The 72,089-nt window shown below is 38.8% G+C and overlaps 2 non-coding genes across 2 annotated transcripts; one reads left to right on the plus strand and one right to left on the minus strand.

The window, feature by feature from the left end:
- Positions 1–16,563: 16,563 nt before the first annotated feature.
- Positions 16,564–16,667, minus strand: LOC148573897 (small nucleolar RNA R71). The gene has a single exon (XR_015905986.1). It is a non-coding gene; the product is annotated as a small nucleolar RNA R71 (small nucleolar RNA).
- Positions 16,668–26,655: 9,988 nt separating this feature from the next.
- LOC148573898 (small nucleolar RNA R71) lies at positions 26,656–26,763 on the plus strand. Its single transcript, XR_015905681.1, has one exon. It is a non-coding gene; the product is annotated as a small nucleolar RNA R71 (small nucleolar RNA).
- Positions 26,764–72,089: the final 45,326 nt, after the last annotated feature.

The raw sequence follows: 72,089 nt of genomic DNA on the forward strand, positions 1-72,089 counted from the left end.
ACACTTGGCTCACATTCCTTCTTAGAACATTGATGCCTAGCACCTCTTTGGGCTACTAAATGCCTTGTAGTTAGGTTGCTCTTGATAGTGGACTTTCAGCTGATGATCCCGGGTTAGTTAACCCAAGTCATCAAGTGTTGATGCACTCCAAAGAGCTTAATAATCCAAGCAGATCCTAATACAAAGACACCACATGCATATATTCTAAGGTTCAAGCTATTGGTGTCCAGCTTTATTTCTTTTTGTTTTTCTTTTGTTCTGCCACTTCTTGGCTATTTCTTTTTCTCCCCTTTTTTCTTTCTTTTTGTTTTTCTTTCTAACCAAGGATTTTTATTCGATTGAGATTCATAGACAGTAGCTACTTTCTACTTAAGAGGAGACATCCTAGTGTTCTTATTCATTAAAGGTGAGCTATTATACAATCACACACATACCACCACTTACTTTTATTGTACTTCTATCTAACAGAGAACTATCTCACTTCACATTCAAACATTTCTTTTATTGAATTGAAAATACAGGGGACAAAGCATGCTTTTTGTTAAGTGAAAGTGAACACACAAGCACACACTTAAGCTAGCATACTTATTTCAATTAGAACACTCAAGATGCAAAATGACTGAACTAATAGTTACTGTTGCAATGGTAACACTCAAACTTCCAAATTAAAACAGTTCAATGCTGATAGAATTAAGTGACAATACAACCTCTTGGTGGCTTCTTCTTCTTACTCTCGGCTGATGGTATGTAACCCTTCCAAGAGAGTGATTGAATTCCTATAAAGTTCATGGAAGTTGCTTGTTTCTCAAGCCCTTAGGTAACTTGTTAGTGTGCAGGATTTTCTTGTAGGCTTTTGAACTTACTTTGGTGTGTGAACACCAAACTTAGTTCCTTGCCACCTTTCTCATGCATCAAAATAACTATATGTGAAATCCTCCTATCTTTGTTAAAGACAATAAAAACTAAAAAAACTAAAAAGGAAACAATTGGTTAATTAGTTTATCTGATTACTTGGAGCTAGCAGCCATGTATGTAGAAGGTGAGAATGTGCTTTTAAATGAGAATTTGGTGGAACACCAAACTTAGAATCTTTCATTCTCTCTTAATTTATTTTGGTGTGCAACACCAAACTTAGCTCCTTGCAATATAGATAAGTCTAATTAACCCTTTTATTGAAATAGCTATGAAAAGTGAACTACCTCAGGTTGGGTTGCCTCCCAACAAGCGCTCTTTTAATGTCATTAGCTTGACATCTTGTTCTTTGATCATGGAGGTTGAAAATCATAGTGCCTCAGCTTTTCTCCTCTTACTGTGAACTTTCTTCCAGTCTCCTCTTTGATGATCTCTAGGTGTTCAAGTGAAAGGATCTGGTTCACAGTATAGTATTCAGATGATTGTGGGGACACCTTCATTGGTTGGGTGTTTAACACTACTTTATCCCCTGGCGAAAAGCCTTCAGTAGGGATCTTCTTGTTTCTCCACCCTCTTGGCCTCTTCTTCTTTTCTTTCTCAAAAAATACTCCCCGCCTTGGTGGTTCTTTATCTGGAGTGTTGAGGTTCTCATCTGGGGGTTTTGGATCTATTCCCTCCTTGATTTCTTTAGTCTGTTGCACCATCTCTACTTCATTCAAGCATGGATTTAGAAGTCTTGGAGTTAACTCATTGAATGCCTCCTTCAAGCTTTGATCCCTGGCTTTATCCTCCATACAATCTTCTTCTTGAGTGGGCTCATGCAGAGTTTTAAAAACATGGAATGCTAGGTGCTCATCATGCACTCTCAGCAACAATTCCCCTTTTTCAACATCTATCAATGCTCTGCCCGTAGCCAGGAAAGGCCTCCCCAGAATGATGGGGGTGTTAGGGTCCTCCTCCATATCCAGGATGACAAAATCAGCTGGGAGAAGGAATTTCCTCACTTTTACCAGTACATTCTCTACAACTCCAACTGCTTGTTGGATGGATTTGTCAGCCATTTGAAGGAGTATTCGTGTGGATTTCAGCTCACAAATTCGAAGTTTCCTCATTAGAGACAAAGGCATCAAGTTTATGCTTGCACCAAGGTCACAGAATGACTTTTCAATTGTTATGTCTCCTATGGTGCAAGGTATATAAAAACTCCCAGGATCATCTTTCTTCTCTGGTAACTCTCTTTGGAGAATAGCACTACATTCCATTGTCATCTCAACAATTTGTCCTTCTTTTAGGGACTTTTTCTTTGTCAGCACTTCCTTCATAAATTTAGCATACATTGGCATCTGTTCAAGTGCTTATAAGAAAGGAATATTGATGCTGAGGGTCTTGAATATGTCCAGGAACTTTGAGTATTGCTTATCCTCATTCTCTTTTTTGAACCTCTGAGGGTATGGAAGTTTGGGGATATGTGGCTTCACCCTTTCCTTCTTCTCTTGTAGTTGTGTTTCAAGGATGTCTTTATCTCTTTTTGAACTTTTTGCATTCTTGATTTTCTGATCCTCTTCACTTCTCTCTTCTATCTCTTCTTGTGGAACTTCTCTGTTGTGTTCTTCCTGATTGATGGCTTTCTTCTCACTTTCCACTATGATTGCTTTGCACTCCTCCCACTTTGTAGCTTTTCCTTTGTCCTTAGGATTGGAGATTGTATCACTTGGGAGAACATTGGTTGGCCGTTCAGCTTGTTTGGCCAATTGTCCCACTTGTCGTTCAAGGCTCTTCATGGTAGCTTCATTTCTCTCTTGCACTTTGACCAAGCTTTGAGTGGACTGAGCAATTGCTTGTATGGCTGCCTCAAGACTTGAAATCCTACTTTCATGATGGTCTATTGGTGGTATGATGGGGGTGGAACGTGGTTGCTGGAAGTTATTTGTAGGGTTGTTTTGTGGATGGAATGTGGATGTGGAAGGTGGTTGTTGGTTGTTTTGGTTAGTGACTGAATTATTGGGTTGATAATAGCTGGAATTTGGGTGGTCATTTTGGGGTTTTCTATATGGATTGTGGGTTATGTTTTGCTGGTTGTTGTTCTGGTTGTTTCTTGAGTTGTTTTGGTTTGAATTCCTTTGCCATGGTTGTTGGTTTTTGTGTGGTTATCTCCCCATCTGAGATTTGGATGGTTCTTCCAGGATGAATTGTAGGTGTCACCATAAACCTCATTTTGGCCTGAGCCTTGGTTGTGCACATATTGAGGTTGTTCCTGCTGCTGATTTTCTTGGTTTTCTTCATTTTGTCCCCATGTGGTTGATGGTTGGCTTGTATTCACTGCTGCAACTTGTAAACTATCAATCTTTTTAGCCATCTGCTCAAATTGTTCTTGAATCTGCTGCTGCATTATCTTGTTTTGAGCTAGGAGGGTGTCAACCCCTTCCATTTCTAACACTCCTTTCCTTAGTGATGGTTGGTGTTGTCTCTGATGGCCAAAGAAATATTGGTTGTTAGCCACCATGTCAATGAGGTTCTGAGCTTCTTCAGCTGTCTTCATGAGTTGCATTGAGCCTCCTGCTGAATAGTCAAGTGCCTCTTGAGCCTTTAGAGTGAGTCCTTCATAGAAGTTCTATAGCTTGTCCCACTCAGTGAACATTTCTGGTGGACATTTCCTCAGCAGAGCCTTGTATCTCTCCCATGCTTCATACAGATTTTCAGCATCCAATTGTGTGAATGTTTGCACCTCAATTTTCAGCCTGATGACTCTTTGGGGTGGATAGAATTTGGCTAGAAATTTAGTCACCAAATCATCCCAGCTAGTGATGCTTCCTTGAGGAAAAGTTTCAAGCCATTGTGCTGCCTTGTCCCTTAATGAGAACGGGAACAGCAGAAGCTTGTACGTCTCAGGATTCACGCCATTGGTCTTCACTGTGTTACATATCCTCAGGAAGGTGGATAGGTGCTGGTTTGGATCTTCCAAAGGGCCTCCTCCATAGGAACAGTTGTTCTGTACCAAGGTGATGAGTTGGGGCTTCAATTCAAAGTTATTTGCATCGACATTTGGGGTAAGGATGCTACTCCCACAATGCCTTGGATTAGCAAATGTATATGAAGCCAAGACTCTCCTCTGGGGTTGACCATTGTTGTTGGCCATTCTCACTGGTGGATTTGTTGGATTTGTTGAGTGCTCCTCCAATTCATGATATTCTTCATCTAATTCTTCCTCTCCAGCAACATTTTTTTCTCTTGCTTCTCTTCTTAGCCTTCGGAGGATTCTTTCGTCAGTTTCATGAAAGGTAGGGATCTCCCTTCTTGTATCTGACATACAAGCAAAACACAAGAATCACACAATACCAGAAAAGCAATAACACTTCAATCCATGGCTGAAGTGAAATATTAGTTAGCTTAGGCAAAAATTCAAACAGTTAGCGTGTTAGTCAAAAGTTAAAGAAACAGAAAAGAAAAAGTGCTTGATCTAGATCACCACCTCACTTAATCATTGTCAATCTAATCAATCCCCGGCAACGGCGCCAAAAACTTGATGAGTATTTTGGTGGAAAAATGAATTTCTCCCAAAACACACAAATCTAACCGGCAAGTGTACCGGGTCACATCAAGTAATAAAAACTCACGGGAGTGAGGTCGATCCCACAGGGATTGAAGGATTGAGCAATTTTAGCTTAGTGGTTAATTTAGTCAAGCGAATCAAGATTTGGTTGAGTGTTTTGTGATTTGCAGAAATTAAATTGCATGGAATTAAAGAGAACAGGAAATAAATTGTTGAATCTTAAAGAACAAGAAATTAAATGGAAGAAACTTAGAATGCAAGAAATGTAAATTACGGAATTTTAAAGTGCAAGAAATGTAAATGACTTGAATTGTAAAAGGGGATTGGGACTTGGATTTGCAAAAATTAAACAAGGAAAAGTAAATGTGCATCAAGCAGAGAAGTAGAAGAGGGTTTGGGTTAAATCGGATCTTGAAGCAGAAAAGTAAATGAACATGAAAACAGTAAACAGAGAATTAGAAATTGAAAGTTCAGATCTCAGGACCCAGAGACTAGAAAACCGAGTCTAGATCTCAATGCCTTCCTAGATCCAACAAGAACAATTGCAAGGGAATTGTAAATTGCAAGGAAAGTAGATGAAGAGCAATTAACAGAAATTAAATTCAATCAAGCAGTAAATAAAGCAAAGAGATCCAAGGATGAGATTGAAACAGAATTTCTTCAATTCTCCAACCCAAGATCCAAGACAATTGTAATTGAAATTGAAAGCAATAAAACTAAGAGGAAGAGAAGTGAATTCTCCTTCCCCAAGACTAAGAAATTAAAGATCACTCAATATCCAAAGCTCTCCAAAAACTATTATGAAAATTCAAAGGGAAAGCTCCCCGAAGAACTTGAATTCTATCCTATTTATACACTTTCTTCAAATGATCTTCAAGCCTTGAGTTGGGCCTTTGCTCTTGGTGGAATTGGGTTGAAAGAGGCCTTGGTTGATTGCTCTTGGAGTTTGGAGAAGAACCAAAGTGAACCAAATGAACCGGGTTGGAGTTTTGCAAAAGTTGGAGTAAAAGTTTGAGCAAAAGTTAGGGGCTAACTTTTGCTCCAACTTTTCATATCAGCCACCATAACTTGCTGCTATCCACGTTGGGACAAAAGTTAGGGGTCTAACTTTTGCTCCAACGTTGGCCTCCTAATGTGTACTTATGGCGCCAACGTTAGCCCAAAAGTTAGAGGCTAACATTGGCGCAAACTTTTGCTCCTCCCCTTGTATTTTTCATGTGCCAACGTTAGCCCAAAAGTTAGGGGCTAACGTTGGCACAAACTTTTGGTGGCCAGGGAGGTTTTTCTTATGCCAACGTTAGCCACCAAGTTAGGGGCTAACGTTGGCGCAAGCTTTTGGTGCCCAGGGGTGATTTTCATGTGCCAACGTTAGCCCAAAAGTTAGGGGCTAACGTTGGCGCAAACTTTTGGTGCCCAGGGAGTGATTTTCAAGTTCCAACGTTAGCCCAAAAGTTAGGGGCTAACGTTGGGGCTAACTTTTCACCCAAAAGTTTGTGCAAAAGTTTGAGGCTAACTTTTGGTCCAGCTTTTTGCTTCCTGGTTCATTTTCACTTATTCCATTGTCCTCTGTTTACTCCTAGCCATTCCTTCTTGCTTCAACCTTTCTCCAAGCTTTCTTCACCTATCATTAATCAACCAAACACATCAAAGCTATGCTTAAAATCATGAGATATTCATTTTATCATAATATGTGACAATTATAGCATAAAACCTCATGAAATAGCATGAATTCATACATCGTTGATTAAATCAAAGGAAACATGAAAATCTACCCAATTGGCTTGCTTTTGACTCAAGAAAGTGCATAATTCAATTGAAAACAAAAGAAAAAGGCTAGTGAAACTAGGCTCAGATGACTTGTCATCAATTATCCCTCATAGCAGGAACTTTCTGGCTTTGGGCTAAAGTCCTCCATTCCTCACTGCTACTGATGAGACAGCCACACCATCTGCCGGCCCCTCTTCTTCCACAGCTGCCCCAGCTACCCCAGCCACCACCACTGCACCTCCACCTGCCCCAGAGCCTATTTATCACCTAGTGCACCGCCTGTTTCGACGGCACGACCAGATGGAGCGTCGCAACAAGCGACGCTATGAGCACCTGAAGCTGATGATCCGATCTGGCGGTGACATTCCCTCAGAGCCTGACATACCATCTGAGGAGGAGGCGGATGATCACGAGGCAGCGACCCATCCACAGAGCGAGGCTGCGCCGGCAGGCACAGAGCAGGCTGCATCACATCAGGAGGCTCCGCCTCAGATTCAGGCTGTAGACCCCGAGATCCCTATCCAGTCAGCACCTCCTCTGCAGCAGGCAGATCCTCAGACCGCCACCACAGAGACTCCAGCTACCCACCCTTCCAGTGATGACACCCCTTCACACCCTGCTTGAGTGAGCATCAGGGACGATGCTTCATTTTATGTGTGGGGAGGTCGCCATCTCTGGCGTATTCTTTTGGTGAACCACTACAGACTCCTTCATTTTATTTTGCTATTTTTCTGTATTTTTCTCTTTATTTTTATTTTTATTTTCCCAATACTTATACATTGCTATTTTTATGTATTTATACTCTATTTCCTGTATTTCGCACTTTAGTTCATATTTTAGCCATTTAGTTTAGTTGCAATTCTAACTTACTAGTTATAGAAATTGTGGATTAATTAGTATAGTTTACCCTTTTTAGCATAAGATAGCTTAGTTTATATTGAAAATATAAAAAGGAAGTAAACTAGGAACTTGAACATAATAGAAACAATCCACACACCTTGTGTATATAGCATTACATGTTAGTTAGTTAACAATATTTCATCAAGGAGGAACACTAGAACTTTAAAGCCACCTTAAGTTTTACATTGAGAATAATGAGAACTTTTAATTTTACTTGCATGACATACATAACTGATATATGATTTTTGAGTTAGAGAACACACAGCCTGTGAGTTTTGAGTTTAATTGTATGGTTACATTCAAACCATAAAATTTTATTCCTGTGTGTTCCACCCTTCTTATTTATTCTGGTGTTCTTTATTTTGTTTTAATCTATATGTCCGATTATAGAATAGAAATACATACCAAGAGAGTGATTGAGGCCATTGTTTAATTTTAGCTCACTTATCCCAAATTAGCCTACCTTTTACATCACCCTTGTTAACCCCCTTGAGCCTTTAAATCCCCTATTATTCTATAAGCCACAATACTAGCCTTAAGCAGAAAAACAAAATAAAAATCCCAAGTTCAATCCTAGTTAGCTTAAGATAGAAAGTGTGTAATTGTTTAAGTATGGGAAACCTTTTGGGAACATGGATGATAAAAACAAAAGGTAGAAAAGTTGAAAAGAATAAAATTATTCAAATAAAAATTTTTGGGAAGCATGCTCATGTAAAATCAAATAATTGAATTATCATGTGCAACAAAAAAAATGTTATTTTTCAATATTTGAATAAAGGGGATACAAAAGAATTTTCCAATTGCAAAATAAATGCACATGGGACAAAAGTTAGAGTATGAGCATGTAACATCAAAAGTGGGAAAAAGTGGGAAAATAGGTAAAGAAGTTTTGCTTTACAAAGTATGTATGTTAGGTGAGATCTTAAACTAATCAAGGATTCACTTAATTAGCTCACTTAGCCTTATACATATACCTTTACCTTTACCTTGGCCCCATTACAACCTTAATTAAAGACCTCATGACTTTTGTATGCCTATATTCTATAATTGTTGATTGGTTAGATGAAGAACAAAGTTATAGAAAGGAAGGATAAAAAGAAGAATAGAGTGATTAACCCAATAAACACTGAGTGACTAGAGAGTAAACACAAAATCCAGTGAGGGTTCAATAGCTCATTATCATATATCTCTGCTTAAATTATAAATTGTCTTGCAAGTTTATAAAATGTTTTTCTCCCATCTCAATTGTAAAGGCACTTTGTCACTATCTAAGGCTTGGTTATATATATGATTCCTTGAGAATGTGAATTAATTCAACTACATGTAAGCTTTATATACAAGTGAATAAAAATTTAGAATTGCATGATTCATTTAGGTAGTTTCATTTAGATTAGATTGCATTGCATGACATTCCACCACTTTAACCTTAACTTACTTATTATCTTGGATTTAGCATGAGGACATGCTATTGTTTAAGTGTGGGGAAGTTGATAAACTCATATTTTATGATATATTTTGTGCTTAATCTGAGTGATTTATTCAATCCTTCACCCACTTATTCATATTAATTGCATGGTTTTACATTTCCTTCCTTATTATGTGATGTATGTGAAAAACATGTTTCCTATGCCTAAAAATAATTATTTTGATTACCCTTTATTTCCATTCGATGTCGTGATTAGTGTGTTGAGTAGTTTCAGATCTTCTAAGGCAGGAATGACTTAAAGGATGGAAAGCAAACATACAAAAATGGAAGGAAAGCACCAAACGGAGTTTTTGAAGAAATTGGCATCCAGGCGATCGCATGGGTGACGCGGCCGCATGCTAGCGCGAAACAACAATGACGCGACCGCGTGACTGACGCGATCGCGCGCCACAAGCAGAACGCACATGATGCGGCCGCATGACTGACGCGACCGCGTGACAAGAAAAAACTCCCAATGACACGACCGCGTGACCCACACGGACGCGTGACAGAGGCCACGCACCAGAAATTGTAGAAAACGCTCATAGCAAATTCTGAAGCCCTTTTTGGCCCAAATCTAAGTCCAGAAGGCATAGACCAGAGGTTATGAAGTGGGGGAATGCATCCATTCAGAGCAGAGTCTCCAGTTAGTTAGTTTTCCATGATTTAGATTTAGTTTGGAGAGAGATTCTCTCCTCTCTCTTTAGGATTAGGATTTAGATTTAGGATTTTATTTGCTTTCCGGATTATCTCTTTATCAGGTTCAATATTCCTTTTTATTATTTTCTCAATTTAATTATGAATTCTTCCATGTTACAGATTTCTCTTTGAATTAATGTTATTTGAGGTATTTCAGTTTAATATTGCTTTCTTTTATTTATGTTACTTTTATCCCCAATCTGAAGACATTTTTATTCCAGTAGATTTACTTTCCCCTTCTGGTCTTGGTTAAGAAATCAGTAACTCAGGAGTTATCAAACTCAAACATGATTGATAATCGTTATCTTTGCTAATTGAATTGAACTTCAATAATCCCAATCTTTCCTTAGGGATTAACTAGGATTTCAGGATCTAACTAATTAGTCACTTGACCTTCCCTTGCTCTAGCAAATGTTAACTAAGTGGAATTAAGATTCAATTTTCATCATCATTGTTAAGGGTAACTAGGATAGGACTTCTAATTTCTCATACCTTGCCAAAAGTGTGTTTTACAGTTATTTATTTACTTTACAGTCTTTTATTTATTTTAATTGAAATTCAAATTACTTGCTCCCTACCTTCAAAACACCAATTTACAATCTTCATAACCAATAATAAGAACATACTTTTTTGCAATTCCTTGAGAAGATGACCCGAGGTTTAAATACTTCGGTTATCAATTTATTTAGGGGTTTGTTACTTGTGACAACCAAAATATTTGTACGAAGGGATTTCTATTGGTTTAGAGACTATATCTACAACGCGAATGTTTTTATAAAATTCTTTACTGGCAAAAATCCTAACGTCAATGCTTATGATCTTGATCAACCCACCGTGGAGGAGGTGAATTACAAGGGAGAACCTTATGGAAACACCTACAATCCTTTATGGAGGAATCATCCTAACCTTTCATGGAAGGATCAACAGAAGCCTCAGCAAGGCTTCAACAACAATCAAGATGGAAGAAACCAGAATAGGTTCAACAACAGACCACCATTCTCATCTTCTCAAGGGAATATGGAAACCTCTAATTTTGTGCTATGATTGAAAACATGCTTCTTTGACCCTAAATTTGCTAATCATAATCCTCTCTTATTACCATTCAATGCCTTGATATGTGTGTTAAGTGATTTCAGGGTTTATAGGGCAGGAATGGCTTAGAGGATGGAAAGGAAGCATGCAAAAGTGGAAAGAATACAAGAAATTGAAGGAATTGCTAAGTTGTCAAGCCTGACCTCTTCATACTAAATCGATCATAACTTGAGCTACAGAGGTCCAAATGAGGCAGTTTCAGTTGCGTTGGAAAGCTAACATATGGGGCTTCAAAATGATATACAATCTGCCATAGTTTCCATGAAGTTAAGCGAGGCACACACGTGCATCACGCGTATGCGTGACCTTGCAAAAGTTCAGCGATGCGTACGCGTGACAAAGCCACGTGCTGGACGTATCAGAAGTCGCTAGGGGCGATTTTTGGGCTATTTTTGGAACATTTTGAAGCCCGAAAAACACAGATTAGAGGCTGCAGAGTGGGAGAATCATTCACTCATTCAATCATACAACTTTCATTCACATAATTTTAGGTTTTAGATGTAGTTTTCTAGAGAGAGAGAGAGGCTCTCCCCTCTCTCTAGGTTTTAGGATTCTTTTTAGTTCTTCTCAATTTCAAATTTCTTAGTTTAATTTAATTTCTCTTCTACTTTTAAATGTTATAGCTTTCTAGTTTATTTATTTTCCTTATTGATTACTTTATGTTGCCAATTTAGTTTATGAATTCGTCATGTTAGATTTGATTTTTTATTTAATGCAGATTGAGGTATTTCATATTTATGGTTGATTTCTTCAATTTATGTTATTGATGCTTTCAATTGGTTGTTTGGATTTTATTATCTCTTCTTGCTTCTCTATGTTTTTATGTTATGCCTTTCAAGTGTTTGATAAAATACTTGGTTGGATTTTAGTTTAGATTTCTCTCCTCTTGGCTTTGGTTGAGTAATTGGAGACTCTTGAGTTATCAAACTCCTTTGTTGATTGATAATTAGAAGTTGCTAGTTGATTTGGATCCCTCTAAAGCTAGTCTTTCCTTAGGAGTTAACTAGAACTTGAGAAATCAAATATTCATCCACTTGACTTTCCTTTATAGTTAGAGGTTAACTAAGTGGGAGCAATGGACAATTGATGTCACAATTGATAAGGATAGCTAGGATAGGACTTCTAATTCTCATACCTTGCCAAGAGCTTTCTTAGCTATTAGTTTACTTTCTTGTCATTTACTTTCCTTGTTCCTTATTTCAAAAACCCAAAAAGACACAATCTCATAACCAATTATAAGTAACACACCTCCCTGCAATTCCTTGAGAGACGACCCGAGGTTTAAATACTTCAGTTTAATTTTATTGGGTTTATTTTAGTGACAGCCAAATTTTTGTATGAAAGGATAATTATTGGTTTAGAAACTATACTTCCAACGGGAACTTATTGTGAATTCTTTACTAGCAAAGATCTGTTCATCAGTCACTCTGGTTTCTAGCCTCTCTAAGACCACTCATAGTTTCATTAATGAAACAAGGTCTTCCATTAGAAAGTTGGTGGTGCAAGTTGGTCAACTAAGCAAGAGGTTCCCTGAGACTCCTCTTGACACTCTTCCAAGTAACACTGAAGTTAACCCAAGAGAAGAGTGCAAGGCCATCACCTCTGAGGCTGAGGCCGAACCTGGAGAGAATGTGGTGGCACTGAAAGCCAGTGAAGGACATATCACTGGGCATTCAATGCCCAATCTGGTAATAAGCCTGGCGCTGAACGCCAGTGAGGAACCACTCACTAGGCGTTCAACGCCCATCCCGGCAGCAGAGCGGGCGTTGAACGCTAGCCAGGGAACACTGGCTAGGCGTTCAATGCCCAAACAGGCAGGCATTCTGGCGCTGAATGCCAGTGATGAACCCCTCATTGGGCATTCAACACCCACACAGTCAGGGAAGCTGGCGTTGAACACCAGCAAGGATACCCCTGCTGGGTGTTCAACGCCCAAAAGGATAGATGAACCGGCGTTTAATGCCAGTAAGGGTACACAGCAAGGGCGTTCAACGCCCAAAGAGCTAATAGAGCTGGCGTTGAATGCCAGTAAAAGCACACCTTCTGGGTGCTCAATTCCCACTCAAGAAACCCCTATCCCAGAACCAAAGGAAGCCAAGGCTCACATAAAGACCATAGAGGTTCCTTTGCATGCACTTCTGCAGTGCATGAGTTCTGATGAATACTCATCCTCTGATGAGGATGAAGACACTAGGGAAGAGCAAGTTGCTCGGTACCAAAGAGCTCTCATGAAGCTTAATGCCAAGCTCTTTGGTACAAAGCCTTTGGAGGAAGATCCTCCATTGCTTTCGGATGAGCGGATAATTTATACGCTTTTTGGCATTGTTTTTAGTGTCTTTTTAGTGTGTTTTAGTTAGTTTTTATTATGTTTTTATTAGTTTTTAAATAAAAATCACATTTCTGGACTTTACTATGAGTTTGTGTGTTTTTCTATGATTTCAGGTATTTTCTGGCTGAAATTGAGGGACCTGAGCAAAAATCTGATTTAGAGGCTGAAAAAAAGGACTGCAGATGCTGTTGGATTTTGACCTCCCTGCACTCAAAGTAGATTTTCTGGAGCTACAGAAGCTCAATTGGCACGCTCTTAATTGAGTTGGAAAGTAGATATCCTGGGCTTTCTAGCAATATATAATAGTCCATACTTTGCCCAAGATTTGATGGCCCTAACCGGCGTTCCAAGTCAGCATAGAAATTCTGGTGTCAAAACGCCAGAACTGGCATAAAAGCTGGAGTTAAACGCCCAAACTGGCACAAAACCTGGTGTTTAACTCCAAGAAAAGTCTCTACATGTGAAAGCTTTAATGCTCAGCTCAAGCACATACCATGTGGGCCCGGAAGAAGATTTCTGCATTAATTACTTATTTCTGTAACCCTAGGCTACCAGTTCTCTATAAATAGGACCTTTTGCTATTGTATTTTGAATCCATCTTTGATTTGTCTTATGCTATATTAGACCTTTATGGGGGCTGGCCATTCGGCCATGCCTGAACCTTTTGTTCTTATGTATTCTCAACGGTTGAGTTTCTACACATCATAGATTAAGGTATGGAGCTCTGCTGTTCTTTATGAATTAATGCAAAGTACTAATGTTTTTCTATTCAATTCACGCCTAATTCTTCTCTAAGATATTCATTCGTTCTTCAACTTGATGAATGTGATGATCCGTGACACTCATCATCGTTCTCACCTATGAACATGTGCCTGACAACCACCTCTGTTCTACTAGCAACGGCCTGAATGCGTATCTCTTGGGTGTCTAATCTAAGATTTGAACCTTCGTGGTATAGGCTAGAATTATTGACGGTCATTCTTGAGATCCGGAAAGTCTAAACCTTGTCTGTGGTATTCCAAGTAGGATTTGGGAAGGGATGACTGTGACGAGCTTCAAACTCGCGATTGTTGGGCGTGTGACAGACGCAAAAGGATCAATGGATCCTATTCCAACATGATCGAGAACCGACAGATGATTAGCCATGCGGTGACAGCGCATTTGTAACATTTTCACTGAGAGGACGGGAAGTAGCCATTGACAACGGTGATGCCCAACATAAAGCTTGCCATGGAAAGGAGTATGAATGGTTGGAAGAAGGCAATAGGAAAGCAGAGGTTCAGAAGGAACAAAGCATCTTCAAACGCTTATCTGAAATTCCTACCAATGAATTACATAAGTATCTCTATCTTTATTCTATTTTATATTTTATTATCAATTCTCCATAACCATTTGAATCTGCCTGACTGAGATTTACAAGATGACCATAGCTTGCTTCAAGCCGACAATCTCCGTGGGATCGACCCTTACTCATGTAAGGTATTACTTGGACGACCCAGTGCACTTGCTGGTTAGTTGTGCAGAATTGTGACAAAGTGTGATTCACGTTTGAGAGCTCCAAGTGTTTGGCGCCATTGTTGATGATCACAATTTCGTGCACCAAGTTTTTGGCGCCGTTGCCGGGGATTGTTCGAGTTTGGAAAACTGACGGTTCATCTTGTTGCTTAGATTAGGTAATTTTATTTTATGTTTAAGCTTTTTGCTTCTTATTTTTGAAAAAATTTTCAAAAATACAAAAAAAAATTTTTCTATTATGTTCTTCAGAGTTTTTAAGAATGAATCTAGAGTTTCATGATGATTTGTTGAAGTCTGGCTGGCTGTGAAGCCATGTCTAGTCTTTTGGACCGAGGTTTCAACTTATCATCACAAGAGCTTGATGATTTCTATCAATCTTGCTGTTGAAAGTAATGATCTACTAAAGCTTGGCTGGCCATTGGCCATGTCTAGTGTTTTGGACCGAAGCTTTCACTGTAAGCTTGGCTGGCTAGTAAGCCATGTCTAATTCCTGGACCGGAGTTTTAGACTAACATTGCAATGATTCCTGGAATTCGTATTAAAAATTTAAATCCCTTTATTTTCTTCTCCACTCAATTTTCGAAAAATCACAAAAAATTTTATAAAATCATAAAAATAAAAAATATTTTATGTTTCTTGTTTGAGTCTGGTGCTAATTGCATGTCTATTATTCTTCTTGCATTTTTTCGAATATATGTATTATGTTCTTCATTAATCTTCAAACTGTTCTTGATGATTTCATTGCTCTGATCTTTAATTTCTCTTATTTTGTGTCTTTTGTTGTTTCTTACATGCATTTTCAAATTGTTGTAGTCTTTAGTATACAAACTTCTAAGTTTGGTGTCTTGCATGCATTGTTTATTTGATCTCAGTTGCATTCCTTTTATTATTATTGTTTCTCATCATTAAAAATTCAAAAAAATTTTAAAATTGTGTCTTTTCAAGTTAATAACACAAAGAATTGAAGATTCAGAACATTCAGTAGAGGAATTACACAGAAAAAGCCGGGCGTTCAAAACGCCCAGTGAAGAAGAAAAACTGGCGTTTAAACGCCAGCCAGGGTACCTGCATGGGCGTTAAACACCCAAAAAGGTAGCATTTTGGGCGTTAAACGTCAGAATGGATGCCATTCTGGGCGTTTAACGCCAGAAGGACACTAGAGGGAAGATTTTTTTTTAATTCAAATCTTTTTCAAATCATATCTTTTCAAAATCAATTTCTTTCTATTTTTTTAATTATTATTATTTTTGAAAATTCTTGTTACAATTAGTTATTACTTGCCTATTAAGAAAGGATCAAAAGTATTAATTCTGGAATCATATCTTTTAATTTCTTGTTGGTCAAGTAATCAACTTTAATTTTAAAAAACTTTCTTCTTTTAAATTTGATTCTCAATCATATCTTCTCAATCATATCTTTTCAATCACATCTTTTTCAAAATTAAGTTTCAATCATATCTTTTTTATTTCTAATTTCAAAATCTTTTTCAAAAATCACTTAATTTCTTTCCCAATCTTAGTTTTCAAAAATCAAATACCAAATTTTCAAAATTTCTTTTAATTATTTCAAAATCTTTTACTTTAATTTCGAAAATTCTTCCCCTCTTGTCACACCTTTCTATTTAAGGACCAACACTCCTCCTCAATATGCAATTCGAACTCTATCTCCCTTGATAAGTTTGAATTCTCTCTTTTCTACCTCCTCCTTCTATTCTTCTTTTCCTCTGACACCTCAAGAAATCTCTATACTGTAACATAGAGGATTTCATATTTTCTTCTTCTCTCTTTTCATATGAGCAGGAGTAAGGACAAAGGCATTCTTGTTGAAGCTAATCCTGAACCTGAAAGGACCTTGAAGAGAAAACTAAGAGAAGCTAAAGTACAACTCTCTATAGAGGACCTAACAGAACTTTTCAAACAAGAAGAAGCCATGGCAGCCGAAAACAACAACAATGCCAACAATGAAAGGAAGGTGCTTGGTGACTTTACTGCACCTACTCCTGACTTCTATAGGAGAAGCATCTCAATCCCTGCCATTGGAGCAAACAACTTTGAGCTTAAGCCTCAATTAGTTTCTCTGATGCAACAGAATTGCAAGTTTTATGGACTTCCATTAGAAGATCCTCATCAGTTCTTAGCTGAATTCTTGTAAATCTGTGACGCTGTCAAGACCAATAGGGTTGATCCCGAGGTCTACAAGCTTATGCTTTTTCCCTTTGCTGTAAGAGACAGAGCTAGAACATGGTTGGATTCACAACCTAAAGAAAGCCTGAACTCTTGGGAGAAGCTAGTCAATGCCTTCTTGGCAAAGTTCTTTCCACCTCAAAAATTGAGCAAGCTTAGAGTGGAAGTCTAAACCTTCAGACAGAAGGAAGGTGAATCCCTCTATGAAGCCTGGGAAAGATACAAGCAATTGATCAGAAGGTGTCATTCTGACATACTTTCAGAATGGAGCATCATAGGTATTTTCTATGATGGTCTATCTGAACTGTCCAAGATGTCATTAGATAACTCTACTGGAGGATCTCTTCATCTGAAGAAGACGCCTGCAGAAGCTCAGGAACTCATTGAAATGGTTGCAAATAACCAATTCATGTACACTTCTGAAAGGAATCCTGTGAATAATGGGACAAATCAGAAGAAAGGAGTTCTTGAGATTGATACTCTGAATGCCATATTGGCTCAGAACAAAATATTGACTCAACAAGTCAATATGATTTCTCAAAGTTTGTATGGAATGCAAGCAGCAACAGGTAGTACCAAAGAAGCTTCATCTGAAGAAGAAGCTTATGATCCTGAGAACCCAGCAATCGAAGAGGTGAATTACATGGGAGAACCCTATAGAAACACCTATAATCCTTCATGGAGAAATCATCCAAACCTCTCATGGAAGGATCAATAGAGGCCTCAACAAGGCTTCAACAACAATATTGGTGGAAGAAATAGGTTTAGCAATAGCAAGCCTTTTCCATCATCTTCTCAGCAACAGACAGAGAATTCTAAGAGCCATTCTGACTTAGCAACCATAGTCTCTGATCTAATTAAAACCACTCAAAGTTTCATAACTGAAACAAGGTCCTCCATTAGAAATTTGGAGGCATAAGTGGGTCAGCTGAGTAAGAAAGTTACTGAACTCCCTCCTAGTACTCTTCCAAGCAATACAGAAGAGAATCCAAAAGGAGAGTACAAGGCTATCACCATAACCCACACGGCCGAACCAGGAGAGGAGGAAGAGGCAGTGATCTCCACTGAGGAGGACCTCAATGGACGTCCACTAGCCTTCATGGAGTTTCCTAATGAGAAACCATGGGAATCTGAGGCTCACATTGAGACCATAGAGATTCTATTGAATCTACTTCTACCATTCATGAGCTCTGATGAGTATTCTTTCTCTGAAGAGGATGAAGATGTTACTGAAGAACAAGTTGCTAAGTACCTTGGAGCAATCATGAAGCTAAATGCCAAGCTATTTGGTAATAATACTTGGGAGGATAAACCCCCATTGCTCATCAAAGAACTGGATGACTTGGCTAGGCAAAGATTACCTCTGAAGAGACAAGATCCTGGAAAGTTCTCAATACCTTGTACCTTAGGCACCATGATCTTTAAAAAGGCTCTGTGTGACCTAGGGTCAAGCATAAACCTCATGCCTCTCTCTGTAATGGAGAAACTAGGAATTTTTTAGGTTCAAGATGCAAGAATCTCATTAGAGATGGCAGACAATTCAAGGAAACAAGCTTATGGACTTGTAGAGGATGTCTTGGTAAAGGTTGAAGACCATTACATCCCTGCTGATTTCATAATCCTAGAGACTGGGAAGTGTATGGATGAATCCATCATCCTTGGCAGACCCTTCCTAGCCACAGCAAAAGCTGTGATTGATGTTGACAGAGGAGAATTGGTCCTTCAAGTGAATGAGGACTCCCTTGTGTTTAAAGCTCAAGGATCTCCCTCTGTAATCATGGAGAAGAAGCATGAAAAGCTTCAATCAATGCAGAGTCAAACAGAGCCCCCACATTCAAACTTTAAGTTTGGTGTTTGGAGGCCATGCTCTGAGTATCTCTGAGGCTCAACAAGAGCCCACTGTCAAGCTATTGACATTAAAGAAGCGCTTGTAGGGAGGCAATCCAATTTTTACTTATCTATGTTAAATTTCTATTTTCTATTGTTATTTTATGTTTTCTGTAGGTTGATGATCATGTGAAGTCACAAAAACAACTGAAAAAGTAAAAACAGAATGAAAAATAGTATTAAAAATAGAACACCCTGGAGAAGAAACTTACTGGCGTTTAAATGCCAGTAAGGGTAGCAGAATGGGCGTTAAACGCCCAGTCTGGCACCATTCTGGGCGTTTAATGCCAGAAAGAGGCACAGAGCTGGCGTTTAACGCCAGAAAAGGGTAAGAAGCTGGCGTTAAACGCCAGAAATGGGCAGCAACCTGGCGTTTAACGCTAGGATTGGCAGAGAAGGGCGTTTTGTACGCCGCTTGGTGCAGTGATGAAAAATCCTTGACACCTCAGGATCTGTAGACCCCACAGGATCCCCCCCAACCTCAACTCACTCTCTCTCTTCTTCATACCTTTTCATAATACCTCTTCCCCAAATACCCTTCACCAATCAACTCAATACCTCTTCCCCAAAAACCCCTCACTTATCAAATCCTACCTTCTTCTCCATAAACCCTTCACCAATCTACATCCATCCATCATAAAACCCTACCTACCTCACCTTTCAAATTTAAACCAATTTCCCTCCCAAAACCACCCTATATGGATAAACCCTACCCTCTCTCCACCCCTATATAAACCCATCTTCACTCCTTCATTTTCATACAACATAAACACTACTTCTCCCCCTTGTCTGAAACACCAACCCACCTCCATCTCCTCCATTTCTTCTTCTTCTACTCTCTTCTTTCTTCTTTTGCTCGAGGACGAGCAACTCTTCTAAGTTTGGTATGGTAAAAGCATTGCTTTTTGTTTTTCCATAACCATTTATGGCACCAAAGGCTGGAGAAACCTCTAGAAAGAGGAAAGGAAAGGCAAAAGCTTCCACCTCCGAGTCATGAGAGATGGGGAGATTCATCTCAAAGGTGCATCAAAACCACTTCTATGATGTTATGGCCAAGAAGAAGGTGATCCTCGAGGTCCCTTTCAAACTCAAAAAGGGTGAATATCCGGAGATCTGACATGAGATTCGAAGAAGAGGTTGGGAAGTTCTCACCAACCCCATTCAACAAGTCAGAATCTTAATGGTTCAAAAGTTCTATGCCAATGCATGGATCACCAAGAACCATGATCAAAGTGTGAACCCGGACCCTAAGAATTGGCTTACAATGGTCCGAGGGAAATACTTAGATTTCAGTCCGGAAAATGTAAGGTTGGCATTCAACTTGCCCATGATGCAAGGAGATGCACACCCCTACACTAGAAGGGTCAACTTTGATCAAAGGTTAGACCAAGTCCTCATAAACATTTGTGAAGAGGGTGTTCAATGGAAGAGAGATTCCAGAGGGAAGCCAGTTCAACTAAGAAGGCATGACCTCAAGCCCGTGGCTAGGGGGATGGTTGGAGTTCATCCAACACTCAATCATTCCCACTAGCAACCGGTCTGAAGTTACTATAGACCTAACTATCATGATTCATAGCATCATGAATAGAGAGGAAGTAGAAGTTCATGAGGTTATATCCCAAGAACTCTACAAGGTGGCGGATAAGTCCTCTACTTTGGCAAGGTTAGCCTTCTGGTGCACGAAATTGTGATGTCCAGGCTCGAACAATCCCTGGTAATGGCTCCAAAGCTTGGTGCTTTGATCTTAATTCATAATTGTCACAACTTCGATACAACTAACCAGCAAGTGCATTGGGTCGTCCAAGTAATACCTTACGTGAGTAAGGGTCGAATCCCACGGAGATTGTTGGTATGAAGCAAGCTATGGTCACCTTGTAAATCTCAGTCAGGCGGATATAAAATAATCATGGAGTTTTTGAATAATAAATAATAGAATGGGGATAGGGATACTTATGTAAATCATTGGTAGGAATTTCAGATAAGCGAATGGAGATGCTTTTCGTTCCTCTGAACCTCTGCTTTCCTGCTATCTTCATCCAATCGGTCTCACTCCTTTCCATGGCTGGCTTTATGTGATACATCACCACTGTCAACGGCTACTTTCGGTCATCTCTCAGGAAAATGATCCAATGCGCTGTCACGGCACGGCTAATCGTCTGGAGGCATCACCCTTGCCAATGGCTTCATCTTATCCTCTCAGTGAATAATATGCTCACGCACCCTGTCCCGGCACGGCTATTCATCTGTCGGTTCTCGATCATGCTGGAATAGGATTTACTATCCTTTTCCGTCTGTCACTAACGCCCTGCAATCGCGAGTTAGGAGCTCGTCACAGTCATCCAATCATTGAATCCTACTCGGAATACCACAGACAAGGTTTAGACCTTCCGGATTCTCTTGAATGCCGCCATCATTCTAGCTTACGCCACGAAGATTCGGGTTAGGAGATCTAAGAGATACTCATTCTAGCTTATTTCATGTAGAACAGAAGTGTTTGTCAGGCACGCGTTCATAAGGGAGAAGGATGATGAGCGTCACACATAATCATCACCTTCATCACGTTCTTGGGTGCGAATGGATATCTTAGAAGAGAAATAAGAAGAATTGAATAGAAAACAGTAGTACTTTGCATTAATCTTTGAGGAACAGCAGAGCTCCACACCTTAATCTATGGAGTGTAGAAACTCTACCGTATGAAAATACATAAGTGAAGGTCCAGGCATGGCCGAGATGGCCAGCCCCCTAAACGAGATCAATAGTCTCCTAATATGAACAATGGATTAAAACTGAGACCAAAGATGTCTAATACAATAGTAAGAGGTCCTATTTATAATAAACTAGTCACTAGGGTTTACATGAGTAGGTAATTGATGCATAAATCCACTTCCTGGGCCCACTTGGTGTGTGTTTGGGCTGAGCCTGAGTGTTGCACGTGTAGAGGTCCTTCTTGGAGTTGAACGCCAGTTTTTGTGCCAGTTTGGGCGTTCAACTCTGGTTTTGGCTCCTTTTCTGGCGCTGGACGCCAGATTTGGGCAGAAGGCTGGCGTTGAACGCCAGTTTACGTCATCTATTCTTGGCCAAAGTATGGACTATTATATATTGCTGGAAAGCCCTGGATGTCTACTTTCCAACGCAATTGGAAGCGCGCCATTTCGAGTTCTGTAGCTCCAGAAAATCTACTTTGAGTGCAGGGAGGTCAGAATCCAACAGCATCAGCAGTCCTTTTTCAACCTCTGAATCTGATTTCTGCTCAAGTCCCTCAATTTCAGCCAGAAAATACCTGAAATCACAGAAAAACACACAAACTCATAGTAAAGTCCAGAAATGTGAGTTTAACATAAAAACTAATGAAAACATCCCTAAAAGTAACTAGATTCTACTAAAAACATACTAAAAACAATGCCAAAAAGCGTATAAATTATCCACTCATCACAACACCAAACTTAAATTGTTGCTTGTCCCCAAGCAACTGAAAATCAAAATAGGATAAAAAGAATAGAATATACTATAAATTCCAAACTTTCAATGAAACAGAGCTTCAATCATATGAGCGGGACTTATAGCTTTTTGCCTCTTGAATAGTTTTGGCATCTCACTTTATCCATTGAGGTTCAGAATGATTGGCATCTATAGGAACTCAGAGTTTAGATAGTGTTATTGATTCTCCTAGTTCAGTATGATGATTCTTGAACACAACTATTTTATGAGTCTTGGCCGTGGCCCTAAGCACTTTGTTTTCCAGTATTACCACCGGATACATAAATGCCACAGACACATAATTGGGTGAACCTTTTCAGATTGTGACTCAGCTTTGCTAAAGTCCCCAATTAGAGGTGTCCAGGGTTCTTAAGCACACTCTTTTTTTGCTTTAGACCTTGACTTTAACCGCTCAGTCTCAAGTTTTCACTTGACACCTACACGCCACAAGCACATGGTTAGGGACAACTTGGTTTAGCCACTTAGACCAGGATTTTATTCCTTTAGGCCCTCCTATCCACTGATGCTCAAAGCCTTGGGATCCTTTTTATTTGCCCTTGCCTTTTGGTTTTAAGGGTTATTGGCTTTTTGCTCTTGCCTCTTGGTTTTAAGAGCTTTTGGCTTTTTCTGCTTGCTTTTTCTTTTTCTTTCTATTATTTTTTTTTTCGCCTATTTTTTTTTTATTTTTTTTTCTGCAAGCTTTGTTCTTTGCTGCTTTTTCTTGCTTCAAGAATCATTTTTATGATTTTTCAGATTACCAAATAACATGTCTCCTAGTCATCATTCTTTCAAGAGCCAACATATTTAACATTCTTAAACAACAACTTCAAAAGACATATGCACTGTTCAGGCATACATTCAGAAAACAAGAAGCATTGTCACCACATCAATATAATTAAGCTAAGTTCAAGGATAAATTCGAAACTCATGTACTTCTTGTTCTTTTGAATTAAAACATTTTTCATTTAAGAGAGGTGATGGATTCATAGGACATTCATATCTTTAAGACAAAGTTACTAACTACTAATGATCATGTAATGAAGGCACAAACATAGATAAGCACATAATACAGAAAACGAAAAACAGAGAAAGCAAGAACAAGGAATGAATCCACCTTAGTGATGGTGGCATTTCCTTCTTGAGGAACCAATGATGTCCTTGAGCTCTTCTATGTCTCTTCCTTGTCTTTGTTGCTCCTCCCTCATTGCTTTTTGATCTTCTCTTATTTCATGAAGTATGATGGAGTGCTCTTGATGTTCCACCCTTAGTTGTCCCATATTGGAACTCAATTCTTCTAGGGAGGTGTTGATGTGCTCCCAATAGTTTTGTGGAGGAAAGTGCATTTGAGGCATTTCCGGAATCTCATGGTGATGAGCTTCTTGCGCCTCTTGAGCTCCATGACTGGGCTCTCTTGCTTGCTCCATCTTTTTCTTAGTGATGGGCTTTTCCTCTTTAATGATGATATCTCCCTCTATGTCAATCCCAGCTGAATTGCATAGGTGGCAAATGAGGTGAGGAAAGGCTAACCTTGCCATGGTGGAGGACTTGTCAGCCACCTTGTAGAGTTCTTGAGGTATAATCTCATGAACTTCCACCTCTTCTCCAACCATGATGCTATGGATCATGATGGCCCGGTCTATAGTAACTTCAGACCGGTTGCTAGTGGGAATGATTGAGCATTGAATGAACTCCAACCATCCTCTAGCTATAGGCTTGAGGTCCAATCTTCTTAGTTAAACCGGATTGCCTTTGGAGTCAATCTTCCATTGAGCTCCTTCTACACATATGTCCATAAGGACTTGGTCCAACCTTTGATCAAAGTTGACTCTCCTTGTGTAGGGGCGTGCGTTTTCTTCCATGTATGGCAAGTTGAACGCCAACCTCACATTCTCCGGACTAAAATCTAAGTATTTCCCCCGAACCATTGTAACATAGTTCTTTGGATCCGGGTTCTTACTTTGATCATGGTTCTTGGTGATCCATGCATTGGCATAGAACTCTTGAACCATTAGGATGCCGACTTGTTGGATGGGATTTGTTAGAACTTCCCAACCTCTTCTTTGAATTTCATGTCGGATCTCCGGATACTCATTTCTTTTGAGTTTAAAAGGGACCTCAGGGATCACCTTCTTCTTGGCCACAACATCATAGAAGTGGTCTTGATGGGCTTTGGAGATGAATCTTTCCATCTCCCATGACTCAGATGTGGAAGCTTTTATCTTCCCTTTCCCCCTTCTAGAGGATTCTCCGGTCTTAGGTGCCATCAATGGTAATGGAAAAACAAAAAAGCTTTTACCACACCAAACTTAGAATATTGCTCGCCCTCAAGCAATAAACAAAAGAATAGAAGAAGAAGAAGAAGAAGAAATATGGAGAGGGAGAGGGAGATGTGGTTTCGGCTAAGGAGAGTGTAGAGGGGTGTGTTGTGTGAATTTGGTGAAGAATGGAGGTCTTTATATAGGGAAAGGAGGGGGGGTATTGGTTCGGCCATATGGGTGGGTTTGGGTGGGAAATTGGTTTTGAATTTTGAAGGTAGGTGGAGTTTATGAGGTAGGTTTATGGGGAAGAGTGGATGGATGTGAGTGGTGAAGAGGTGATGGAGAAGAGAGATTGAGGTGATAGGTGAAGGGTTTTTGGGAAGAGTGTTTATGGGGTTGTGTGAAAGAGAGTGGTGAGAAGGAGTGAGTGGAGGTAGGTGGGGATCCTGTGGGGTCCACAGATCCTGAGTGGATCCTGTGGGGTCCACAGATCCTGAGGTGTTCAAGGATTTACATCCCTGCACCCATTAGGCATGTAAAAATGCCTTTGTACCCAACTCTGGGCGTTCAGCACCAGGTTGGTGGCCATTTTGGGCGTTCAACACCCATCTGTGTGCCATTTCTGGCGTTGAACGCCAGAACCATGCCTGTTCTGGCGTTCAGCGCCCAGAAGCTGCCCATTTTGGGCGTTCAGCGCCAGAACCATGCTCTGTTCTGGCGCTGAACGCCAGACAGATGCTCCTCCAGGGTGTGATTTTTTTTTCTGCTGTTTTTGATTCCGTTTTCAATTTTTATATTTATTTTGTGACTCCACATGATCATGAACCTAAGAAAACATGAAAAATAATAAAAATAAGAATTAGATAAACATTGGGTTGCCTCCCAACAAGCGCTTCTTTAATGTCAATAGCTTGACAGTGGGCTCTCATGGAGCCTCACAGATGTGCAGAGCTTTGTTGAGACTCTCCAACACCAAACTTAGAGTTTGGATATGGGAGTTCAACACCAAACTTAGAGTTTGGTTGTGGCCTCCCAACACTAAACTTAGAGTTTGACTGTGGGGGCTCTGGTTGACTCTGCTTGGAGAGAAGCTTTTTCTGCTTCCTCTCCATGGTTGCAGAGGGAGATCCTTGAGTTTTAAACACAAGGGAGTTCTCATTCCATTGAAGGAATATTTCACCTCTGTCAACATCAATCACAGCTCTTGCTGTGGCCAGGAAAGGTTTTCCTAGGATGATGGATTCATCCTCTTCCTTTCCAGTATCCAGGATTATGAAATCAGCAGGGATGTAAAGGCCTTCAACCTTTACTAACACGTCCTCTACTTGTCCATAAGCCTGTTTTCTAGAGCTGTCTGCCATCTCTAATGAGATTTTAGCAGCTTGCACCCCATAGATTCCCAGTTTCTCTACTACAGAGAGGGGCATGAGGTTTATTCCTGAACCAAGGTCACACAGAGCCTTAAAGATCATGGTGCCTATGGTACAGGGTATTATGAACTTTCCAGGATCCTGTTTCTTCTGAGGCAATGTCAGTTGATCCAGATCACTTAGTTCATTGATGAACAAGGGAGGTTCAACTTCCCAAGTATCAATGCCAAATAATTTGGCATTTAGCTTCATGATTGCACCAAGAAACTTGGCAGTTTGCTCTTCAATAACATCCTCATTCTCTTCAGAAGAGGAATACTCATCAGAGCTCATGAAGGGCATAAGGAGGTTCAATGGGATCTCTATGGTCTCTAGATGGGCCTCAGAGTCCTTTGGTTTCTCAGAGGGAAGCTCCTTATTGATCACTGGACGTCCCAGGAGGTCTTCCTCCTTGGGATTCACGTCCTCCACTCCACTTGTAGGTTCGGCCATGGTGCTTATGTCAATGGCCTTGCACTCTCCTTTTGGGTTCTCTTCTGTATTGCTTGGGAGAGTACTGGGAGGGATTTCAGTGATCCTTTTACTCAGCTGGCCCACTTGTGCTTCCAAATTTCTAATGGAAGATCTTGTTTCATTCATGAAACTTACAGTGGCCTTAGACAGATCAGAGACTAGATTTGCTAAATTAGAAGCATTTTGTTCAGAGTTCTCTGTCTGTTGCTGAGTTGATGATGGAAAAGGCTTGCTGTTGCTAAACCTGTTTCTTCCACCATTGTTAAAGCCTTGTTGGGGCTTTTGATCCTTCCATGAGAAATTTGGATGATTTCTCCATGTTGAGTTATAGGTGTTTCCATAAGGTTCACCTAAGTAATTTACCTCTGCTATTGCAGGGTTCTCAGGATCATAGGCTTCTTCTTCCGAAGATGCCTCTTGAGTACTGTTGGATGCAGCTTGCATTCCATGCAGACTCTGAGAGATCATATTGACTTGCTGAGTCAATATTTTATTCTGATCCAATATGGCATTCAGAGTATCAACTTCAAGAACTCCCTTCTTCATAGGCGTCCCATTATTCACAGGATTCCTTTCAGAAGTGTACATGAACTGGTTATTAGCAACCATGTCAATGAGTTCTTGAGCTTCTGCAGGCGTTTTCTTTAGGTGAATGGATCCACCTGCAGAAGTGTCCAGTGACATCTTTGATAGTTTAGATAAACCATCATAGAATATATCCAGGATGGTCCATTCTGAAAGCATGTCAGAAGGACACTTTTTGGTCAACTGTTTGTATCTTTCCCAAGCTTCATAGAGGGATTCACCTTCTTTCTGTCTGAAGGTTTGAACATCAGCTCTAAGCTTGCTCAGCTTTTGAGGAGGAAAGTACTTGGCTAAGAAAGCCGTGACCAGCTTATCCCAAGAGTTCAAGCTGTCTTTGGGTTGAGAATCCAACCATAATCTAGCTCTTTCTCTTACAGCAAAAGGGAAAAGCATGAGCCTGTAGACTTCAGGATCTACTCCATTAGTCTTAACAGTATCACATATCTGCAAGAACTCAGTTAAGAACTGAAAAGGATCTTCAGATGGAAGTCCATGAAACTTGCAGTTCTGCTGCATCAGAGAAACTAATTGAGGTTTCAGCTCAAAGTTGTTTGCTCCAATGGCAGGAATGGAGATGCTTCTTCCATGTAAATTGGAATTAGGTGCAGTAAAGTCACCAAGCATCTTCCTTATATTATTATTATTTTCGGCTGCCATCTCCTCTTCCTGTTCGATAATTTCTGAAAGGTTATTTCTGGATTGTTGCAATTTAGCTTCTCTTAATTTTCTCTTCAGAGTCCTTTCAGGTTCTGGATCTGCTTCCACAAGAATGTTCTTATCCTTGCTCCTGCTCATATGACAAAGAAGAAGGCACAGAAAAAAAAATAATAATAATAATAGAGATCCTTTATACCACAGTATAGGGATCCTTGTGTGAGTAGAAGAAGAGGGGGAGACAAAGAATGTAATATAATAGAAGAAACACAACTGTGAGGAGGCTAGAGATGTGAGATGAGATGTTAGGATATGAATGAATAAATAGAATAAGATGGGAGAGAGGGAATTTTCGAAAATATTTTTGAAAAAGAGTTAGTGATTTTCGAAAATGGTTTTTGAAAAATGTTAGTAATTTTCGAAAATTTTTAAAATAAAAAATAAAAATAAAAATAATTAGTTAATTAAAAATAAATTTTGAAAAAGAAGGAAGGGATTTTCGAAAATGAGAGAGAGAGAGTTAGTTAGGTGGTTTTGAAAAAGATAAGAAACAAATAAAAAGTTAGTTAGTTAGTTGAAACAAATTTTGAAAAGATAGGAAGTTAGGAAGTTAGAAAAGATATTTTGAAATCAAATTTTTGAAAAAGATAAGATGAGAAGATATTTTAGAAATTAGTTTTGAAAAAGATTTGATTTTTAAAATCTCAATTAATGACTTGATTCATAAGAAATCACAAGATATGATTCTAGAACTTAAAGTTTGAATCTTTCTTAACAAGCAAGTAACAAACTTCAAATTTTTGAATCAAAACATTAATTGATTATGTTATTTTCGAAAATTTGATATAAAAATAAGAAAAAGATTTTTGAAAAATATTTTTGGAATTTTCGAAAATAACTAAGAATTTTGAAAAAGATTTGATTTTTGAAAAAGATTTTGAAAAAGATAAGATTTTCAAATTGAAAAATTGATTTGACTCATAAGAAACAACTTGATTTTAAAAATTTTTGAAAAAGTCAACTCAAATTTTCGAATTTGATGAGAGAAAAAGGGAAAGATATTTTTTTTTTTTTATTTTTGAATTTTTATGATGCAAGAGAAGAATACTAAAAAGATGCAATGCATGAAATTTTTAGATCAAAACAATGAATGCATGCAAGAATGCTATGAATGTCAAGATGAACACCAAGAACACTATGAATGTCATGATGAACATCAAGAACATATTTTTGAAAAAATTTTAATGCAAAGAGAACATGCAAGACACCAAACTTAGAATTCTTTAATGCTTAGACACTAAGAATTCAAGAATGCATATGATAAACATGAAAAGACACAAAACAAAAAAATCATCAAGATCAAACAAGAAGACTTACCAAGAACAACTTGAAGATCATGAAGAACACTATGAATGCATGAAATTTTTGAAAAATGCTAGATGCATATGCAAGTGACACTAAACTTATAACATAACTCAAGACTCAAACAAGAAACAGAAAAATATTTTTTTGATTTTTATGATTTTCTAATTTTTTTGTATTTTCTTTTAATTTTTTTTCGAAAATTATTGTGAAAATTAAAAAATAAGGATTCCAAAATTTTTAATATGAATTCCAGGAATCTTGCCATGTTAGTCTTAAAGCTCCAATCAAAGGGTCAGGCATGGCTTAATAGCCAGCCAAGGTTCAACATATAATTACATGGACTGGAGTGATTAGTTGAATACCAATCCCAAAGTAGTTTGGGTATGGCTTTACAGCCAGATAGGATTCAACATGTTTCATGAAACACTAGAATTCATTCTTAAAAATCCTGAAGAAAAATATATTTTTGAAAACATTTTTTTTTTTGAAAACAAAGAAGAAAATTTTGAAAGATTTTTGAAAACTTTTTTGAAAACTAAAACAAAAAGAAAATTACCTAATCTGAGCAACAGGATGAACCGTCAGTTGTCCAAACTCAAACAATCCCCGGCAACGGCGCCAAAAACTTGGTGCACGAAATTGTGATGTCCAGGCTCGAACAATCCCTGGTAATGGCTCCAAAGCTTGGTGCTTTGATCTTAATTCATAATTGTCACAACTTCGATACAACTAACCAGCAAGTGCACTGGGTCGTCCAAGTAATACCTTACGTGAGTAAGGGTCGAATCCCACAGAGATTGTTGGTATGAAGCAAGCTATGGTCACCTTGTAAATCTCAGTCAGGCGGATATAAAATAATCATGGAGTTTTTGAATAATAAATAATAGAATGGGGATAGGGATACTTATGTAAATCATTGGTAGGAATTTCAGATAAGCGAATGGAGATGCTTTTCGTTCCTCTGAACCTCTGCTTTCCTGCTATCTTCATCCAATCGGTCTCACTCCTTTCCATGGCTGGCTTTATGTGATACATCACCACTGTCAATGGCTACTTTCGGTCATCTCTCGGGAAAATGATCCAATGCCCTGTCACGGCACGGCTAATCGTCTGGAGGCATCACCCTTGCCAATGGCTTCATCTTATCCTCTCAGTGAATAATATGCTCACGCACCCTGTCACGGCATGGCTATTCATCTGTTGGTTCTCGATCATGCTGGAATAGGATTTACTATCCTTTTCCGTCTGTCACTAACGCCCTGCAATCGCGAGTTAGGAGCTCGTCACAGTCATCCAATCATTGAATCCTACTCGGAATACCACAGACAAGGTTTAGACCTTCCGGATTCTCTTGAATGCCGCCATCATTCTAGCTTACGCCACGAAGATTTTGGTTAGGAGATCTAAGAGATACTCATTCTAGCTTATTTCATGTAGAACAGAAGTGTTTGTCAGGCACGTGTTCATAAGGGAGAAGGATGATGAGCGTCACACATAATCATCACCTTCATCACGTTCTTGGGTGCGAATGGATATCTTAGAAGAGAAATAAGAAGAATTGAATAGAAAACAGTAGTACTTTGCATTAATCTTTGAGGAACAGCAGAGCTCCACACCTTAATCTATGGAGTGTAGAAACTCTACCGTATGAAAATACATAAGTGAAGGTCCAGGCATGGCCGAGATGGCCAGACCCCTAAACGAGATCAATAGTCTCCTAATATGAACAATGGATTAAAACTGAGACCAAAGATGTCTAATACAATAGTAAGAGGTCCTATTTATAATAAACTAGTCACTAAGGTTTACATGAGTAGGTAATTGATGCATAAATCCACTTCCTGGGCCCACTTGGTGTGTGTTTGGGCTGAGCCTGAGTGTTGCACGTGTAGAGGTCCTTCTTGGAGTTGAACGCCAGTTTTTGTGCCAGTTTGGGCGTTCAACTCTGGTTTTGGCTCCTTTTCTGGCGCTGGACGCCAGATTTGGGCAGAAGGCTGGCGTTGAACGCCAGTTTAAGTCGTCTATTCTTGGCCAAAGTATGGACTATTATATATTGCTGGAAAGCCCTGGATGTCTACTTTCCAACGCAATTGGAAGCGCGCCATTTCGAGTTCTGTAGCTCCAGAAAATCTACTTTGAGTGCAGGGAGGTCAGAATCCAACAGCATCAGCAGTCCTTTTTCAACCTCTGAATCTGATTTCTGCTCAAGTCCCTCAATTTCAGCCAGAAAATACCTGAAATCACAGAAAAACATACAAACTCATAGTAAAGTCCAGAAATGTGAATTTAACATAAAAACTAATGAAAACATCCCTAAAAGTAACTAGATTCTACTAAAAACATACTAAAAACAATGCCAAAAAGCGTATAAATTATCCGCTCATCACCTTCCCTCATCTTATTTGTCACCTTTGCAATTCAGCTGGAATTGACATAGAAGAAGACATCCTCATTGATGAGGACAAGCCCATCACTAAGAAAAGGATGGAGCAAACAAGAGACCCCATTCATGGACAAGAGCATGAGGAAATTCCTCATCATGACATCCCTGAGATACCTCAAGGGATGCATTTTCCTCCACAAAATTATTGGGAGCAAATTAACACCTCCCTAGGAGAATTAAGTTCCAATATGGGACAACTAAGGATGAAGCACCAAGAGCATTCCATCCTCCTCCATGAAATTAGAGAAGACCAAAGAACCTTGAGAAAGGAGCAACAAAGGCAAGGAAGAGACATTGAGGAGCTCAAGCACTCCATAAGATCCTCAAGAGGAAGATCAAGCCGCCATCACTAAGGTGGACCTGTTCTTTATTTTCTGTTTTTCGAATTTTTATGCTTTATGTTTATTTATGTTCGTGTCTTTATTACATGATCAGTAATGTCTAAGTGTCTATGCATTAAAGCTATGAAAATGAATCCATCACCTTTCTTAAATGGAAAATGTTTCTAATTGAAAAAGAAAAAGAAGTGCATGAATTTTGAATATTAAAACAGTTTAGTTATTTTGGTGTGGTAGCAATACTTTTGTCTTTCTGAATGAATGCTTGAACAGTGCATTTTTTTTTAATTTGTTGTTCATGAATGTTAAAATTGTTGGCTCTTGAAAGAATGATGGAAAAGGAGAAATGTTATTTGATGATCTAAAAAATCATAAAATTGATTCTTGAAGCAAGAAAAAGTAGTGAAAAGCTTGCAGAAAAAAAATATATATGCAAAAAAAAAAAGAAAGAGAGAAAATAAAAAGAAAAAGCAAGCAATAAAAGCCAATAGCCTTTTAAACCAAAAGGCAAGGGTAAAATAAAAAGGATCCAAGGCTTTGAGCATCAGTGGATAGGAGGGCCCACAGGAATAAAATCCTAGCCTAAGCGGCTAAACCAAGCTATCCCTAACCATGTGCTTGTGGCGTGAAAGTGTCAAGTGAAAACTTGAGACTAAGCGGTTAAAGTCGTGGTCCAAAGCAAAAAGAGTGTGCTTAAAAGTGCTGGACACCTCTAATTGGGGACTCTAGCAAAGCTAAAGTCACAATCTGAAAAGGTTCACCCAGTTATGTGTCTGTGGCATTTATGTATCCGGTGGTAATACTGGAAAACAAAATGCTTTGGGTCACGGCCAAGACTCATAAAGTTGCTGTGTTTAAGAATCAACATACTTAACTAGGAGAATCAATAACACTATCCGAATTCTGAGTTCCTATAGATGCTAATCATTCTGAACTTCAAAAAGATAAAGTGAGATGCCAAAACTGTTCAGAAGCAAAAAGCTAAAAGCCCTGCTCATCTAATCAAGACTGATCTTCATTGATGTTTTTGGAATTCATTGTATATTCTACTTTTTTTATCCTATTTAATTTTCAGTTGCTTGGGGACAAGCAATAATTTAAGTTTGGTGTTGTGATGAGCGGATAATTTATACGCTTTTTGGCATTGTTTTTAGTTAGTTTTTATTATCTTTTTTATTAGTTTTTAAATAAAAATCACATTTCTAGACTTTACTATGAGTTTTTGTGTTTTTCTGTGATTTCAGGTATTTTCTGGCTGAAATTGAGGGACTTGAGCAAAAATCTGATTCAGAGGCTGAAAAAGGACTGCAGATGCTGTTGGATTCTGACCTCCCTGCACTCGAAGTGGATTTGTTGGAGCTACAGAAGCCCAATTGGCGCACTCTCAATTGCGTTGGAAAGTAGACATCCTGGGCTTTCCAGCAATATATAATACTCTATACTTTTCCCAAGATTTGATGGCCCAAACCGGCGTTCTAATTCAGCATAGAAATTCTGGCGTCAAAACGCCAGAACTGGCATAAAAGCTGGAGTTAAACGCCCAAACTGGCACAAAAGCTGGCGTTTAACTCCAAGAAAAGTCTCTATATATGAAAGCTTCAGCCCAAGCACACACCAAGTGGGTCCGGAAGAAGATTTCTGCATTAATTACTTATTTCTGTAACCCTAGGCTACCAGTTCCCTATAAATAGGAGCTTTTGCTATTGTATTTTGAATCCATCTTTGACTAGTCTTATGCTATCTTAAACCTTTATGGGGGCTGGCCATTCAGCCATGCCTAGACCTTTTGTTCTTATGTATTCTCAACGGTGGAGTTTCTACACACCATAGATTAAGGTGTGGAGCTCTGCTGTTCTTCATGAATTAATGCAAAGTACTACTATTTTTCTATTCAATTCACGCCTACTTCTTCTCTAAGATATTAATTTGTTCTTCAACTTGATGAATGTGATGATCCGTGACACTCATCATCATTCTCACCTATGAACATGTGCCTGACAACCACCTCTATTCTACTAGCAACGGCTTGAATACGTATCTCTTGGCTAGAATTATTGGCGGTAATTCTTGAGATCCGGAAAGTCTAAACCTTGTCTGTGGTATTCTGAGTAGGATCTGGGAAGGGATGACTATGACGAGCTTCAAACTTGCGATTGTTGGGCGTGTGACAGACGCAAAAGGATCAATGGATCCTATTCCAACATGATCGAGAACCGACAGATGATTAGCCGTGCGGTGACAGCGCATTTGGAACATTTTCACTGAGAGGATAGGAAGTAGCCATTGACAACGGTGATGCCCAACATAAAACTTGCCATGGAAAGGAGTATAAATGGTTGGAAGAAGGCAATAGGAAAGCAGAGGTTCAGAAGGAACAAATCATCTTCATACACTTATCTGAAATTCCTACCAATGAATTACATAAGTATCTCTATCTTTATTCAATTTTATATTTTATTATCAATTCTCCATAACCATTTGAATCTTCCTGACTGAGATTTACAAAATGACCATAGCTTTCTTCAAGCCGATAATCTCTGTGGGATCGACCCTTACTCACGTAAGGTATTACTTGGACGACCCAGTGCACTTGCTGGTTAGTTGTGCGGAATTGTGACAAAGTGTGATTCACGTTTGAGAGCTCCAAGTCTTTGGCGCCATTGTTGATGATCACAATTTCGTGCACCACTTTCCAAAGAACTCCATGCTTTGGTTCAGTAGGAGCTACCTCAGAAGCTTCCAGATCCTGGACGCTTTCTGATTCCTTGCACCATAGGCACCATGACCTTTGACAAGGCTCTGTGTGACCTTGGGTCAAGCATCAACCTCATGCCACTCTCTGTAATGGAGAAGCTTGGAATCCTTGAGGTACAAGCTGCAAACATCTCATTAGAGATGGCAGACAAGATAATGAAGAAGCCATATGACTTAGTAGAGGATGCCTTGGTAGAAGTTGAAAACCACTATATCCCTACAAACTTCATAGTCTTGGATATTGGAGAGGATGAGGATGACTCTGTCATCCTTGGAAGACCTTTCCTAACCACTGCCAATGCTATCATTGAAGTGGCTAAGGGAGAACTGACTCTACAACTAGGGGAGGATCACATCTTATTCAAGATGCCTCATTCCAATTCTCCCTCAAATAAAAGAGAGATAACTGTGCAACACCTAGTGTTCCAACCCTCTCTTTCTGTGCAGAGCTTTACAGAGCCCTCAAACATCAATTCTAAGTTTAGTGTTGGGCAGCCATCAACAAGCTCTAAGCACAAAAGTACTAAGAAAAAAGTACCTAAGGGCTAGAGGAACATGAAAGTCCCAACTGAAGGCCTCTCACCTGGCATAAGAGTTGTCCTCACTATGAAACCAGTCTTACCATATATAGTGAATCATATCCTGTCTTTAGAGCATGTGGAGCTCATTCATGAGAAGACAAGAAGAAATTTTACTGTAAGGGGCAAAAATCTAAGCTCATACTCACCTCCATAAGGAGCTAACTGTCAAGCTAATAACGTTAAAGAAGCACTTGTTAGGAGGCAACCCAACCTTAATTAATTATTTTTATTTTCATTTATTTGTTTTTCTTATTTTTAGATTCGTAATCATATGCAGCAGTCAGAACAAAGACAGAATCGTTCAGCAGTAAAAACAAAACACTTTGGATGGAGTGTTATTAAAAGTTGAACGCCAGCTAGGGAACCCTGGCTGGGCATCCAACGCCCCAAATGGGCAGCATTGCTGGCGTTGAACGCCAACCAAGGTGCTGACCCTTGGCATTTAAAACCATGTTCAAGGGAGAATTGCAAAACCATGTAATTTCATTGAATAAATGTGAGAAAAGTTGATAAAATCCCCCAAAATAAGCACAAGATAAACCACAAAATCGGAGTTTATCAAATCTCCCCACACTTAAACCAAGCATGTCCTCATGCTAAGAATAAAGAAGGACAAGAAAAGGGTATGAACATTTATTCAATGCAAACTAACTACATGCAACCTATCTATATGCAATCTATCTACATGAATGCATCCACTTAGTCAAAATAAATCAATTCTCAAGAATACATATACAGACACAAGGGCTAAGGCAATAGCAATCACTCAACCCACAATTGAATTGAATTATTAAAAAGATTTTACAAACTTGCAAGAAAAGAGATGATCATGGGTGGAAACATGTAATTGAGTGATCGAACCCTCACCGGATGTGTTTCCGTTCTAGGCACTCAAGTGTATGGGGTTGATTCACTCAATTCTCCCCTAATCATGCTTTTCGGGATTTGTTTTTTATCTAACAATCAACAATTACTTTATGCATGCATACAAATATCATGAGGACTTTCCCATAGGTTGTAATGGGGCTAGGGTCAAGGTAGGATGCATATGGTTAAGTGAGCTTGAAATTCGAATCTTTGATTAACTTAAACTTCCCACCTAACCTATGACAACCTATACAATTTTAAACAAACCTAACTACCCATTCTTCACTTTTTCACACACTCATGCATTCTCTTTTTTATCACCACCCATATGCATTGACTTTTATTGAACCTTGCTTTGGGGCATTTTTGTCCCCTTCTTATTGCTTTCCTTTCTTTCTCTTTTTTTTTTCTATATATTATTTTTTTCTTTTTTTTTTGTATATATATATATTTTTTTCTTTTTGTTTTTCTCATTTTTTTTTCAAACTAAAATGTATACAAGAACATCAATGCATATGGTTTACACATGGTTAATACATGAGTATGTACCCAATTTCCAAAATTTTTCAACAAAAACACAAATTATCTCTACCCAATATTCCCAACTCTCCCAAAATCAAATGATAAATACTCTCACTAGCCTAAGCTAATCAAAGATCCAAATTAAGGGATATTTATTGTTTTTCACTTAGGCTTGTAATGTGCTACAATTAAGAACAAATGGGTTAAGCATAGGCTCAAATTGGTTATCAATGGAAGATAAAAGGTAGGCTTATTTGGGAAAGTGGGAAAGTGAGCTATTTGAACAATGGCCTCAATCATATAAATGCATGTATACACAAAATAATGGACATAAAGAATCAAGCAAATCAAAGATTACAATCATAGGAAGAGAATAATGCACACAAGAATAAAAATAAGTGGTTATATATGATGTAACCACACGGTTAGGCTCAAATCTTACATGCTTGTATTCTTAGCTCAAAAATCATGTTCCACAAAGTATATAATTCAAGCAAGTTCTGGAAAAATTTTTTTTTTTTCAATTGGGGTGCCCTATAGATAAAATCCTTGGAAAATATCATGATTTTGACTAAGCTTAATATATACATATGCAATGCAACCGAAAATCCTAAAAGACCTAAAAATGAAATGCAAAAGTGTTGGGATTAGAAACTTGTCACCCAAAAATTCCGAGCGGTCGGACGACCTCCCCACACTTAAAAGTTTGCACCGTCCTCGGTGCATCCAAAGATGAACAAGGGGGTACGGCGACTTTCCTAGTTGCTACCTTTAGTTGGTAGGTCAACCGATGCTGCGTGTTCTTCTCCCACTTTCGTTTTTGCTTATGATGATTCATCCTGAACATAGAAAACAGGAGATAATAAGATAAGTGAATGCACAAGCAAGGAAGCGTGGATTGTTGGAATGAGGTAAATCACTAGAAATGAGTGAGTGAATTAGTGTGACATTAATGAAAAATAAGTGTGTGGGTCCTAACTTGCATGCGGTTTAGAACTCACACCCTAGTATTTAAAAATCATGTCACAATTATACAAAAGAAAACATGCACTTCACTCATTCTAGTGTGCTTGAGATACTTTAAAAGACTCATAGGTTAAAACAACCTAACAAGTAGTGAAGAAGCATAAAAGCATTCAAGCAAAAATCAAGCAATTGAGAAATTGGATAATGCATGGACATTGATTGATGTGTAAGTAAATTTGATGAACAAAATGGTCTAGAGAGCTGATGACAGAAACTTTTGTGTGGTCTAAAAATTTGCGGATAAATCCTCGTTGCAAGTATAGTTTCTAAACCTTCAAAAGTCCTTTCATACAAACGTTTTGGTTGTCACAAGTAACAAACCCCTTTTTAAAATTGATAACCGAGTATTTAAACCTCGGGTCGTCTTCTCAAGGAATTGCAGGGAAGTATGTTCTTATTATTGGTTATGAGACTTGTAAATTAGGGGTTTTAGAAAGTAAGGAAGCAGTATGTTGAATGATAAGAAAAATAAAATAATAATAATAAAAATAAACTCTTGGCAAGATATTAGAACTGGAAGTCCTATCCTAGTTATCCTTATCAATTGTGATGAGAATTAGATTTTTCTCCCACTTTGTTAACCTCTAACTCTGAAGGTAAGTTAAGTGGACGAATTAATTCGAATCCTCAAGTCCCAGTCTTTCCTTGGAAAAAGTTGGAGTTATTGGATCTCGAATTAATTCTTGAAGAATTCTAATTTTCAATCAACAATGAGTTTGATAACTCAAGAGTCACCAATTATTTAACCAAAGCCAAAAGGGAAAATATCTAAATTAAATTAAAAGCATTCATAAATAAAACAATCATAAACTGAAATACCTCAAATAACATTAATTAAGAAAATCATAACATGAATGTAGCACAAGCCAATTAGGCAACATAACTAATACAAGCATTAAAGCACCTGAAAGTAAAAAGAGAAATATAAAATAAAAAGAATATTGAACCTGGGATTTAGAGGCACTCCTAAAACTAAGAGAAATCCTAAATCCTAATCCTAAGAGAGCGGAGAGAACCTGTCTCTCTAAAAACTACATCTACTCCTAAAATTATGAATATGAAAGCTTGTCTATGAATGGATGCAATCCTCCACTTTATAGTCTCTAATTTGTGTTTTCTGGGCCGAGAACTGGGTCAGAAACAGCCCAGAATTCGCTGGTCTCGAATTCAATCACGCTGGATTTCTGTCACTGCGATGCGGCCACATGGAGCACGCGGTCGCGTCGCCTAGCATTAGGGAAACTATGGCATATTATATATAAAATCGAAGCCCCGGACGTTAGCTTTCCAACGCAACTAGAACTGCGTCGTTTGGACCTCTGCAGCTAAAGTTATTGCCATTTGAGTGCGAAGAGGTCAGGCTGGACAACTTAGCAGTTTCTCTAACTTCTTGTATTCCTTCCAATTTTGCATGCTTCCTTTCCATCCTCTGAGCCATTCCTGCCCTGTAATCTCTGAAATCACTTAACACACATATCAAGGCATCTAATGGTAATAAGGGAGGATTAATAATGAGCAAATATAAGATCAAAGGAGCATGTTTTCAATCATAGCACATAATTAGGAAGGAGAATGTAAACTCATGCAAATAGTATGAATAAGTGGGTAAAGAGTTGATAAAATTCACTCAATTGAGCACAAGATAAACCATAAAATAGTGGTTTATCAACCTCCCCACACTTAAACATTAGCATGTCCTCATGCTAAGCTCAAGAGAAGCTATAAGAGAGTGAAGAGGAATGGTAGAATGTATGAAATGCAACCTATGAATGCAACTACATGCAAAATGTTTCTACCTACTTAATTAAAAGTAAACAAATCCTTCAAGAAGAAATATGAACTGGATTTCACTAATTCAAATCATGAGAATGAAGTACAAATAGACTTGCAAGAAGAAAATAGCTCATGAAAGCAGGGAACAAGGAATTGAGCATCGAACCCTCACTGGTAGTGTATACACTCTAATCACTCAAGTGTTTAAGGTTCGATTCTCTCAATTCTCTACTAACCTTGTTTTCTAAGGCTTGCTCTTCATCTAACAATCAACATAAATTTAATGCACAGATACACATATCAAGAGGTCTTTTAAGGGTTGTAATGGGGTTAGGGTCAAGGTAAGATTGTATTTGGCCAAGTGGACTAAAATCTGAATCCTTAATTAACTTAAACCTTTCACCTAACTTTAGACAATCCATGTAATCACAATACAAAATCTAACTGTCCATTAACTATGTTTTCCACACATTCATGCATTCTAATTTCAAGTACAGTACATATGCATTGCTTTCACCATTTATTTTGGGGCATTTTGTCCCCTTTTTATTATTTGCTATTTTTCTCTTCTTTTTCTCTTTTTCTTCTTCCTTCTTTTTTTTTCAATGCATATGATTAAATTTTTGAATGCATGAACATGTCCTAAACATTTCTTTCACATTTTCATAAAGATATATAACACCCAATTCTTAAACCAAATATTTCCAAACCCACTTTTCCCCACACTTAATTCATGAGCACTCTCACTAGTCTAAGCTAACTAAGGATTCAAATTAAGGACATTATTGTTTTCTGCTTAGAGTTAATGATGTGCTAAAGTAAAGAACAGAGGGGTAAAATAGGCTCAAATTGGTTTGCAAAGGATAATGAAAGGTAAGGTCATATGGGTATGTAAGCTCAGTGAAACAAAGGCCTCAATCATGTAAGTATATGCATACATTAAACAATGGAAATATAGAATCAAGCAAGACAAAGATCACAATTTTAGAGAGAAAAATACACACTAAATAAAATATTGGTTGATAAAATGCAACCAATTCAAATAGGCTCAAAAATCTCACAGGTTTTGTGTGTTCAAGTTCTAAACCATGTTCTAGTATAATATCTCTTCAAACAGGTGTAACATTAAATTTTATTCAAATTAGTGAAATTCTCTAAAAAGGTTTCTTGAAAAAGAAAATATTACTTTAACCAAGTGGTAAAATATGCAAAAAAATCAAATAAATATGCAATCAAACATGCAAATGCAACAATCAAACAAATAAAATAAAAAATTTGGTGTTGAGTCAAGAAATAGCTAACCCATGGAGATCAGTATCGACCTCCCCACACTTAAAGATTGCACCGTCCTCGGTGCATGCTGAGATTTGCAAGTGGACGGGGGTTGTGGTTCCTCAGCTGGGGCTCTTTTTGTTCCTTTCCCTGCCGGTAGTTTGGGAGTAGCTTTATCTTTACCCTTCTTGGTGGCCATCCTGAAAAGGGAAAAAGAAAGTGACTTATAAAGCTAAGGGTTAGAGCAAGGAAGAGAGCGGGAAAGGTGGTAATCAATGCACAATAAAGAAGAATGACGTTAACACACGCTCATGAGTACATGTGAAAAGTCATCAATGGAAAATAGCTAGTGCATATGATAACAATTGAATGCAAGGTGTTTATTGGCATGTAGGCAAAGGCATGAGTAGCATAGATCAAGCATTCAATGTCCAAGTTAGATTACCAAGTCTGTCAAACTAGCAACATGTTTGTAATGACAATTATAATTAATGAATATGATATGAAAAAGGGTTTTGTGAAAAGCAGGCATTCAGAGTACTAGGATAAAAGATACTGAAAAGCAGTGCACAATGCCATACGGGCGTTTTCACAAACACATAGTATGCATGGTAAATAATCTAATGAAAATAATAAATTGAACATGCAAGCAACCCTTTAAAAATAAAAATATATATAATTGTCAAATAATTCCTCTAATAATCCACAAGTAAAATATAGAAATAATGACCCAAAGAAATTTCTAACACCAATGAAAATAATGCAATGAATGAAAGTATGCAAATAAATTAAAATAAAATAAAAAGGAAAATAAGAAGAATGAGAAGGGAAAGAAGATAAGAAAGGAAGAAGAAAGAAATAAGAAAAGATAAGAAAAATAGGGATTAGAGAAGAAAAGATAAGAGAATTGGCTGATCTGGATATTCTGTGCGCCGCTTGTGACGCGGACGCGTGAGTGGCGCGGTCGCGTGGTGCGTGATAAGGTCAGGTGACGCGGACGCGTGGGTCACGTGATCGCGTGGCCTGTTTTGTGCGATTGGCGCGAGTGTAGCCTCGCGGTCGCGCAACTCTCTGTTCGAAACTCTTTTGCCAAAAAAATCTGGGTGACGCGATCGCGTGTGGCATGCGATCGCGTGAATGGCCATCTTTTTAAAACGACGGGGACACGTGGGGCACGCGTTTGCGTGGTGAGGCTTGGGCTTCCAGCACGAGTCCAGCCCAACTCCAGCTCAACTTTCTGCCATACACCCTTTTTACGCTGATTTCAGGTCACGCAGCCGCGTGGGTGACGCGGTCGCGTGGGTGACGCGATCGCGTGGGGTGATTTGTGCCATTGGCACGCCTCCAGTGCATCTCCTGCAAAACTCTCTGTTCATATTAATATTGTCTCCCATCTCCTTGCGACGCGGACGCGTCGCTGATGCGGTCGCGTCGCGTGCTCGCTTATTTTTTTTTTTGATAATCTGAAAAAAAAATGCAGAATGCAGTGTTAATATGAATGTGATGCAAAACTCCAGGTTCAATATAATAAAATAAAATGAAACTCAAAAACAAATAAAACTTAATAAAAATGAAAAAGGACGATCATACCATGGTGGGTTGTCTCCCACCTAGCACTTTTAGTTAGAGTCCTTAAGTTGGACATTTGGTGAGCTTCCTGTTATGGTGGCTTGTGCTTGAATTCATCCAGGAATCTCCACCAATGTTTGTATCTCCAGTAACCTCCGGAATCCCAAACTAGGCGCAGAAAGCCTTCAAGTAAGTTAAAGCAAGTGACCAGGCGCCAAGAGTGGTTATTGATAGAATGGATTCCGGGGTCCCAGACCTTGCCCTTGCACCCGTCTTTTGGTTAAGCAATATTGTTCCATCCGGGTGGCAAGCAGTCTGAATTCTCACGTAAGCGACCAAACAACTTCCTAGACCCATTCAGTTGAACTTTACACCAACCTTTGCATTTAAACTTAAAGCTTCCAACCATGATGAACCTTGCACGAGAATTCTTACCACTGACCATCTTCCTCTTACTCTTAATGCCACAAAGAGCTCTAAGTTGACCATCCGTCTCCAGTAGCCCATATTCAAGTTGGATTAGAAAGCTAAGAAATATAAAATTTACCCACTTGAATGTTGTGAAGGATGATGGCAACTTAGGGGGAGGTATTTTCAATGAAATTGCAAGCTCCACTCCCTTGTGCTCTTCTCTGATAATTACCACCTCTTTGCAAGCTTCTTCAATTTCAACCTCTTCTTCTTGGTAGCTTTCTTCCAATTCAATCTCCTCTTCATTGCTTTCCAAGGGCATGGGAGGTTGTGCTTCTTCTTCTTGAATCTCCATCTCTTGATCAACCTCTTCCAAGTCTTTAACTGTGATATGCTTTGGAGGTTGTACACCCTCCTTAGCATCAATTTCAAACGTCTTGGAAGGGGGTTCTATGACTGGGCTTTCTCATGGAGGTTCTGCATCTCCTAAGTCTTCAACCACTTCTTCTTCTTCAATAATTCCGGCTTCCTCTACTTGTTCCAGTACAAAGTCATGCTCCGTACTGTTCACTGGAGTTTCTAGTATCTCCTTCATGCTACGTTCTTCATTAGATTGTCCACATGAAGCCATGGGGGTTCCTTGAGTGTCCGAACGTCGGGAAGCTAATTGACTCATTATTGCTTGCTCCAATTGACGAATGGTTGCATGACATCGATCCACTGTTTCCTTGAAACAATCCTTTGTCTCTTGATGCACTCGGCTTTCATAAATAGGATCATAGTGCTCTTGGATTGATGGATATGGAGATGGTGAATATTGAAGTGGTGGTTCTTGTGAGTAATTGGGTTGGAATTAGGGTGGTTCTATATATGGTTCATATGGCTCAAAAGGTGGTTGGTATGGTGGTTGAGGGTTAGGGTCATATGAAGGTGAATGGCGGAAAGGGGCTTGTGAGTTTGGTGGTCCAAAGTTATGTTGAGGAGAGGGTTCATAGGCATATGGTGGTAGTTGTTGATAGTCCATTGGAGGTGGTTGTTGCCATGAGGGTTGATTAAATCCTTGTGGCTCCTCCCATCTTTGATTGTTCCAACCTTGATGCCTGTTCTAATTGTAATTTCTTCTTCCTGCAACATAATTGTAACCAGACTCATAGCCAAAGGGGTGAGAGTTCATAGTAGCAAATAAAAATTAAAAACGAAAATAAAAATAAATTTTAAATTAAAAGGTTATTTAAATTTTGAATTTGAAAATTAAATTTTGAAATTTGAAATTTGAAATTTGAAAATTTTTAAATTTAAATTTTGAAAATTTTTAAATTTGAATTTTGAAATTTGATTTTTGAAATAAGATAAGATAAGATAAAAATTTTAAAAATAAAAATCTGAAATTTTTTTTTCGAAAAAATTAATTAAAAATATTTTTGAATTTAATGAGGAAAGAGAAAAACAATAAAATGACACCAAATTTCAAATTTTTAGATCAAAATGAAGAAAACAACTAAGAACAGCTTGAAGGTCAAGATGAACGTGAAGAACAACTTGAAGATCAAGATGAACACTAAGAATAAATTTTTGAAATTTTTTTTTAATAACTAAATAAAAACAAATAACCTCTTAATTTACGAAAAAGCAAAAATAAAAATAAAAATAAAAATAAATAAACAAGTAAAAAGCAAATATTTACAATAACCAAAAATAAGGCACACGTTTACAATTCCCCGGCAACGGCGCCATTTTGATGATAGAAACTTTTGTGTGGTCTAGAAATTTGCGGATAAATCCTCGTTGCAAGTATAGTTTCTAAACCTTCAAAAGTCCTTTCATACAAACGTTTTGGTTGTCACAAGTAACAAACCCCTTTCTAAAATTGATAACCGAGTATTTAAACCTCGGGTCGTCTTCTCAAGGAATTGCAGGGAGGTATGTTCTTATTATTGGTTATGAGTCTTGTAAATTAGGGGTTTTAGAAAGTAAGGAAGCAGTATGTTGAATGATAAGAAAAATAAAATATTAAAAATAAAAATAAACTCTTGGCAAGATATCAGAACTAGAAGTCCTATCCTAGTTATCCTTATCAATTGTGATAAGAATTGGATTTTTCTCCCACTTTGTTAACCTCTAACTATGAAGGTAAGTTAAGTGGACGAATTAATTCGAAACCTCAAGTCCCAGTCTTTCCTTGGGAAAAGTTGGAGTTATTTGATCTCGAATTAATTCTTGAAGAATTCCAATTTTCAATCAACAATGAGTTTGATAACTCAAGAGTCACCAATTATTTAACCAAAGCCAAAAGGGAACATATCTAAATTAAATTAAAAGCATTCATAAATAAAACAATCATAAACTGAAATATCTCAAATAACATTAATTAAGAAAATCATAACATGAATGTAGCACAAGCCAATTAGGCAACATAACTAATACAAGCATTAAAGCACCTGAAAGTAAAAAGAGAAATATAAAATAAAAAGAATATTGAACCTGGGATTTAGAGGCACTCCTAAAACTAAGAGAAATCCTAAATCCTAATCCTAAGAGAGAAGAGAGAACCTCTCTCTCTAAAAACTACATCTACTCCTAAAATTATGAATATGAAAGCTTGTCTATGAATGGATGCAATCCTCCACTTTATAGCCTCTAATTTATGTTTTCTGGACCGAGAACTGGGTCAGAAACAGCCCAGAATTCACTGATCTCGAATTCAATCACGTTGGATTTCCGTCACTGTGACGTGGCCGCATGGAGCACGCGGTCGCATCACCTAGCGTCAGGGCAACTATAGTATATTATATATCAAATCGAAGCCCCGAACGTTAGCTTTCCAACGCAACTAGAATCGCGTCGTTTGGACCTCTTTAGCTAAAGTTATAGCCGTTTGAGTGCAAAGAGGTCAGGCTGGACAGCTTAGCAGTTTCTCCAACTTCTTGTATTCCTTCCACTTTTGCATGCTTCCTTTCCATCCTCTGAGCCATTCCTGCCCTGTAATCTCTAAAATCACTTAACACACATATCAAGGCATCTAATGGTAATAAGGGAGGATTAATAATGAGCAAATATAAGATCAAAGGAGCATGTTTTCAATCATTGCACATATTTAGGAAGGAGAATGTAAACTCATGCAAATAGTATGAATAAGTGGGTAAAGAGTTGATAAAATTCACTCAATTGAGCACAAGATAAACCATAAAATATTGGTTTATCAAGAGCTCACACATCAAACAATGACACATATTGAAGTTGTTGCAACATCTAAGTGACATAGAGGTGAAACACATGGATGCTATGGAACTTAGGAAAAAGGATGTAGAAGTGGAAATCAATCACATAGCAAGCATGGCCCACAAAGCTTTACAAAGCTCAAAAATATGTCACTAGGTAAGCTTTCGATCCAATCTCACAATTCCACAATCTCAATGCATGAAATAAGTGACGTGAAAAAGGGTAAACCATAAACAAGCATCACCTAAAAAAAATGCAATGAGAATATACAATTGCCTAGCAATAGATGATGAATGCATGGTGGCCAAAATATGCAATTCATAGAGGTAAGATGCATGAAGGCAATGTAACAAGTACTTGGTATTCAAAAGTGTTAAACATGAAAAATTTCAAACCAAGTAATAAATTACAACGTCAACAAAGGAATCCAACAATGACAATAACGACAATGATGTAAAACTAACATCCCATTAGTAATAAGCAGCAGTAAACAGTAAACAAGATTAGTAATCCAACACTTATAATGGAAAACAAAAATTAAACCAACTAACTAACAAAAAGAAATGGTGTTATATGATGCTTGGTAGTGTTGGATGATGTTTAAAGGGTGGAAGGAAAAGAAGAGAAAAGAGAAGAAGGAAAGAAATGGAAAGAAGAGAAGAAAAGAAGGTGAGTGAAACAGGGCAATCCACGCGTGCACGTCATGTGCACGTAAGCGTGGATTGATGAAAATGGAAGCGACGCGTACGCGTACAGCGCGCGTACGCGTGCATGGCAAAGCAGAGAGTCGACGCGGACGCGCAAGGTACGCGTTTGCGTGCCCTGGGGCACAAAGTTGGCACACTTCAGGCATAACTCTCGGGTAAATGTATGAAGGGGTGGAAAAACTCAATCCACGCGTACGCGTACATGGCACATCCGTGTGGATGGCTGAAATTGCTTGATTCACGCGTACGCGTGGAGTGCGCGTGCGCGTGGGTGGTGCTCTATTTTTCAAATTTTTTTTCTATGTTTTTGCACCAAACCAAGCATTCCAAACCTCCAAACAATTACCAAAACATCATAAATCCTTATTTAACCTACTAGACTCCCAATTAAACTCAACTAATCAAGCAAAATATGAAATTAAACTTATTTTACCAATATGTACAAAAGGGAAAAATGAAACGATGTTACCATGGTGGGGTGTCTCCCACCTAGCACTTTTGTTTATTGTCCTTAAGTTGGACTTATGGGGAGCTCTTCATCAAGGTGGCTTGTGCTTGAATCCATCCTTGAACATCCACCAATGCTTGGACTTCCATTGTGCTTCATCATTCAAAGTTAGTAACCCCAAGCTTTGATGGAGTTCTTCACAACCCACGGGCTCCCAAAGTTGATCCTCGTCTTGTGATCCGGGATTCCACACTTTATTTTCACACCCGTCCTTGAGTTGATCATGGTGATTTCCTCCGGGTGGCAAGAGAGATGAATTCTCATGGGAGCACTAATCTATTCTCCTAGACCCATCCAATTGAGCACTAGTCCAACCCTTGCTCTTTGAAGCTTCAACCATAATGAGCCTTGATTTGTAACGCCAACCACAAAACATCTTTCTTTTACGCTTCATCCCACAAAGCATCCTAAGTTGACCATCCATTTCAAGCAAGCCATATTTGAGTGGGATAATAAAGATAATAGAAATGAGTTTCATCCACTCAAATGAAGGTGTAGATGGCAACCTAGGTAAAGGTTATTCCAAGGGTCTTGACAAAGCGTATTCAATTCCCATCCTCCTTTTTCTAAGGACTTCCACCTCTCCACAAGATCTCTTAATTTCAATCCTTTGTTCAACAATTTTATCTAAACATTTTCCCTTACTCAAATCACAAATGGGAGGACGAGAGAGATTTACCTCCACATTGCTTTCAAATCCCATGGAGGAAAATTCTTCATGTTCAAAGGATTCTTCACCACTAAGACTTGGTGCTTGATAAACCCATATTTTATGATATATTTTGTGCTTAATTTGAGTGATTTATTCAATCCTTCACCCACTTATTCATATTAATTGCATGGTTTTACTTTTTCTTCCTTATTATGTGATGTATGTGAAAAACATGTTTCCTATGCTTTAAAATTAATTATTTTAACTACCTTTATTTCCATTCGATGCCGTGATTAGTGTGTTGAGTAGTTTCAGATCTTCTAAGGCAAGAATGACTCAAAGGATGGAAAGGAAACATACAAAAAATGGAAGGAAAGCACCAAACGGAGTTTTTGGAGAAACTGGCATCCACGCGATCGCATGGGCGACGCGGACGCATGCCAAGCGCGAATCAAAAGCGACGTGGCCGCATGACTGACGCGACCGCGCGCCTTAAGCAAAACACATATGACGCGGCCGTATGACTGACGTGACCGCGTAACAAGAAAAGCTCCGAATGACGCGACCGCGTGACCCACGCGGACGCGTGACAGAGGCCACCCACTAGAAATTGCAGAAAATGCTCCCAGCGATTTCTGAAGCCCTTTTTGGCCCAAATCCAAGTCCAGAAGGCATAGACCAGAGGTTATAAAGTGAGAGAATGCATCCATTCAGAGAGAGCTCGCCAATTAGTTATTTTTCATGATTTAGATTTAGTTTAGAGAGAGATTCTCTCTCTCTTTTAGGATTAGGATTTAGGATTTCTCTCTTTAGGAGTAACTCTCGATCCCAGGTTTAATGTTCCTTTACTTTAAGCTTCCCTTTTACTTTTGTTCATCCCGATATTTTAGATGATTATTTACCTTGCAATTTGATTTATGAATTCTTTCATGTTATAGATTACTCTTTTGAATTAATGCTATTTGAGGTATTTCAGTTTAATATTGCTTTCTTTTATTTATGCTATTATTACTTTTACTCTGAAGACATTTTTATTCCAGTAGATTTACTTTTCTCCTTTTGGTTTTGGTTAAGAAATTAGCAACTCAGGAGTTATCAAACCCAACATGATTGATAATTGTTATCTTTGTTAATTGAACTGAACTTCAATAATCCCAATCTTTTCTTAGGAAATAAATAGGATCCGAAGATCAAACCAATTAATCCCTTGATCTTCCTTTATCTTAGTAAAGGTTAACAAAGTAAAATTAAGATTCAATTCTCATCATCATTGATAAGGATAACTAGGATAGGATCTCCAATTTCTCATACCTTGCCAAAAGTTTATTTTACAGTTATTTATTTATTTTAATTGCTGTTTAAATTATTTGTCATATTTGTTCCTCATTCTTGAAACCCCGAATTTACAATCTCCATAACCAATAATAAGAACATACTTTCCTGCAGTTCCTTGAGAAGATGATCCGAGGTTTGAATACTTCGGTTAACAATTTATTTAGGGGTTTGTTACTTGTGACAGCCAAAACGTTTGTATGAAAGGACTTTTGAAGGTTTATAAACTATACTTGCAATGAGGATTTATCCGCAAATTTCTAGACCACGCAAAAGTTCTCTCATCAAAATGGCGTTGTTGCCGGGGAACTGCTGACGTGTGCCTTATTATTGGTTATTGTAAATATTTTTATTTTACTTGTTTATTTATTTCTGTTTTTCCTTTTTAATTTTATCTGCTACTATGAACTCTCACCCCTCTCGCTTTGAGTTTGGTTCTAACTTTGTTGAGGGAAATTGAAGCCACAGCAGGAATATGCATCAAGGTCAGACCAATCAAGGATGGATGGAGTCAAGAGGATCTAATCAACCCCTTAGGCAACAACACCCTCCAAGATATCATGGACAATGACCATTCTACAATGCATACCCAGCTGATAGATATGGTGGACAACCTTGTAACTACCAACAAGCTGCACCCCGTGCCTATAGACCATCCTATCAACATAACCTCAAACCACCACACTCACAAGCTTCTCTTCACCATTCGCCACCATATGATCCCTTCCTACTCCAGTTCCAATCCACTCACTCCCAAGCACCACCACTTTCCTATGTATCATGTCCAAATCCAGCACCCCGAGAATCAGAGGTTTGCCTCAAGGAAACAGTAAATAAACTTTGAACAACCATTCGACAACTGGAGCAACCAGTAATTCAGTTAGCTTCTAGACGTTCGAACATTCAAGGACCAATCACAGCCCCATGTGGACAATCTAACGAAGAGCGTAGCATGAAGGAAATACTAGAAACTCCAGTGAACAAGACAGAGAATGAATTCGTAAGAAGCTGTCATTATGCAAGAAGAAGAGTTGGTTGAAGATTTCGAAGACGCTGAACCTCCATGGGAATCCAGAGCTGAAGAGAATTCCGTCAAGGAAATTACAATTGATGCTAAGGAGGATAGTGCACAATCCCCAAGGCAAGTCGTTTATGAAGAACTAGACGGAATAACCCAGGACACAAATTCCCTTGATGATGATAGTCACAAGTCAAACTCTCTTAGTAATGAACTTGCATCCGCAAGTGAATTCTCTGATATCGAAGAATCTTCCCCAAATGAATACGAAGATGATGCAGAGGTAGATTTCTCTCAACCTCCAATCTATGACTCGAGTGATGAGGAAGACACAGAAGACTTTGACCAGGACACAGATGCATTTGAAGAATCTTGCAAAGAAGTGGAGGAATTCACAGAAGAACACAAGGGAGTAGAACTCACAGAACCATTAGAACCACCTACCCCAAGGCCATTACCACCCAATACAAGCTTCAAGTGGGTACAATCCTTAACTTTTAACTATATTTTTCCACTTGAATATGGTTTTTTGAAATAGATGGCCAGCTTAGAGCTCTCTGTGGCTTTAAGAGTAAGAGGGAAATGGCTCGTGCTCAGAGCTGGTGCACAAGGTTCAATAAGGTTCCACGCTTCAACTTGAAGTGCACGGATTGGTATCATGCTCAATTGAATGGATCTCCGAAAACGTTTGGTCACCATGGTGAGAATCTACTTTCTAAACCACCTAGATGGAAAAATATAGATCAAGACGGAGGCGGATTTAAAAGCAAAGTTTGGGATCCTGGAATCTATTCCGACATTCGTCATTCCGGGAGCCTAAAAATTTGTTTGAAGCTGCTCAGGAGCTTTTCATGCCTAGTTTGGGACCCCGGAGGCTATTGGCATTCCAAGCATTGGTGGAGATTTTTGGATGAATTTAAACATAAGCCGCCATAACAGAAAGCCCCTCCAATTTCCAACTTAAGGACTTTAACTAAAAGTGCTAGGTGGGAGACAACCCACCATGGTATGATCGTTCCTTTTGCACTTTTAATTTTATTTAGTTTTGTTTGTTTTTGAGTTTTATTTTATTCTATTAAACCTGGAATCATGCATAGCATTCACATTAAGCATTGCATTCTGCATTGTGTAAAAAAAAAAGGGGTGTGCGACGTGACCGCATCACTCATGCGATCGCGTCATATTGCGAAAAACACTACCCACGCGACCGCGTCATCTATGCGGCCACGTGACTTGGAGATCGGCGTAAAAATCCAACGTCCAGAAAGTTAGGCTGGAATCGTGCGGCCATTGTGCGTTTCGTACAAATGACCCACGCGATCGCGTCACTTGTACATAACCAATCCCACGCGACCGCGTGAGCAACGCGACCGCGTCGCATGGATTGCACGAACACTCCAAAGGAGACAGAGAGTTACGCTGAAATGACGCTGGATTCGTGCGTTTAGCACAAATCCAATCAACGCGATCGCATGCCCCAGGCGATCACGTCATTCACTCTTTTAGCCATTCCATGCGATCGCGTCTCCCACGCGATCGCGTCACCCCCCATTTCGCTCCAGCCACGCGACCGCGTGCCCCACGCGGCCGTGTGGATTCAAATTTATAACCCCCCCAGCCACGCGAACCTTATCAGTCGCCCCCGCCCCCCTGAAACCCTCTCCTCCATCTCTTCCCCTCCAATCCAACCACCACCATCCAGCCACCATCACCGCCACCCCCAGACGCCGCCGACCTCCCGGACGCCGCCGCCACCGACCCCCCTTCCTCCTCCCCCTTCCTTCTTCTTCTTTCTTCTTCTTCCCCCCCTCTCCGCCACTGCCCCCTTCGCAACCACCACCCACCGCCGCCGCCGGTCCCAGCCGCCCCCCCCCCATCCACCACACACACACCTACTCCTCCCTTCCCTTATTCCCCCTACCCCCATTACCCCTACCATTCCCCCCTGCCCCGAACAGCCGTGCCACCACCCCCAGCCTCCTTTCTGCCCACTCTCCTTATTCGGCCTACCAGGTTCTGTCGAACGCCACCCTTCTATCCTTAGTCATTATTTCATTATTTTTTGTTTATGTTTATGTTAGGCTAGTTAGATATGCATGTTGTAGTGGATTTTAGGTTGTCAGGTAGCCTAGGATGTGGTCAGTGGATTTAGGCCTGTCTATTTGCACTGTTCATGTTTCTGTTTTATCAAATTTGCAATTCGACTGTTGCTGTGATGTTTGTACTGTTCATATGCTATGATTTCTTGTTTCATGCTGCTTTTTACACTGAATTTTCATGTTTATATTCCTTATATGTAATTGCAAGCTTTAAATTTAATTCATATGAACTATTTGATTGCTATTTATTTTCCGGGACAATCCAATTTTAGCCGGAATGCTGCCCAAATTTCTGTAAAATGTTTTCATTCATGTTTTGGTTTTGGCATTTTGAAATCTGCTTTCCTCTGCTTTACCCAAACCCATTCATGAATGCCAGGCACGCATTCTTATTCTCTTTGATTTCCTGGTTCATATATTGCATTTTTTATGTTTGATTCCAATTTTTGCTTTCTCTATATCTATTTGAATCAGCATCAACCTGTTTTCCTTGTTTGGTTATGAGTTACCTATCACTTCTAATTATGAATGCTTGTTACTTAGAAACTTAACCTTATGCCACTTACCTTAACCCATTTTTCATTAACTCACTAATTCTAATTTCCTGAAAATTTTTTTAATTCTAACCAAACTAACCTTTTAAAATCTTTTTTCTGCTTTTTCACTTTCTCTTAACCCTCTAACCATGGCATACTGATAATTTTTCTACTTAACATGCCTTCTATTACATTTTGGATTGTGAATTTTTCCATTCGAACTTTTAACTCCTATACAATCCTTAATGCACATTTACTTAACTCATTTACCTCATTCTAATTCCCCTTTGCCACTTTGTGTTTCTTTTGACTATTTGCCTATTTATTTTCCTATTTTTATTATATCCTGGTTTTCTATTTTTTAGGATGTCAGATCCCCAGAGAAAGGGAAAAGGAAAGGCTACCACTGGCAAATGTAAAAGAGGAGAATCATCTATTTCTATCAAAGATCTCATGCATGATGCCTCCTGGCGGGAGAAAACTTCACCCCGCAGGAGAAGGCCGACCAGCTGCTCCCTGCCAATGACCCAGTAAAATTTGCAAACCGATACTATGAGCTGAAGTATCCGGTGTTTACAAACTCCAGGAACCTATACCTGGAAAGGACCTTGAAGATCCCAGAAGAACTCCAGCAATACACCTCTGACCAGATCAAACAAAGAGGCTGGTTCTTCCTGGAGAGACCCCTGATTGAGGTCAATACATCTTGGGTTAGAGAATTCTACTGCAATTACTTCAAGACCTCCCTAGATGCAGTGAACCTCAGAGGGAAGCAGATTCTGGTTACTGAAGAGGCAATTGAAGATGTTCTGAAGCTTCTGCCTAAATCTGATCAGCCAGATGGTTATCAGAAAGCTGAGGAAGACATGCACTTTCTGAATTTTGATTGGGATGCAGTCAAGGCCCGGATAGCCCTTGACCCGACCGTTCCTTGGATTATGGGTCAGAACACCACCATGCCCAAGGGAATCAAGTGGGCATACTTGAATGATGAGGCTCGGCTGTGGCATCAGATACTTAGCAACTTCATTATGCCGAGTACTCACGAGACAGATATACCAACCGCTATGATCACCCTCCTATGGTGTGTGATGGAGGGTAAGGACCTGTACCTGCCACGCTTTATCTGGTTCTACATGGCCAGGGTCCACGTCCGAGGCACTATTCCCTTTCCATATTTGATCACACAGCTAGGCCATCGAGCTGACGTGCCTTGGGAGGATGCCGATGAGAGGCCACCTGTTGCAGAATGCAAGAAGATTATCCCGCACAGCAGGAACTTTCCGGTCTTGGGCTACAGACCTCCAGTCCTTACTGCTCCTGGTGACACTGCCACACCATCTACCGGCCCCTCTTCCTCCACAGCTACACCTTCCACCACCACTGCACTTCCACTTGCCCCAGAGCCCATCTATCATCTAGTGTACCGCCTGTTTCGACGGCTTGACCAGATGAAGCGTCGCAACAAGCGACGCTATGAGCACCCTCCGAGCCTGACACACCATCCGAGGCATCTGAGGAGGAGGCGGATGCGCCCGAGGCTGGGACTCATCCACAACAGGAGGCAGTGCAGGCAGACACCCAGCAGGCAGCCGACCAGCAGGAGGCTCCGCCTCAGATTCAGGCTGTAGAGCCTGAGATCCCTCTTCAGTCAGCACCTCCTCCACAGCAGTCAGACCCTCAGATTACCACCTCAGAGACCCCAGCTACCCATCCTTCCAGTGATGACACCCCTTCACACCTTGCATGACTGAGCATCAGGGACGATGCTACATTTTAAGTGTGGGGAGGTCGCCACTACATACTCTTTTTATTTATTTTGCTATTTTTTTGTATTTTTGTATTTCTATTTTGCAGTACTTATACATTGCTATTTTCATGTATTTATACTCTATTTCTGCATTTTGCATTTTTGGTTCATATTTTAGCCACTTAGTTTAGTTGCAATTCTAACTTACTAGTTATAGCAATTGTGGATTGATTAGTATAGTTTACCCTTTTTAGCATAAGATAACTCGGAATAGATTAAAAAGAAAAAGGAAGTAAACTAGAGACTTTAACAGAATCAAAACAACCCACACCTTGTATATATAGCATTACATGTTAGTTAATTAAACAACATTTCATCAAGGAGAAACACCAGAACTTTAAAGCCACCTTAAATTTTACATTGAGAATAATGGGAATTTTTAACTAAACCTGCATGACATACATAATTGATAAATGATTTTTGAGCTAGAGAACACATAGCCTATGAGTTTTGAGCTTAATTGTATGGTTACATTCAAACCATAATTTTTATTCCTGTGTGTTCCGCCCTTCTTTTATATTCTGGTGTTCTTTACTTTGTTTTAATCTATATGTCCGATTATAGAAAAGAAATAAATACCAAGAGAGTGATTGAGGCTATTGTTTGATTTTAGCTCACTTATCCCAAAATAACCTACCCTTCACATCACCCTTGTTAGCCCCCTTGAGCCTTTAAATCCCCTTTACTTCTATTAGCCACATTACTAGCCTTAAGCAGAAAAACAAAATGGTTAGCTTAAGATAGAAAATTTTGTGTAGTTTAAATGTGGGAAAACCTATTGGGAACATGGATGATAGAAACAAAAGGGTAGAAGGTTGAAAAAGAATAAAGATGTTTCAAAATAAGAATTTTTGGGAAACATGCTCATGTGAAGTTAAAGAAATTAAATTACCATGTGCATTAAAAAAATAAATAAAAAAATAAAAATATTAATACTTGAATAAAGGGGACACAAAAGAATTCCCCAAATGCAAAATAAGGCAATACACATGGGATGAAAATAAACATTAAGGCATGAGCATGTAACATCAAAAGTGAGAAAAACATGGGAAATTAGGTAAAGAAGCTTTGCTTTACAATATATGTATGTTAGGTGAGATCTTAGACTAATCAATGATTCACTTATTAGCTCACTTACCCTTATACATATACCCTTACCTTTACCTTGGCCCCATTACAACCTTAATTAAAGACCTCATGATTTTTGGCATTATAATTGTTGATTGGTTAGATGAAGAACAAAGTTATAGAAAGAAAGAATAAAAAGAAGAATAGAGTGATTAACCCAATAAACACTGAGTGATTAGAGAATAAACACAAAATCCAGTGAGGGTTCAATAGCTCATTAACATATATCTCTGCTTAAATCATTAATTGTCTTACAAGTTTTTAAAATGTTTTTCTCTCCCATCTCAATTGTAAAGGCACTTTATCACTATCTAAGGCTTGGCTATATATATATACATGACTCCTTGAGAATGTGAATTAATTTAACTACATGCAAGCTTTATATTCAAGTAAATAAAAATTAGAATTGCATGATGCATCATTCATCTAGGTAGTTGCATTTAGATTAGATTGCATTGCATGATATTCCACCACTTTAACCTTACTTTTTAGCTTGGATTTAGCATGAGGACATGCTATTGTTTAAGTGTGGGGAGGTTGATAAACCCATACTTTATGATATATTTTGTGCTTAATTTGAGTGATTTATTCAATCCTTTACCCACTTATTCATATTAATTGCATGGTTTTACTTTCCTTTCCTTATTATGTGATGTATGTGAAAAACATGTTTCCTATGCTTTAAAATTAATTATTTTAACTACCTTTATTTCCATTCGATGCTGTGATTAGTGTGTTGAGTAGTTTCAGATCTTCTAAGGCAAGAATGACTCAAAGGATGGAAAGGAAACATAAAAAAAATGGAAGGAAAGCACCAAACAGAGTTTTTAGAGAAACTGGCATCCACACGATCGCATGGGCGACGCGGACGCATGCCAAGCGCGAATCAACAGCGACGCGGCCGCATGACTGACGCGACCGTGCGCCTTAAGCAAAACACATATGACGCGGCCGTATGACTGATGCGACCGCGTGACAAGAAAAGCTCCGAATGACGCGACCGCGTGACCCACGCGGAAGCGTGACAGAGGCCACGCACCAGAAATTGCATAAAACGCTCCCAGCGATTTCTGAAGCCCTTTTTGGCCCAAATCCAAGTCCAGAAGGCATAGACCAGAGGTTATGAAGTGAGGGAATGCATCCATTCAGAGAGAGCTCGCCAAGTAGTTATTTTTCATGATTTAGATTTAGTTTAGAGAGAGATTCTCTCTCTCTTTTAGGATTAGGATTTAGGATTTCTCTCTTTAGGAGTAACTCTCGATCCCAGGTTTAATGTTCCTTTACTTTAAGCTTTTACTCTGAAGACATTTTTATTCCAGTAGATTTACTTTTCTCCTTTTGGTTTTGGTTAAGAAATTAGTAACTCAGGAGTTATCAAACTCAACATGATTGATAATTGTTATCTTTGTTAATTGAACTGAACTTCACTAATCCCAATCTTTTCTTAGAAAATAAATAGGATCCGATGATCAAACCAATTAATCCCTTGATCTTCCTTTATCTTAGTAAAGGTTAACAAAGTGGAATTAATATTCAATTCTCATCATCATTGATAAGGATAACTAGGATAGGATCTCCAATTTCTCATACCTTGCCAAAAGTTTATTTTACAGCTATTTATTTATTTTAATTGCTGTTTAAATTATTTGTCATATTTGCTCCTCATTCTTGAAACCCCGAATTTACAATCTCCATAACCAATAATAAGAACATACTTCCCTGCAGTTCCTTGAGAAGACGACCCAAGGTTTGAATACTTCGGTTAACAATTTATTTAGGGGTTTGTTACTTGTGACAACCAAAACGTTTGTATGAAAGGACTTTTGAAGGTTTAGAAACTATACTTGCAACGAGGATTTATCCGCAAATTTCTAGACCACGCAAAAGTTCTCTCATCAGTGCTTGATCTTCCTCACCAAGGGAACTCAATTCTTGCTCTATCCCATCCGATTCTTCATAAGGGATATGCCTTGGAAGGTGTGCACTTTCCTCCGTAGCATCAATTTCAATCATTTTGAAGGGGTTTTCTTCAATCCTAGACACCCAAGGTGGTTTTGCATCTCCTAAGTCTTCAACCACTTCTTCCTCTTGTTCAATAATCTCTACCTCATCCTCTTGTTGCATTTCTTGCTTTAACTCCTCTTCTTCACCTTAGAGCTTCAAGTTTACTCCCTCACTAAGCTCCTTCATTTCTTCTCCACATTCCACAATGGAAGTTCCTTGATTTCATAGGCTTAAGCGGGATGAGACTATGTTGCCAATGGCTTCTACCATGATAGCCATTTTTGCTCTTAACTCCTTAAAATTCTTTTCATCCTCCTCGTGTTGCCTTAAGATATGAGATTCAAGATCCCTTAATTCTAGCATAGAGACTTCATCGGAAGGTGATGGTGGAAGAGAGGGTTCATTGTTTGGGGGAAAGGTGTTATAGTCGGAAGATGGTTCTTTTAGGTAGAGTTGTGGTGGAAAGTAGAGTTCATCTTGTGGTTGAAAGTTTTCATGTATTGGAGTTGGTTCATCTTGGTAATAATATGAAGCGGGTGGCCCTTGAAAATGTTGATGTTGGAGTGGTGGTGGCTCTATGTGTGGTTCATATGGCTCATATGATTGTTGGTATGGTGGGTATGGATTAGGGTCATATGAAGATGGTTGGTGAAAGGTGGCTTGTGAGTATGGTTGATGGTTATGTTGGGGATATGGCTCATAGGCATATGGTGGTGGTTCTTGGAAGTCACAAGAGGATTCACCATAGCCATTGGATTGATATGCATCATAGAATGGCTCTTCTTCATAGTGCATTGGTGGAGGTTGTTGCCAAGAGGATTGATCATATGCATATGGCTCCTCCCACCTTTGGTTATCCCATCCTTGATGCACATCTTCATTGAAGTTCCCATTTCTTACAACATAGTTGTAATCACACTCATAGCCAAAGTGAGAATTCATAGTGAAAAGTGAAAATAAGAAACAAAAAGCTAACAAGAAATAATGAAACAAAGTGCTAAAACTAACAAAAACTAACAAGCAATCCAAAAATCAAACTATTCACAATATTCACATATATACAATAACCAATAACATAACACCATTGCAACTCCCCGGCAACGGCGCCATTTTGATGAACGAATTTTTGACGGTTTAGAATTTCCTCAAATGAATGAATTCTCGTTGTGAAGTATAGTTTCCAAACCAATCAAGAATCCTTTCATACAAAAATTTTGGTTGTTACAAGTAACAAACCCCAAATAAGAATTAACCGAAGTATTTAGACTCCGGGTCGTCTCACGAGGAATTGCAATGAAGTGCTCAATTATTGGCTATGAAGGGGTAAAGGGGGGTTTGGTTGATAATTGGGCAATAAAATATAAAGGGGCAAGAATTTAAATGACAAGAAGAGTAAATCAAGCAAGTAAATAAGAGAAAGCAATTAATAAATAGAGACATTCATGGCAAGTGTTGAGATCATAGGCTTTCTATCCTAGTCATGCAATGATTAATTCATCTTATTTATTCAACTCCAACAAATAGGGAGAAAGTCAAACAAGATTAATCAATCATACCACAATAATAACAAGAATTTATCTTATTACGTCATCTCCAACATTGGAAGAAGGTATCATATTATCTTCCATGAGAGAAAGTCTAACAAGACTAGCTAATCTCAATCCAAAAGTCCTAATCAACTTACTAATTTAATTAGCAAAAGATTAGCGTCAATGGAAACAATATTCCAAAAGTCCTAATCAACTCACTAATTTAATTAGCAAAAGATTAGCGTCAATGGAAACAATATTAGCTAACAACTCTAGATCACCAACATAAGTTGGGTTTTCATGACTCAAGATTGCCCAATTACTCTTTCCAAGCCAAGAATGCTCAAAATCTACTCTAAAGCCCAACCAAGCATTTTGTCAAACACTTGATGGGTACAAAGGGAAAGCATGGTTAATGTGCAAGAATAATAAAATCTACCAACTACCAATTACAAGAGAAGTAAATCAACAACTCAAATCATCAATAAAAGAACATCAAACATTAAATTTTATTAAAGAAAAGATCCAAATCCAACAAAGGGCTCATGAACATAAAAAGAGACATAAAAGTAAAATTGACAAGAGAACTAAGAAGAATAGAGTAGTAGCAACAAGAAATTAAAAGGAGAAACTAAATTAAAACAAGAATTAAAAGTTGGATTTAAGAAAATTAAACCTAAACTACACTAAAATCTAGAGAGAGGAGAGAGCCTCTCTCTCTAGAATTCTACCCTAGAACATGATGAAAACTAAACTATGACTACTTGTTTCATTCTCCCTTCAATCCTTGGGTTCAATAGCATCAGAAATGGGTTGGAGTGGGCCCAAAATGAGCTGCAAAATCGCTGGGGGCGATTTTATTAGAGTGGACCCACGGGCAGAATCGACGCGCATGTGTACATGACGCGTGCGCGCCCCTGAGCGCGAAGCAACATATAGAAAATTTATATCATTTCGAAGCCCCGGATGATATCTTTCCAACATAACTGGAACCGCCTCATTTGGACCTATGTAGCTCAAGTTATGGTCGATTGAGTGCGAAGAGGTCAGGCTTGACAGCTTTATAGTTCCTTCATTTCTTCATGAGTTCTCCCACTTTGCATGCTTTTCTCCTCACTTCTTCCATCCAATACTTGCCTTATGAACATGACATCACTCAACAAACATATCAAGGCATCGAATGGAATTAAAGTGGATTAAAATCACCAATTTTAGGGCCTAAAAAGCATGTTTTCACATTTAAGCACAAATCAAGGGAGAATTGCAAAACCATGCAATTTCATTGAATAAATATGAGAAAAGTTGATAAAATCCCCCAAAATAAGCATAAGATAAACCACAAAATCAGGGTTTATCAGGCATCACCGTTGTCAATGGCTACTTCCCGTCCTCTCAGTGAAAACGTTCCAAATGCGCTGTCACCGCACGGCTAATCATCTGTCGGTTCTCGATCATGTCGGAATAGGATCCATTGATCCTTTTGCGTCTGTCACACGCCCCACAATCGCGAGTTTGAAGCTCGTCACAGTAATCCCTTCCCAGATCCTACTCGGAATACCACAGACAAGGTTTAGACTTTCCGGATCTCAAGAATGACCACCAATAATTCTAGCCTATACCACGAAGGTTCCAATCTTAGATTAGAAACCCAAGAGATACGCATTCAAGCCATTGCTAGTAGAACAGAGGTGGTTGTCAGGCATATGTTCATAGGTGAGAATGATGATGAGTGTCACGGATCATCACATCCATCAAGTTGAAGAACGAATGAATATCTTGGAGAAGAAATAGACTTGAGTTGAATGGAAAAACAATAGTACTTTGTATTAATTCATGAAGAACAGTAGAGCTCCACACCTTAATCTATGGTGTGTAGAAACTCCACCGTTAAAAATACATAAGAACAAGGTCTAGGCATGGCCGAATGGCCAGCCTCCCAAACGTGAAAAGGTCTATGAAAGTATAAGACTTATCAAAGATCGATAGTATGAAAATACAATGGCAAAAGGTCCTATTTATAGAAAACTAGTAGCCTAGGGTTTACAGAAATCAGTAATTAATGCAGAAATCTTCTTCCGGGCCCACTTGGTGTGTGCTTGGGCTGAGCATTGAAGCTTCCATGTGTAGAGACTTTTCTTGGAGTTAAACGCCAGCTTTTGTGCCAGTTTGGGCATTTAACTCCAGCTTTTGTGCCAGTTTTGGAGTTAAACGCCAAAATTCTTGAGCTGATTTGGAACGCCAGTTTGGGCCATTAAATCTCGGACAAAGTATAGATTATTATATATTGCTGGAAAGCCCAGGATGTCTATGTTCCAATGCAATTGAGAGCGCGCCAATTGGGCTTTTGTAGTTCCAGAAAATCCACTTTGAGTGCAGGGAGGTCAGAATCCAACAGCATCTGCAGTCCTTTTTCAGCCTCTGAATCAGATTTTTGCTCAGGTCCCTCAATTTCAGCCAGAAAATACCTGAAATCACAGAAAAACACACAAACTCATAGTAAAGTCCAGAAAATTGAATTTTAAATAAAAACTAATAAAAACATAATAAAAACTAACTAAAATATATTAAAAACATACTAAAAATAATGCCAAAAAGCGTATAAATTATCCGCTCATCAACGAGCAAAGTTTTAAGTTTGGTGTTGGAAAAGCATAGCTTTTTTTCTTTCCATTACCATTCTTGGCACCCAAGGTTGGAGAATCCTCTAGAAAGAGGAAAGGAAAGACAGTAGCTGCCACCTCTGAATCTAGGAAGATGTAGAGATTCATCACCAAAGCTCATTAAGACCACTTCTATGAAGTAATGGCAGAAAAGAAAGTGATCCTTGAGGTCCCTTTCAAGCTCAAAAAGAATGAGTATCTGGAGATCCGAAGAGAGATCCGGAGAAGAGGTTGGGAATTTCTAACCAATCCCATTCAAGATGTTGGGATTCTAATGGTGCAAGAGTTCTATGCTAATGCATGGGTTACTAAAAACCATGACACTAGTGTGAACCCAAATCCAAGTTATTGGAGAACTATGGTCCGAGAGAGAATCTTAGATTTCAGCCTGGAAAGTGTATGATTGGCATTCAACTTGCCTCTGATGCAAGGGGACCCACATCCTTACACTAGGAGAGTTAAATTTGATCAGAGATTGGATCAAGTACTCTCAGACATCTGTGTGGAAGGAGCACAGTGGAAAAGGGATTCCAAAAGCAAGCCTATTCAACTAAGAAGGGTTAACCTAAAGCCCATAGCTAGAGGATGGTTGGAATTCATCCAACACTCTATCATCCCTACTAGCAACCAGTCAGAAGTGATGATTGACAGAGCCATCATGATTCATTGCATCATGATTGGAAGTGAGGTGGAAGTACATGAGGTGATTCCTCAAGAGATGTATGGTGCACGAAATCACAATCACACTTTTGCAATTCCGCACAACTAACCAGCAAGTGCACTGGGTCGTCAAAGTAATACCTTACGTGAGTAAAGGTCAATCCAACGGAGATTATCAGCTTGAAGCAAGCTATGGTTATCTTGTAACTCTTAGTCAGGATATCAATAATAATTCTCAGTTTTAATTGGAATGAGTAAAAGAACATGGATTAAAAAATACTTGTTATGCAGTAATAGAGAACAGGTTGAAGTTTTGGAGATGCTCTGCCTTCTGAATCTCTGCTTTTCTACTATCTTCTTCTTCACGCACTCAAGGCTCCTTCCATGGCAAGCTGTATGTTGGTGGATCACTATTGTCAATGGCTACCATCCGTCTTCTCAGGGAAAATGGTCCAGCTACGGGTTTCGTAGGGCTAATCATTTGTCGGTTCTCACTTGTGTTGGAATAAGATCCATTGATCCTTTTGCACACTGTCACTGCGCCCAACATTCGTGAGTTTGAAGCTCGTCATAGTCATCCCTTCCCAGATCCTACTCAGAATACCATAGACAAGGTTTAGACTTTCCGGATCTCAAGAATGCTACCAATTGATTCTAGCTTATACCACAAAGACTTTGATCTCACAGATTTGAATGCTCTGTTTTCAGGAGAGGCAATCAAACTCGTGAACCAGGAACCAAAGAGATACACACTCAATCTAAGGTAGAACAGAAGTGGTTGTCAGGCACGCGTTCATAGGTTGAGAATGGTGATGAGTGTCACGGATCATCACATTCATCATGTTGAAGTGCGAGTGAATATCTTAGAACAGAAACAAGCGTGATTGAATGGAAAACAGTGGTAATTGCATTAATTCATCGAGACACAGCAGAGCTCCTCACCCCCTAACCATGGAGTTTAGAGACTCATGCCATAGAAGATAAAAAATTCAGATGTAAAAAATGTCATGAGCTATAAAATAAATCTCTAAAGGTAGTTTTTATACTCAACTAGTAACCTAGGTTTACAGAGAATGAGTAAGCTAAGATAGATAGTGCAGAAATCTACTTCCGAGGCCCACTTGGTGTGTGTTTGGACTGAGCACTGAATCTTTCACGTGCATAGGCTATTCCTGGTGTTGAACTCCAGCTTTTGTGCCAATTTGGGCGTTTAACTCCAACTTTTATGCCAGTTCTGGCGTTTAACGCCAGAAAAGGGTAAGGAGCTGGCGTTTAAACGCCAGTTTGTGCTACCAAATCTCGGACCAAGAATAGACTATTATATATTGCTGGAAAGCCCAAGATATCTACTTTCTAACGCAATTGAGAGCGTGTCAATTGGACTTCTGTAGCTCTAGAAAATCTATTTCGAGTGCAGGGAGGTCAGAATCCAACAACATCTGCAGTCCTTTCTCAACCTCTTAATCAGATTTTTGCTCAGGTCCCTCAAATTCATCCAGAAAATACCTGAAATTACAGAAAAACACACAAACTCATAGTAAAGTCTAGAAATGTGATTTTTGCATAAAAACTAATAAAAATATAATAAAAAATAACTAAAACATACTAAAAACTACATGAAAATATCACCAAAAAGCGTATAAAATATCCGCTTATCACAACACCAAACTTAAAATGTTGCTTGTCCTCAAGCAACTAGACAAATAAAATAGGATAAAAAGAGGGTCAAGTTGCAATAGAATCCCAGTGTTTTAAGTGAAGCTCAAATTCTAATCAGATGAGCGGGGCTAGTAGCTTTTTGCTTCAGAATAGTTTTGGCATCTCACTTTATCCTTTGAAGTTCAGAATAATTGGCATCTATAAGAACTCAGAATTCAGATAGTGTTATTGATTCTCCTAGTTTAATATGTTGATTCTTGAACACAGCTACTTTATGTGTCTTGGCTGTGACCCTAAGCATCTTGTTTTCCAGTAATACTATAGGATACATAAATGCCACAGACATATAACCGGTTGAACCTTTTCAGATTGTGACTCAGCTTTCCTAAAGTCCCCAATTAGAGGTGTCCAGAGTTCTTAAGCACACTCTTTTACTTTGGATCACGACTTTAACCATTTAGTCTCAAGATTTTCACTTGGACCTGCATGCCACAAGCACATAGTTAGGGACAGCTTGATTCAGCCGCTTAGGCCAGAATTTTATGCCTTTAGGCCCTCCTATCCATTAATGCTCAAAGCCTTGGATCCCTTTTACCCTTGCCTTTTGGTTTAAAGGTCTATTGACTTTTTCTGCTTGCTTTTTCTCTTTTTTTTGAATGCTTTGTTCTTCACTGCTTTTTCTTGCTTCAAGAATCAATTTCATGATTTTTCAGATTATCAATAACATTTCTCTTTTTCATCAATCTTTCAAGAGCCAACAATTTTAACATTCATAAACTTTACTATAAAAAATATGCATTGTTCAAGCATTCATTCAAAAATCAAAAAGTATTGCCACACTATTAAATAATTTTGAATTCTTCTCTTAAAAACTCGATATAATTGCATCTTTACTCAAAGAATCTACTATTTTATTCATGTTTAATGATGAAGAGAAAAATAAATTATAGCTTACTTTGAGATAGAAATAAAATTAAAAATAAAGACCCTAATTACTAATATTCATATAATTCTTAAGTTATCACAGAGTTAAGATTAGGACTCAACAACCTTTATTTTGGGAGATGGATGCTCCATCAATCTGTGAGGTGTTTGGTCCCTCAAGGGAGAGCCTCTGGCGCTTCAGCTCCTATAGCTCACACCCTTGCTTTTCTTGCTCCATAAGCAGTTTGCAGAGCATGCTATTTTGATTTTAATGTTCTTTCCTAAGTTGATCCATAGCTTTTTGCAGCTTGGTGACAGATGCTTCTAGGCGGGTCCAATAGTCAATTTGAGGGATTTCTGGGAGGAACTCCTGTGCCCTCCTTTTGATGGAGTTATCTTGCACTTGTTGTCCTTCCATTGACTTCTTGGTGATTGGGTGCTCGACTGGGATGAACTCATCTACTCCCATCTTTACCCCAGCATCTTTACATAGCAGAGAGATTAAGCTTGGGTAAGCCAATTTGGCTTTAGTGGAGTTCTTATTTGCAATTGTGTAGATCTCACAAGAAATCAGATGATGAATCTCCACTTCGTTTCCTAGCATAATGCAATGAATCATCACTGCTATTTTGACAGTTACCTTAGAGCGGTTGCTAGTGGACAGTATAGAATGCCCAATGAAGTCCAACTAGCCCCTAGCCACTGGTTTGAGATCTCCTCTCCTGAGTTGGTTTGGGAAACCTTTTGAGTTGGTTATCCACTTAGTTCCAGGGAGGCATATGTCCTCTAAAACTTGGTCCAAACGCTTATCTACTTTCACTATTCTCCTATTAAAGGATTCTGGATCATCTTGTAGTTGAGGCAATTTGAAGACCTCTCTTATTTTGTCAAGGTGGAAGTAAATAATCCTCCCTCTGACCATAGTTCGAAAGATATGGAAGGCAGTTCCAGTCATTATCTGCTTATCTGTCAGTCACAGATTTGAGTAGAATTCCTGAACCATGTTTCTTCCCACCTTTGTCTCAGGATTAGCTAGAATTTCCCAGCCTCTATTTTGAATCTGCTCTTGGATCTTTGGATATTCGTCTTCTTTCAGATCAAATTTTACTTCTGGGATCACTGACCTCAGACTCATTATTTTGTGGTAATGGTCTGCATGTTCTTTGGTTAAGAACCTCTCTTGATTCGAAAGTGGCTTTGGAGCATTTTCTTTTTTGCCTCTTGAAGTGGTTTATTTTCCCTTAGGAGCCATGATCTTAATGAGTCTTAGCTTGGTGATCACGGATAAACACACCAAACTTAGAGGTTTGCTTGTCCTCAAGCAAAAGAAAGGAAAGGAGATGAATATGAGGAGAGTCAAATTCGAGTTGTGGAGGAGAGGGGGTGGCCGAACGTGTATTTAACATTGGAGGGGAGGGGTTTCGAAAATTTTGAAAAAATATCATAGAAAGATATGATTGGTAAAAAAAAATGAATCATGATATGAAAAAGATGATATTTTAAAATTCAAAAGATATGAAAAAGATGTAAAGAAGTTAAATTTGAAAATTTGTTGATGCATATAAGAATTAAAAGAAGATATGATGAGTTGAAAAAGATTTGGAAAGGAATTGCAAAGATAAATGAGTTTTTGAAAAAGAATTGGAAAGGATTTGAAAGAAAACTGATAAGGGATTTAGAAGATTATTGAATTTTTGAAGATTGAGTGTAAGTGATGAAAATTTGTAACATGTTTATATAGAAAATTATGAATTAAAACATGAAAGTTTGAAAAAAATTTGAAGTGGAAACAAAATCTCCTCCCCTTGGCTTTTCTGGCGTTAAACGCCTAGAATGGTATCCATTCTGGCGTTTAACGCCCATATGTTGGCCATTATGGGCGTTTAACACCCAGCCAGGTACCATGGCTGGCGTTAAACGCCAGAAATCTTTTATCACTTGGCGTTTTTCTAAACACCCAGGATGCTGCAACTCTGGCGTTAAACGCCCAGAATGGTACCCATTCTGGCGTTTAACACCCAAAATGGTATCTTTACTGGTGTTAAACGCCCAGAATGGTATCCATTCTGGCATTTAACGCCCAAAATATCCCTTACTGGTGTTTTCGTGCTAATGAGCTCCTTTTCTCTGCTTTATGCTCTGAATCCTTCTGTAACTCTGTGAACTCCTGTAATTTATAATTAACCTTGAAGATAATTTATATCAAACTCCTATAATTATTATTTAAATAACAAATAAACTTTGCTAATGGCTGGGTTGCCTCCCAGCAAGTGCTTCTTTATTGTCTTTAGCTGGACTTTACTGAGCTTTAATCTAGTCTCAGTTTTGAGCATTGTTGCTCAACATTGCTTTCAAGATAATGCTTTACTCTCTGTCCATTAACAATGAACTTTTTGTCAAAGTCAATATCCTGAAGCTCCACATATCTATATGGTGACACACTTGTAATCACATATGGTCCCCTCTACCGGGATTTTAATTTCCCAGGGAATAATCTGAGCCTAGAGTTAAATAGCAGAACCTTCTGTACTGGCTTAAAGACTCTGGATGACAATTTCTTGTCATGCCACCTTTTTGCTTTCTCCTTGTAAATTTTTGCATTTTCGAAAGCATTGAGTCTGAATTCCTCTAGCTCATTCAGCTGGAGTAATCTTTTCTCTCCAGCTAACTTGGCATCAAGGTTTAGGAATCTGGTTGCCCAATAGGCCTTGTGTTCTAGTTCCACTGGCAGGTGACAGGCTTTTCCATACACAAGCTTGTATGGAGAGGTCCCTATAGGAGTTTTTAATGCAGTTCTGTATGCCCATAGAGCATCATCCAGACTCCTTGCCCAATCCTTTCTACGGGTACTTACAGTCCGTTCTAAGATTCATGTTAGTTCTCTATTTGAGACTTCAGCCTGCCCATTTATCTGTGGATCATATAGAGTTGCCACTTTGTGGTTAATTCCATATCGGATCAGAGCAGAGTCAAGCTGTTTATTACAGAAATGAGTCCCTCCATCACTGATTAGTATTCTAGGGACACCAAATCTGCTGAAGATATGCTTTTGGAGGAACTTCAGCACTGTCTTAGTATCATTAGTGGGTGTGGCAGTTGCCTCTACCCATTTAGATACATATTCTACTGCCACCAGAATGTAAGTGTTTGAGTATGATGGTGGGAAAGGCCCCATGAAGTCAATACCCCATACATCAAACAACTCAATTTCTAAGATCCCTTGCTAAGGCATGGCGTAACCATGAGGCAGATTACCAGCACTCTGGCAACTGTCACAGTTACGTACAAACTCTCGGGAGTCTCTATAGAGGGTAGGCCAGTAGAAGCCACATTGGAGAACTTTTGTGACTGTTCGCTCACCTCTGAAATGTCCTCCATATTGTGATCCATGGCAATGCCATAGGATCTTCTGTGCCTCTTCTCTAAGCACGCTTCTGCGGACCATTCCGTCTGCACATCTCTTAAAGAGATATGGTTCATCCCACAAGTAGTACTTTGTATTAGAAATTAATTTTTTCGTTTGCTGTCTACTGTACTCCTTGGGTAGGAATCTCACAGCTTTATAGTTTGCAATATCTGCAAACCATGGTACTTCCTGAATGGCAAAGAGTTGCTCATCCAGGAAGGTCTCAGTAGGGGGGAGGGATGCCCCTGCTACTGGTTCTATACGGGACAGGTGATTAGCTACTTGGTTCTTGATGCACGGAAAACTTGTCTCTCAACAAATCTCCCTTCGGCAAGTGTACCGAATTGTCGTCAAGTAAAACTCACAATAGAGTGAGGTCGAATCCCACAGAGATTAACGGATTAAGCAATCAATGGTTAATTGATTATCCTAGTTAGACGGTTCATTTTTGGATGATGAGCAGTAGGAATTGTAAATTGACAGAAAAGTAAAGAAAAAGTAATAAAGTGCAAAAAAGTAAAATGGCAAGAAAAGTAAATGTAAGAACTAAAAATAAAATGAACATTGGGATCAAGATATATTGCAATCCTCCGGATCAAGTTCATTCTCATCTCTTCCTCAATCAATGCACTCATTGATCTCCTTGGCAATCTTAAGTGATCGAATTACAATTCCTTGTAATTCAATCTCTCAAATCTTGATCAATAGCCAATTCCTTGGTCAATTGCTCATGAGAAGAGATGAAGTATGGTCACTGATTATACCACATGCATTTCCCAAATCAAGTGTTGGAAGGATTATAGTCACATATCCATCCACACCCAATTTGGTCCAGCATGAGAAAGCATTTCTAGCATGATCTCTTCATTCCTCTTCCAAGGTTCAGAAGAGATCCAAGTATGAATAGTTTCTTTTCCAAGATAACTACCCAATTGAATGAAGATCGAAAGCTTTCAAGTAAAATCAAGAGAAGAGAATGAAGAAGAAGAATAAGAACTACACTTAATCCATTGAATCACAATAGAGCTCTCTAACCCAATGTAAAGAGTTAGTTGATAATTGCTCTACCAAAATAGAAAAGAAAGAAAGTGCAGAAAAGTAAAGATGAAGATTGAAACTGAAAATGAAAATTTAACATTCATAAATGAAAATTTAACATTCATAAATGAAAATTACAACTAAAAGAAAAACTACTACTAAGAAAAGAAAAGAAGCGAAAAGGAAGAAGAGTGGTTGAGGGGAGGGGTCCGAAGACCCACTCCCCTTGGAGTGTGCCAATTCACAGAAGTTCGAATTGCTTTTCACTCTCTCCCCCTTCCTTCAATTTCCAGAATTCCAGAATGACTTGAATATAAAAACTAAGGCCTTTATATAGGCTCTCCTAAATTACCAAATGAAATTAAAAGCAAATTACACTTAAATGAAAATTCCTATTCTAGATGCTTCTTGTGGCCTTGGTTGACAATTGTGGGCTTGCTTGCTTGAGCTTTGAAGTGGACTTGAGAGAGAAGTGAGTTAAGTTGAGGTCCAGGTGCTAAAGTTAGTGCTAAAGTTAACCACACTAACGCTACAAGTGTGGCGTTAGTGCTAAAATTATTGTGGCTAACGTTGCACTTGCTGCCAGTTATTGTTTTTGGGGCTTAAAAGAGGCCTCTTGTTTGTGCTCAAATTTCATGCCCACTATAGAGTATTATATATCGTTGGGAAGCTCTGAATGTCAGCTTTCTAACGCAACTAGAATCACCTCAAATGGACCTCTGTATCTCATGTTATGCTCCTTTGAAGTGGACATGGTCGCTGGCATATATGCCAACGTTACTGGAAATGTTGATTGCCAATAACGCTAGCGATCAGGGCTTCATTATTGCCGGTTTTTGAAGCTCAAACTTATTATCCACCCCATACTATTATATATTGTTGGAAATCCCTGGATGTCTACTTTCCAATGTTTTTGGAAGCGCATCATTTGGAGCTCTACAACTCGAATTAAACTTCTTGGAAGGTGAAGAGGTTAGTTGACCTTAATACAGGTTGATACCATGTTCATCATTGCACTTTCGGGGCAGGTTTTCTCCCTCAAATTTAGTGTCAACCATGTAGTGTCATATATGCTTGGAAATCTCTGGAATCCTACTTTCCAATGCCACTGGAATCACCTCATTTGGAGCTTTGTGGCTCAAGTTATGCGTGTTTGAAGAAGGCATGGTCAGGCTGCCAGGTGCCACGTTAACTTCCACGTGGGAGTTAACGTGGCTCATGGTGGCATGTATGGCTCCTTCCAACGTTAGTGACAATGTTGGGTGTCACTAACGTTGGCGATCACCTTCTTTTTTCACACGTTAGCCTCCACGTTAACTAAGTTAACGTGTAAGTTAACGTGGCTCCTTGGGGGGTTGTGTGGTTGCTTCCAACGTTAGTGATAATGTTGGGTGTCACTAACGTTGTCGACCACTTTGTTCCTTCACGTTAGCTTCCATGTTAACTAGGTTAACATGAGAGTTAACGTGGCTTAATGTGCTTTGGCCAACGTTAGTGACAATGTTGAGTGTCACTAACGTTGGCTTCCCCCCTTCCTTCTTAACGTTAGAGGCCACGTTAACTAGGTTAACGTCGACTCTAACGTGGCCACTCATGAGCTTGGTCCAACATTAGTGATAATGTTAAGTGTCACTAACGTTGGCTCCGTTTCCTTTCTTCAAAGTTAATGCCACTAACTTTTCTCACTAACATTGTGGCTTTCCTTCCTTCCACGTTAGTGCCCACATTAGTGTAACTAACGTAGCCACTAACGTGGCTCTTCTCTTCTTCTTTTGGCCTGAAATCAATCAAACAAAGTGCATCAAAGTCTTGCTCTTAATCATGGGATCATGCATCATCCAATTTATCATATAATTCATGCAAAATTCTCATGAAATCATGTAAAGTGCACAATGTATGCTTGAATCAAGATGTAAGTGAATATCTACCCAAAACTAGCTTATTTCCTAAGAAAATGCATGAAACTACCTTAAAAACAGTAAAGAAAAGGTCAGTGAAACTGGCCAAAATGCCCTGGGATCACAACACCAAACTTAAAGCTTGCTTGTCCCTAAGCAAGTACTGGAACAAGAGAATGATGAATGGAATGCCAAGAGAAATGAGTCATTCTTGTGGAAGTCATGTCCCTGGTTTTATGGTGGTTTCATGCATAGCAACTTAGGTTCATTCCTAGCTTTCAGACCTTTATCATGTCCTAAAACACTCACTTTGATTGCATCCCATGAGACTTTTATTCATTGATCCTTTTATTGTCATTTCAGGGCTTATTTTTGTTCTTAAGCTAAGTGCTCTGTAAGGGGGCAACTCTTTAAAATAAGCTTTCAGCCAACACTCACGAACCAGTTGGTTCAAGGTGCTAGGTGTTGAAGCACCCCTAAGGACTTACTTGCTCAAGTCTCTCCCCCATACATACACACCAGAGGCATATAGTTTATTTATTTTCTTTTCTTGAGACCTTGGTGTCCAGCACCTCTTTGGGTTACTAAATGCTCTGTAGTGAAGGTTACTCTTGATAGTGGACTTTCAGCTGATAATCCCGAGTTAGTTAACCCAAGTTACCAAGTGATAAGGCACCCCTAAGAGCTTATTCATCCAAGTAGATCCCTCACACAGGAGCACCACAGACACATGCCTAAAGATTAAAACCATTGGTGCCTAGCCTTATTGCTTACTCTTTTTCTTTTATTTTTCAACCTTTATTGTTCTTTCCCTTTTTCTTATTAGGATCTTCTTATTTAGCTAGTCTCATGGGGTGTGTTCAAAGCATATGATTCAGGACAGATAGTTGTCTTCCCACCTTGTGGTTGAACCAACTTAGCTAACTTATGACCACACCACAAACTCAGGAACTTATTCCATAGTATGAACTCTACTCTGGTATTTTATAAAACACTCATTCTCTTTTCATTTGATTCAAAAGGACAAGCATACAAGTAAGCAAAGTAAGGATGCAATAATGACATTCAGACTAGAAAACACAGCCTTAATCAATAAAAAGATTAAAAGACAGAATTGACATGCTTATTTACAAGGAACAAGCACACATACATACAAAAAACTTAGAAGACAATCATGCAATTGAATGTACTGGAAATAAGTAAGAGGAAAAAGGAACTTTACCAC

The sequence above is a fragment of the Arachis ipaensis genome, chromosome B2 (assembly GCF_059453495.1).
Source record: "Arachis ipaensis isolate K30076 ecotype BB chromosome B2, ASM5945349v1, whole genome shotgun sequence".
NCBI classification, from domain to species: Eukaryota; Viridiplantae; Streptophyta; class Magnoliopsida; order Fabales; family Fabaceae; genus Arachis; species Arachis ipaensis.